This window comes from Triticum urartu, chromosome 7 (genome assembly GCF_003073215.2).
Source record: "Triticum urartu cultivar G1812 chromosome 7, Tu2.1, whole genome shotgun sequence".
Classification (NCBI taxonomy): Eukaryota; Viridiplantae; Streptophyta; class Magnoliopsida; order Poales; family Poaceae; genus Triticum; species Triticum urartu.
The window spans coordinates 334536125-334608213 of record NC_053028.1 but is presented as its reverse complement, the minus strand read 5'-3'; positions in this window follow the sequence as shown (position 1 = coordinate 334608213).

Here is a 72089-nt window from a genome sequence, read left to right as displayed (position 1 = left end):
GTTGTCAGTGATAACACAAATCATCGAGGGACAAGGATGGTACTTGTCATCACCAATTTGGTTGATATTCTGGAAGGAATCAAAATGTTGTTTGACGACCACGACAAATTTTGTCGAGAGGCTCCACGAAGATGTAATCGATCGGCGATGACATCAAGTCAAAGGAATGATGAAGCGAAAGGTTAATGGATCCAAGGGTATGACACAAACTCCAAACCAAGCTTGTTGTCCAAAGCGAAATGATATGATGACGAAGATCGACGTAAGCTTAGGTCATCGTCGAAAGTTGTGCTCCGGGATTAAGAACCAGGTAGCACCGATAAAATCAGCACAATAATGATATAGTCGATTAGGCTAGGAATGACTTGAAGGATTATTAAACTCGTAAGCAGCCAAGATTACTTAGAGTTATCGAACCAGAGTGCGGAATCGGTTCACATATCGGTGTTCTTGAGCGACTAACGTCTCAGTACCCATGAAAAATTGGAATCGGTGAGAAATGATAGCTGATGAAGAACTCATAAGATGCAACACAATTCTTAGATATTCTCGAGATACCAGAGGGTAATACTCGACAGTAGATCAAAGTAGAGGTTGGACTGGTGTATTGATTAGCAAAAGACAAGTGCTTTAACTTGTCCGAGAAATGGTATAAGGAGAAAATATGGTCGGAACCATGATTGCAAAGGACCAAACATAGATACATGACGAACTTATAAAAAGGGGGTTATTATCATTTACAAGAAGCTTCGATGATAAGTTCCACATCGGGTCCATGGGCATGAACGCAAGGGCTCAAGGTCGACTCCCACTTCTTCAATGCATAACCTTTCATTTTACTTCCCGCTTTTGATGAGGCCGCAATGTAGAAATTTTATCTGGCAAAACAATAGAAGAGTATGACTCGTGAAAACTTTCGGGTTCATACGGTTTGGAGAAGGTATAGGTTCAATCCATAGGGGCATAATAGAAACATATACCACAAGCTTCAAGAGTAAATATCACCAGCTCGAAAGCAGAGCATGGTTGGTAAAAGGAGAGGATACAATTTACCAAAGGCATTATGTATCGGAGAAAGAACTCACAAGGTGATTAATTATGAAGGACATTGTCGGATAATAATCCAATAGTGGATATGGCGATCCACAATGGAGCTGATGTGAGTGTCGATACCCAATCAGAGGAAGAAAGAATGCAAGGAGATCAGATCATAGAAACAACTGACTAACTCAAAGCTCAAATGCAAAGGAATTATGAATTCCAAATCAAGGGATCCGAAGTAAACACTCTGATTAAGGATGTATAAGTTGAATAGCCTTAGGGGTACAATCGACGACAATTTGATTGGTCGAGATCCAGCTCATGTTATGACGTCTGAGCCAAAAGGATGAATTCTAGGATTCGACTGAGGAATGGGAGCATCCTCAACATATTGAATAACGGACTTAAGATCATAAAGACAAGGAATGTCAATAAGATTACGAGACTTATGGGATTAACCATAATGCAAGCAAGCAAGAATTTCAAGATCAATAGGCTGCTCAGGATTTTCGGAAGATCGAATGGTATTTCGAAGACTTTTATGAAATACATGAATCAAATGGGGATGAGAGGATACTCGGTAAGTGCGAGGAATTATCCATAGGGGCATTCAGGCGGCAAAGAACTGCAGGGCAGTAGACACAAGGGATTCTCGGAATATCCGAAGTATTTCAGGGTATCTTGTAATAACAAGACCAAATTGGAGATGAAGTTATGACCGACAAGTGTATGTAGCTTCCCATAGGGATTTACCGGTGGTATGGGATTGCAACAGCGAAGGGCACAAGGGTCTCGAGGAAACATCGGAGAGTATCTTCAAAATTTTCAGGTGCAACAGGCGATCATCTGGAGTGAAGGGGCTCTCCGGGAGAAGTATTTTCGAGAACCTAAAGTTAGATTTTAGAAAAATCATTTAACCCGAGTAGAAGAGAGTTCAGAGTCCTAGAGTAAGGATCGAGGAGTAAAAGATCCTAATACCACCCAGATGGCGACGTGGACCCGTAAGGCACACATCCATGTCAGTAATAGTTTTTGTAATGTCTAGACTCAACTTCGGCCAAGGAGTGTGGAAGGGGGATTCCTACAGGCAGTCGGCTCTGATACCAACTTGTGATGCCCCTGATTTGACCGTACACTAATCATACACGCAAACGTGTATGATCAAGATCAGGGACTCACGGGAAGATATCACAACACAACTCTACAAATAAAATAAGTCATACAAGCATCATATTACAAGCCAGGGGCCTCGAAGGCTCGAATACAAGAGCTCGATCATAGACGAGTCAGCGGAAGCAACAATATCTGAGTACAGACATAAGTTAAACAAGTTTGCCTTAAGAAGGCTAACACAAACTGGGATACAGATCGAAAGAGGCGCATGCCTCCTACCTGGGATCCTCCTAAACTACTGCTGGTCGCCGTCAGCGGGCTGCATGTAGTAGTAGGCACCTCCCAAGTAGTAGTAGTCGTCATCAACGGTGGCGTCTGACTCCTGGACTCCAGCATCTGGTTGTGACAACCAGAAAGAAAGGAAAGGGGAAAAAGGGGGAGAAAGCAACCGTGAGTACTCATCCAAAGTACTCGCAAGCAAGGAGCTACACTACATATGCATGGGTATCAAATGGAATAAGGGTATCATATGTGGACTGAACTGCAGAATGCCAGAATAAGAGGGGGATAACTAATCCTGTCAAAGACTATGCTTCTGGCCACCTCCATCATGCAACATGTAGGAGAGAGTAGATGGTAAGTTCACCAAGTAGCATCAAGTAGCATTGTATAGCATAATCCTAACCGACGATCCTCCCCTTGTCGCCCTGTGAGAGAGCGATCACCGGTTGTATCTGGCACTTGCAAGGGTGTGTTTTATTAATTATCCGGTTCTAGTTGTCATAAGGTCAAGGTACAACTCCAAGTCGTCCTGTTACCGAAGATCACGGCTATTCGAATAGATTAACTTCCCTGCAGGGGTGCACCACATATCACAACACGCTCGATCCCATTTGGCCGGACACACTTTCCTGGGTCATGCCCGGCCTCGGAAGATCAACATGTCGCAGCCCTACCTAGGCACAACAGAGAGGTCAGCACGCCGGTCTAAATCCTATGGCGCAGGGGTCTGGGCCCATCTCCCATTGCACACCTGCACGTTGCGTACGCGGCCGGAAGCAGAACTAGCCCCCTTAATACAAGAGCAGGCTTACGGTCCAATCCGGCGCGCGCCACTCAGTCGCTGACGTCATGAAGGCTTCGGCTGATACCACGACGTCGAGTGCCCATAACTGTCCCCGCGTAGATGGTTAGTGCGTATAGGCCAGTAGCCAGACTCAGATCAAATACCACGATCTCGTTAAACATGTTAAGTATCCGCGAACACCGACCAGGGCCAGGCCCACCTCTCTCCTAGGTGGTCTCAAGCTGCCCTGTTGCTCCGCCACAAAGTAACAGTCGGGGGCCGTCGGGAACTCAGGCCCACCACTACCTGGATGGAGCCACCTGCCCCTTCAGCCCCCATCTTCGAACATTATCATAAGTAATGTAACAGTATAAGTATATATCATATGCCTGTGATCACCTCCCGAGGTGATCACGGCCCAGTAGTATAGCATGGCAGACGGACAAGAGTGTAGGGCCACTGATGGAACACTAACATCCTATACTAAGCATTTAGGATTGCAGGTAAAGGTAACAACAATAGTAGCAAGGACAAGCTATGCATCAGGATAGGATAACGAAAAGCAGTAACATGCTACACTACTCTAATGCAAGCAGTAGAGAGAAGAATAGGCGCTATCTGGTGATCAAAGGGGGGGCTTGCCTGGTCGCTCTGGCAAGAGAGAGGGGTCGTTAACACCGTAGTCATACTGGGTAGCAGCGGCATCGGTCTCGGTGTCTACCGGAGAGAAGAGGGGGAAGAAATAATAAATACGGAGCAAACAAAGCATCACAAAACATAACGAGGTAATACACGGTGCCAGGGGTGATCTAATGCAGGGATAGGTGATACCGGTGAAGGGGGGAAACATCCGAGAAAGGGGAAAAGTTGTGTGTTCGCTATGCTAGGGATGCGTGGTGGATGAACGGGCCGCATATTCAGATTCGTCTCGTTTTTCTGAGCAACTTTCATGTATAAAACTTTTTCATCCGAGTTATAGATTATTTTCTAAGATTTTTCAAAGATCTAAACAATTTTTTGAAATATATTAATTCGAATTAAGAAAAAAGTAAATAGTGGGGCCAGGGGGTTAGTCAGCAGTTGACCAGTCAAGGTTGATTAGTCAACAGGGTCATAGCGGGGCCCAAGTGTCATAGGCTCATTTGTATAGCAGATTAGTTAATTAGTCTAAATAGTGGAGGGGCCCCTAAGTCATATTCTACATAGCATCTAGACTTAGTACCAATACCTGTTTTGGGTTAGTTATTAAATAAGACTAATCCTAATCTATGGTCGGCCATTTAGTAGTGGCCCATCCGGCTAGAAACACAAAGCATGCACACACAACAAGCAATCGGCCATGGCCAGTGGTGGCTGTATACACACACACAATGCTAGTTGTAAGAGAAGATGGCATTTTGTGATTTTTGTAGGATTTAATCCATGCATCGAAAAGATTTGGTCCAGTGGGATAAAATGGAGTTTGTCAAGTATACTTTCTACTTATATTATTTTTACCCATTTTAACTGTTGTTTAGTCGTTGTTTAGAGGCTGTAAGGAGGGTCAGACAATGTCAAATTAGAAAAGCTAGCACTAGCTACAGTAACTGAATGTTACTGTAGCCGCGTAGCATAGCAGCAGGCACCTGCGGGAGCAGGAAAGCAGCAGCGAAGCGAGCGGCGTGCACGGGGCCGCGCATGTCGGGCGCAGGGCGGGACGGACGCGGGGCGTGGGTGTGCGCCGGAGACGAGCTGCGGCGCCTGCAAAGGACGGCCAAGGCGGGGCGCGGGGAGCGGGGCTGCACGGCAACGCCGGTCAGGGCCAGACGCAGCGGTGGGCAGCAGAGCATCGCCCAGCGGCAGCGGCAAGTAGTACAGCAGGCGGAGCTGCAGCGAGCAGCACGGGCGCCTGGTGCATGCGGCGGGCGGGCGCAGGAGCTCAGGCGAGCAGCAACCCGCGGCGTGAGCAGCAGCGGAGGCCAGGGGCGTTGGGCGCGGGCGGCACGGTCGCGGCGACTACGGGCACGATCAAGGGCAGGGCTGGTGCGTGCGGGCGTGGTGACGCGCGTGCGGCGGGTCGGCGAGCCCCGTACGGGGCGGCGTTGGAGCAGTAGTAGGCGAAGTAGCACTAGACCACGGCGAGGCTGGCGCGCGTGCATAGAAGTAGTCACAGCACGCACGCACGTACGCGTACGCGGAAGCTTGGACAAGCTCGGGGACGGTGGCCTACGGCGCAAGAACGGGAGGGGAGAGGATGTGCTCACCGAGCAGGCACAAGGAGGCCCGTCGAGTGGCTTAGGAGCAGCAGAGGTGGCCGGTGTTGGCGACGGCGGCGACGACCGAGACGGATGGAGGTTGAGGACGGGGAAGCAGCGGGCGTCCCGGTGGCTTCCGGCTCGATCTCGCCCATGTAGTCGAAGTAGGCGACGAAGACGGTGCCCCTGGCGCGGTCTCTGGCAGCGAGGAGGCCATCGGTGACGGCTACGCCGATGACGCGTCCATGGCGGAGATCAGGAAGGAGGGGGATCTGAGGAGGGAGGCAGGGCACAGTAGAGAGGGAGAAGGGAGCGAGCGAGTGGGGGGATAGGATTGAGGAGTCGGGGCGTGGCGCCCTTATCTCCTCGTCGGCGTGGCCGGCGAGGTGGTCGGGCGGGAGCACATCCCTGTTGCGGTTTGAGACCGAGGAACAGGAGAGGGGCAACCGGTGCGGGGGGAATTGGGATGGATGGGTAGGAGTGGGCCGAGGCTCGGGGGAGCCAGGGGTTGTCTTATATTTATCTTTGTTTTCTTTTTATTTAATTTTTTTGTTTCTGTTTTCTTTTTATTTACACATTAATTTTAGTTTAGTAAAATATGACAATAGCCCCTAAAGTAATGTTCCAGAATAACCGACTGCCATGAAAAGTTTTTACCCCGAATTAAAATAGTTTAGCAATTTATAAAATACCAAAGGCATTTATATAATTGATTTTGCTACTGTTTAAATCACTTTAGAGTATTTGAACATTTAAAAAAAAGTGTAGTTCCTCCGCCATAATTACCTATGCATTATTTGGCTCACTTCGAACATTTTAGTTTTAATATTTGAAAACTTTTATTGTTTGCCTTTAATTAAAATTTGAATTTGAATCGTTTCGAACTAACGTGAGTTTACTAACAGAAATCGAGGTGACGTGGCACCATTAGCAAGGGTTTACTGTAGCTTGGTTATCCAAGCGTTACAGAGAGAGAAAGAGAGAGAGATCAAACACATAGCTACTGGTATATACCCTCAGCCCTGAGGGTGAACTACTCCCTCCTCGTCATAGAGAGCGTCGGGATGATGAAGATGCCCGCCGGAGAGGGATTCCCCCCTCCGATAGGGTGTCGGAACGGGTTTAGATTGGTTTTCGGTGGCTACGGAGGCTTGCGGTGGCGGAACTCCCGATCTAGGTTATTTTTCTGGAGGTTTCAGTATTTATAGGAATTTTTGGCATCAGGAACAAGTTAGGGGGGGTCTCCGAGTCGTCCACGAGATAGGGCAGCGCGCCCCCCACCCTCATGGACAGCTCGGGACTCTTCTAGCCCAACTCTTTTACTCCGGGGGCTTCTTTTGGTCCATAAAAAATCATCAAAAATTGGCACGTCAATTGGACTCTGTTTGGTATTCCTTTTCTATAAAACTCAAAAACAAGGAAAAAACATAAACTGGCACTGGGCTCTAGGTTAATAGGTTAGTCCCAGAAATCATATAAAATATCATATAAATGCATATAAAACATCCTAGATGGATAATATAATAGCATGGAACAATCAAAAATTATAGATACGTTGGAGACATATCATGTATAATCGTGGTTTGTAAAGATTGTTGTAAAAAACTTAACCCTATTACCATATCATCATTTATTACTAACAAATCTCTTATTGTAATTTCATCTATTATATACTTTGTCCCATTTATGTAAGCTTCAATATTATATGCCAATTGGTTATGAATTTTCTTTATTCCATACATATCAATGCATACTTCGACTTTATTATCATCTATGGTTTCCACTATTTGTGGACATTTTACGAAATATTTATCATGGATGATATTCTTTGTGCAACCCGTATCTAATAGTGCCAATATTTTATAGGAAATATTTGGCCTTAGAACTATTCTAACTGATATCCTTATCCCTAGCATTCTTTGAATGGCAATCGAATGATATATTTATTTATGAAGCTAGTTATTGCATCTTTTAATTGTATTATTTTGTCTCCTTTTTTATCTCTTACCGTAACCATTTGCTCTTTCATCTCCGTGCTTTTAGCAATATTATTATCTCGCTCTTTACTATTCTCTAACTCATCTTTTAGTCTTTCTAACTCATCTTCTAATTTATTTATTCTATTTTCTAAGTTTCTAACCCTACTGGATAGTATTCTTTCTTCTGGTTCAAATTCTATTTCCTGTCTCCACTTCTGTTTACTAGCTCTTAGACAGGAGGAACATGATTGTTTTAAGCATAAGCTACATGTGAACCTATTATCTATGCTTGGATAAAATAAGCAAAAAGCACATTTTATATTATAATCACCTTGTCCTTTAATCCAATCATGTTCCCAATCTACTTGGTTCATCATTTCAACTTTTAAACCCGCTAATTCATCCATTAGGTCTATTTCATCTTCACTTGATTCAGATTCTGCAGTCTCATTTTCTACTTCATCTGTTTCTATGATTGAATATATTGACTCGTCATATTTTGTTTCATCATCACATACTAATATATTCTCATTAACACTATCTATAATTAATACTCTCTCTTGCTCTTCATATTTACTAGAGTATCGTTTCTTCTCTTTATTTGGGCAAGTTGTACCTAGGTGGTCAGGAGAGTTACATACAAAACACCTACATGTTTTATCATAAGATTTCTTAGGATTATATCTTCTTACATTTCTTTTATGTAAGAATGGAGCTCTATTATGAGACCTTCTGAAGAAATATCTTTTATTTGTTCTAAAATTTCTATTACCGCTATTCCGTGGTCTATAATATTCATTTTCCCTATGCCTTTCTTCTCCATATGTTAGAGGTATTTGGACAATGTTATTGCAAAAGTATAATCTGATTTCTTCATAGATCTTTGAGCTTGAATACTTGTGCATACCTTTATCGGTTGTTTAAAAACACATGTTATGACTTGGGATATATTTACCACATTTCCTCCGAATTCTTTTTTATAATCCTCAAATATTATGGATCATCGTGGATCGGAAAACTTGTTGAAATATCTTTCTACTACACCTACATTAAAACCTTGCTTAGTTGTAGTCGCATTATATAAATAATACTGGGAAAATTCTTTATGCCTTTCCAGCTAGTTAATGTTAATTTTTATATTTCTCTTAATCTTTCATTTTGTAATGAGGTATGTTCTAATTCCGGATCTTCTGCTATTAACATATTTAAAGTGATATTTGCAAAGTTATTGGGATTACTTCCTGCCCTTTTTAATTCTTCATATTTATTAGGGTATGACTCTACCCATTGTTCCCATAGAACTTTTACAGACTCTCCTAAAAAGGTTTCAAGATATGTCAGCATATCTTCAACCTTAGTACCTATACACACCGTGCAAGCCAATACGCACAACAACCCAAATGGCGGGGTTATGACCAAGAATATGCATTTTCATCTTATGCTTCCAACTAGCAAAATTACTACCATCAAAGTAAGGACCTCTATGGTTGTAATTTCCCTCGCTAGACGCCATACTCTCCTAGGTTGTGAAACCAAGGCTATGATCACCAAATCTATGGAAATCAAGGCAAATGGAGACCAAAGCTCGAATACCACTTGTAGGATCGAAAGTAGGTCTAGAGGGGGGTGATTAGACTACTTGACCAAATAAAAATCTAACCTCTTCCTAATTTTAGTTGTGGGCAGATTTTAGCAATTAGCACAAGTCAAGCAATCAACCTAAACATGCAAATCTAAGAGTGTAGCAGCGAAAAGTACAACATTGCATATGAAGGTAAAGGGAAGGGTTCGGAGAGTGCAAACACAATGATGACATGGAAATTTTTGGCATGGTTCTGATAGGTGGTGCTATCGTACATCCATGCTAATGGAGACTTCAACCCATGATGGTTTCACGAAGAAGAAACCTTGTCTATCCCACCATGGCCATCGCCCACGAAGGACTTGCCTCACAAGAGTATATCTTCATGAAGTAGGTGATCTCCTTGCCCTTACAAACTTCTTGGTTCAACTCCACAATCTGGTCGGAGGCTCCCAAGCGACACCTAACCAATCTAGGAGACACCACTCTCCAAAAGGTAATAGATGTTGTGTTGATGATGAACTCCATGCTCTTGTGCTTCAAATGATAGTCTCCCCAACACTCAACTCTCTCACACAGATTTGGATATGGTGGAAAGATGATTTGAGTGGAAAGCTACTTGGGGAAGGCTAGAAATCAAGATTCTTGGGGTTGGATTGGAATATCTTGATCTCAACACATGAGTAGGTGGTTCTCTCTCAGAAAATGTAGGCTGGATGTGTAGGCACGTTCTGATGGCTCTCTCACATATGGAGAAGGGGGTGGAGGGGTATATATATATCCTCCACACAAAATCCAACCGTTACACACATTTGACCCAACTCGGTCTGACCGAATAGAAGAAATCAGTGAGACCGATTTAGTTCAAAATGTGAACGTTAGCAAACTTTATGGGATCGACTCGAACAACTCAATGGGACCGATGTGCTAGGTCTAGGGCGAAACCTCATCTCGGTGGCACCGATTACATGAACTTGGTGAGACCGATTTCAACAAAGAGCAAACAGAGAGTTGGTCAAGCAAACTTGGTGTGACCGATCGCTCATTTCGGTGACACCGAAATGTTATAAAAAGGGAAACAGAGAGTTTGCAGGGCCATCTTGGTGAGACCGAGATCCCTATCAGTATGAACGAGGTGTTAGGGTTTCTGGCTGTGGCTATGTCAAATGAACTCGGTGGCGCCGGATAGGAGATTTCGGTGGGGCCGAGTTTGACTTTGGGTTTTGGACGTATTTGAAATGAGAAAGTGGTTGAGGGCTTTGGAGCAATACCGCTAAGCATTTTGAGAAAGTAGACCATTAAGCAACACCTCATCCCCTTTTAATACTATTGGCTTTCCTATGGACTCAATGTGATCTTGGATCACTAAAATATAAATGAGGTGTCTTGAGCTTTGCCAATACGTGTCCTTAGCATTTTGATGGGGTTCCACATCCTCTTGTCCATGCCACGCCATTGTTGAACTTGTCTGACATACACTAGATAAAAGCATTAGTCCAACAAAAGATATGTTGACATTAATTACCAAAATCACCCAGGGAGCACTTGTGCTTTCAATCTCCCCCTTTTGGTAATTGATGACAACATACATCAAGCTTTAGATTTAAGATATGCAAGGTAAAGCTTTGGAAAGACATGTAACACGCATAAGCTCCCCCTACATGTATGCAATCATGTGAAGTTAGAATATAAGAACATGTGAATGCATAAGCATGACAGATCAAACAATGAGTTACCTGTATCTTGGCTATATGCATCAGAGCAATGATGTGGTTAAGAGGAGTGTACCTCCATGTTCATGAATCCTTCTTGCAAACAATATGTACATCAGCAAGAGATCATCATGCACATGAGTGTGATGCATATAGTTACCTTGTGGTCTTAAGCTGGCTTTGGAAGGAGTGGACCTGAGAAAACAGGGTTAGATAACACAAGAACACTCTAAGTAAAGCACTTTCAGGAAACCACAAGAGTACCAAGACTGGATGACATGTAGTGGGTGAGTACTAAGTACTCCATTTAGATATTGACATGTCCCCAAAGATCTAAAGATATGCAATGAATTCCAATGATTTTCCTCCCCTGGACATGGACTCTTTCTCCCCCTGAATCTGATATTGGATAATGGGAGAAGGTAGGGTGAGAGAAAATCAGAGCAAGAAATGGTACAATCAACCAAAATCAGAGCAACAAGAATATCAGCAAGAGCTAATATCAAACATGTTGACATGTCTTTCCCCTCTTAAAAACATGTGACTTCTCTCTCTCCTCTTTTGTCAACAAGCATCTGTATAAGAGCTTAGATGAGCTCATATGATAAGCTTTAATGGTATCTCTCTCCCCTTTGGACATCAATTTCCAAGAAGGGCATTTCTGGAGCATGAGTCAAATAGGTGTGGTCCTTGAGATTCACTAAAAAATGGTGGGTAGTCTGAGATGCTGATAGAGGATAGAATCATTAAGTGGAGCTGAAGAAAATAGGCAATAAGAAATGGCAAAACATTTTCTCGGAGTTGAAATCAGTGACTCCGATTGTTTTCCTTCGGTGATGCCGAAATGACAGAGTCAGAGAAAGTCCAGATCGGTGAGACCGAATCAGTCCATGTCGGTTGGACTGATGAACTGTCCACAAGGAGACATTGTGGTTCGGCCGAGATGATGGGTTTGGATCAGAGGGACCGAGTTCATCTTAGAGTAAAGATTTTGTCAACTCAAATCTCTTGGCAAATGAATTCTCACAAAGATTTGCAAGGAATTAACAACAGGGTCACAGAAGAGAATCAGAAAAGAGATCTAGATGAAGTTTTTTTAGAAGGGGAAATAAAATAGCAAGAAATGTATGCAAGAACACAAAGTAAATGAGCAAAGAAACACCGGAGAACTTCATCTAGAGGGGGGCGGTGTCGGTGTCAAAACCGGCCGATCTCGGGTAGGGGGTCCCGAATTGTGCGTCTGAGGATCAAAGGTAACAGGAGACAAGGGGAACACAATGTTTACCCAGGTTCGGGCCCTCTTAATGGAGGTAAAACCCTATGTCCCGCTTGATTGTATTTGATGAGTACAGGGGTTACAAGAGTTGATGTACCTCGAGATCGTAATGGCTAAACCCTAGATGTCTAGCCTATATGAATTCTGATGGCTCCTACGGACTAAACCCTCTGGTTTATATAAACACCAGAGGGGCCTAGGTTTGTACAGAGTCGGTTTACTGTAACGCCCCAAGACCAGAGCTTCAGATGCCTTCCATGATTTCTGAGATTCGTTGCGTGATTTGTTTGGTTCGTTGCTTTCATTTTTGCATCATGTGCATTGCATCATGTCATCTTGCACCTCTTCTTAAAATTCAACCAATTAAATCGTATGGATCTTCGATCCATTTAAATCGAGGGAAGGGTGACTTCTCTTTATAACTTATCCTCCCAATATTAGGGACCTATTATAAAGTATTCCATGGATGTAGAATTACCATTGACACACTTGCAAATAAATCCCAATGTCTTTGTTATCTCAACTCTTGGTCTCCGACTTGTCCTCATATTCTTTTATCGTTTTACACTACTAGGAAAAGGGCTATAGATAGGATTGATACTAATGGCGCACCAGGGAAGTAGTGCGCCACTACTATATACTAATGGCGCACCTGTTGGTGATGCGCCATTAGTGTGGAAGACACTAATGGCACACCAGAAACAGGGTGTGCTACTAGTATTAATTTTTTTTCCATTTTTCCATACATACTAATGGCGCATCAGGTCGACAATGCGCCATTACTAGTTCTAACTAGTAATGGCGCACCAGGCAGAGAGTGCGCCATTACTGTAATTTTTTCTTATTCTTTTTTTTGCAAAACTACTAATGGCGCACCGTTTCACAGTGCGCCATTACTAGTTTAAACTAGTAATGGCGCACTATTACACGGTGCGCCATTAGTATATATATTTATATTTTTTTACTTTTTTGCAAAACTTCTAATGGTGCACCACCTGCAGGTGCGCCATTAGTAACCAGGGTTACTAATGGCGCATTTCCTTGTGGTGCGCCATTAGTAAGCTGGGACCCCAACAAGATATTTTGGAAAGCCCCACACCTACCCACTCACTTTCCCCACTTCATTCCCTCCACCTCCTTCTCCAAGCTTTCGGCTGCCTCCTCCTCCTCACCTCATTTCCACCATAGATTCATCAAAATTAAGTGGTGAAATTACCTTTTTTGATAGGTAAGTAAGGGGAAAGCTATCTTCATGATGTAGATCTACTTTTTTTCTCCCTAGCTCGCTCCTACAACGTGCACATGCACTTTTTGTGGCCTAGCTAGATCTATGTATGTTTGTGGTGTTGCATGTGTTTGTGGTGTTGCATATATGTTTGTGTTTGAAGGTACGGTATTTGAAATGCGATAGTTGCCAATATTTTGCCGGAATGTTTTGATTCATTTCCGTTTCGGCGAGAATTTTGGCACTATGCATTCTTTTTGGTCCTATTTTTAGGGAAGGTCATGCCAAATTTTTTCTTGGTTCTAAAATATCGTTTTGCTCTACCCCGCAGGCGACCATGGTCCGCACGATGACTGAAGGCATCGTGAATAGGTTTTTGAGCTCCGCGAAGGCCGAGATGCTTCAAAAGAACGAGACGGAGATAAGACGTCCGTGTCAAAGATGCAAGCTGAAGAGCCTTATTGCGGACCCGGATTCCGGGCAGGTGCGGGACCACCTGCTCTTGCATGGTTTCATGGATGGCTATCAGTGGCAAGGTGATGAAGATGACTATGAAGTCGTCCATGGCCGGGGCCGGGCAAGAAATGAGGAAGGGCAACAAGACAAGTACCACCGTGGCGAGGGCTGGCGAGAAGACGAAGAATCTCCAGGACATGATCACGACGGTGATGCTGTACACAGTCATCATGTAGAAGATGTCGTACATGATGATGAGGAAGATCAAGACGAAGGGCATGATCATGAAGATGAAGATGCCGGAGCAGATGACGATGGAGGCTGGGTGCAGGACCCTCATATTCAAGAGCTGCTTCTCAAGCAGACGGATAACGCAAGAGCTGCCGCCCGAGAGAAAGCCAAGCTGGATCAACTGGAGATAGACGCGGTTACTCCATTGTATGAAGGATGCAGGCCCGAGGATACTCGCCTGAAAGTAACGCTCATGGCTCTGGAGATGAAGGTAAAACACAAAATGACCGACGCATGCTTCGACGAGAACATTTCATTCTGGCACGAACGTCTTCCCAAGGGGAACAAGTGCCCGACCAGTTTCGAGGAGGCGAAGAAAATCGTGTGTCCTCTGGATTTACCACACGTGAAATACCATGTGTGCATGAACAATTGTATCATTTATCGGGACGAGCACGCGGAGTCTACCATATGTCCGGTGTGCGGTGTCACTCGATACAAGAAGAGGAAGAAAGCTCCTCGAAAATCGGTGTGGTACTTTCCGATCACTCCTCGTCTGCAGTGGTATTTCACGGACCCTAAGGTAGCAAAGCTCCTGCGTTGGCACGCGGATAGGGAGGAGAAGAAGCAGGAAGATGACGAAAATGATCCGGAGATAAATAAAAAAGACAAGATGCTGAGTCACCCTAAGGATGCGAGCCAGTGGCAAGCGTTGAACTTCGAATACCCAGAATTTGGGAAGGATCCAAGGAACATCGTGCTGGGAGCGAGCACCGATGGAGTCAATCCGTTTGGCAGCCAGAGAAGCACACATAGCACCTGGCCTGTGTTTGTGTGGATGTACAACCTTCCCCCCTGGTTGTGCATGAAGAGGAAGTACATTCACATGAGTATGCTAATTGAAGGGCCGAAACAACCAGGGAACGACATCAATCTGTATCTGGGGCTGCTGAAGGAGGAGCTAGACACGTTGTGGAAAACGCCAACCAATACGTGGGATGCCGCAGAGAAAGAATATTTCCCTATGAGAGCCGCACTGCTCACGACGGTGCATGACTATCTCGGTTACGGATATCTCACGGGGCAGGTAGTCCACGGATTTTCTGGATGCGTAAGGTGCATGGATGACACAACGTATCGCCAGCTAGATAGAGATCCCGGGTCTTCGAAAACCGTGTTCATGGGAAACCGAAGGTGGCTTTGCGACGATGACCCGTGGAGGAAACGCAAGGATCTGTTCGATGGTGAAACAGAACCCCGAAAATGCCCGTGTACGAGGAGCGGCGAGGAAATAGACGAGCTGTTGAAAAATTGGAAAGACTGCCCATTGCCAGGAAAGAAGCAAAAGGCGCCAGAGCCGGGAAAGAAGCGAAAGGCGCCAGAGCCGCTGCTGAAGGTATGGAAAACAAGGTCTGTTTTCTGGGACTTGCCGTACTGGAAGATCCACCGTGTGCCTCACAGCCTTGATGTCATGCATATCACGAAGAACGTGTGCAAGAGTCTGCTTGGTACCCTGCTCAACATGCCAGAGAGGACCAAAGATGGGCCGAAAGCAAGGGCAGACTTGAAATCAATGGGCATCAGGCAGGAGCTTCACGCTAATGATGATGATGATGATGATGATGATGATGATGATGAGGTGAAGCAGGACACAGAAAGTCGTCGCAAAGGCAAAAAGGCCAAGAAGACCGAAAATGACTACCCTCCCGCGTGCTTCACTCTAAGTCAGGAGGAGATCGAGCAGTTTTTCACCTGCCTCCTAGGAGTAAAACTTCCTTACGGTTACGCGGGGAAGATAAGCAGATACCTAGACCCAGCGAAGCAGAAGTTCAGCGGGATGAAGTCTCACGACTGTCACGTGCTGATGACGCAGATACTTCCAGTTGCAATCCGTGGGATTATGGACGCGCACGTCCGTGAAATGCTATTTGGCCTATGCAACTTTTTCGATGTCATCTCTCGGAAGTCGATTGGCGTGAGGCAACTCAGAAGGCTACAGGAAGAAATCGTGGTGATACTATGCGAGCTTGAGATGTACTTCCCGCCCGCATTCTTCGATGTTATGGTGCATCTGCTGGTCCATATCATGGAGGATATCATCCAACTCGGGCCGACGTTCCTGCACAGCATGATGCCGTTCGAAAGGATGAATGGTGTCATCAAAGGATACGTTCGCAACATGTCACGTCTAGAGGGAAGTATAGCCAGGGGCTTTCTGACCGAAGAGTGCATCTCCTACTGCACGAATTATCTAGGCATCGAGAACCCCGTTGGTCTGCCCGTCAACAGGCACCTTGGCAGGCTCGCTGGATGGGGTCACCGTGAGGGTCGCCGCGAAATGCATGTCGACTTCGAGGGTCGACTCGCCGACTTTGAAAGAGCAAACCTAGTCGTGCTACAACACATAGACGTGGTCGATCCTTGGGTGGTAGAGCACAAAACCTTTATTGAGAAGGCGTACAATGACCGAGGCCAACAGAGGACAGACGGAGATATACTCAAAGAGCACAACTCATGTTTCACGCGTTGGTTCAAGCAGAAGCTTCTGTCGTACCCTTTACATGAGGATTCTTCCGCGGAAGAACAACTCATATTCGCCTTGTCACAGGGCGCCGAGCACAACCTGATGACCTATGAGGCGTACGATATCAACGGCTACACATTCTACACCGAGGACAAGGACATGAAGAGCGATGGTTATTAGAACTCCAGGGTAACGATGGAATCCTACACCGGCAACGACAAGGACAGATACTACGGAAGGATCGAGGAGATCTGGGAGCTGAGCTACGCTGGAGAGAAGGTCCCGATGTTCCGTGTCAGATGGGCCAAGAGCGTCCTAAAAGAAGACTGGTATTTCACCACCATGGTTATACCCGAAGCCAAATCCAAGACCGCGGGCGCAAACGTCACCGCGAAAAATGAGCCATGGGTACTGGCTTCCCAAGTGGACCAATGCTTCTTCATTACCGACCCGTCAAAGCCCAGTCGTGTTGTCGTGAGGAGAGGCAAAAGGAAGATCATCGGAATGGATGGAGTAGCCAATGAGCAAGACTTCGACAAGTACGGCGACCCGAAGATCGAACATGACGACGACGATGAAGTAGCAGCACACACTACAAGAAGAAGCAGGACCACCCTACCTAAAGGACGTCCGTTCCACAAAAGAACTCCATTTGCGAAAAAGAAGGGCAAGAAGATTGAGAACAGATAGCTAGCTAAGATCGATTGTATTTAAATCGTAGTCTTCATTTCTCGATTGTATTTCATGGGCACTTTTTGATATCATGAATATTTTTAAATTTCATGGGCACTTTTTGAATTCATGAGGACACTTGATCTCGATCCCCCTCCATCTCGATCTCGATCCCACCCGCACCCTCCCCGCTAGCTAGCTCCACCGCCGACGACCCACCGCAACCCTCCCCCGCTCCACCGCCGCCGACGAGCACCCGGCCCCCGCACCCCTGGGGGGTTATTACTGTTTTTATAAAAAAAATATTACTGTTATGATTTAAACAAGTTTGAACATATTTAAACACAAATAAATATCAAACGGGATTTAAAATGCATAAAAATATACTGGGGAGCCTGGGAATCAAACCCAGGACCTCCTGGTGTGTGTGCTGCGTATTGACCAGTCGGGCTAGTGGGCAGGGTCTGTTGTACATAGGGTTAGGTTGTATATAACCTGACAAGTCGGTCTAGATTAAATTACTTATGGCGCACCCCTCGGTGGTGCGCCATTGCTATGGATGTACTTATGGCGCACCCCTGGGTGGTGTGCCATTGCTAAGCCTCCCCCCACACTAAAATCCCCAATCTCCATTTCTCTCTAGTCCCTCCCCTGCCTCGTCTCACCCGCGCCTGACCACCACCGCCCACCACTTCCCCCAGCGGCGCGCCCAGCCGGCCGAACCCTCCGCTGCCCCGCCTCTGGTACAGGACCCCAGCAGCGCCTCCCCCCATCAAGTAGCCGCTCCCACCAGCGGCGCCCCCCTTCCTGGAGTAGGCGCTCCTGCCCAGCAACGCTGCCGCCCGGAGCTACGCCGGCGACCAGTCCGTAGGCAGGTAGCCCACCACTCCTTCATCCTTCCTCCCTCTTCCCTCATCCCCCCTCCCTCCTTCCTCCTGCATCCTCTGTTCAATTTTTTGCTTGCTGCGTGATTTTTCCAGAGCATGCTCAAGTTTACATGTGAAAGGATTGTGCTTTATAGGTGTTTGTGATAATGCCTCTATGGGACGGGGAGTATTTTTTTCCTAGCCGTGTTGTCACCGAAAAATGCAATAAATTCTCATGGTTCGAAACCTTTGATACTTGGCTTCTCCAAATGAGAAATTTATGCATGTAATAATTGGTTTACCTTAGTTTGCAGAAATATGAAATTAAGCCTTACTTAGTAACAATGTTTCAAGAAGATCAATTTGGAAGCTCTGCTTCACAGGATGCCTTCAGACACTTGCACATATCTTTCTAACTCATGCATTATTTCATCTATTAGACACTTCAAAGTGATGGCTATTTCCTTTACCTTAGAGGAAAAACAAAATAATATCTTCTACTTTGCCTAGAGGAAATATAATTTCATGGACTACTTGTTATATCAAATTTTTTGCTAAGTTTTGTCTCCCTGCGAAAATTGGGCAAATTCCTTCTCAAAATCACATGTTTTAACTAGGAAGAACCTGAGACACTATGGCATCAACACTTGTAAGAAAAGAAATAGCAGGAGAATGAAGATTATATTAAAAAATGGTATTAGTAGTGGTAAACAAGCATATAATCCCTCCCAGGTAGTAACAATAACTTTATGTAGGAGAGTGAAAGAAGAAGCATAGGCGATCAGGTTCGATCACGGTTGGAGAAAAATTGAGGCGTTTGTTGGCTCCAAGACAGTGATACAGGTATATACATGTGCTCTGCTTACTTGATCATACAGAAGATTTTCATATAAGAGTTACGTTTCAAGTTGCTGAACCTTTTCATAGAAGTTTGCTTCCAAGGAGTTGTTCTCTATCTGGTCCAATTCTGAAGAAATAAAAAGTGAATAGTTTGTTTGTTCCCTGTGTGGTCACTCTATTTTTTGAGTACTGACATTAGTTATGTTTGTTAGCAGCAAGATATTTAAATGAAGCTTGTTCTTTTTCAACTGTTCAACTGATGCCATGAAACTGAATATAGTAGTTGAAAACCCTGTTTTTCTTCCTAATCGTGAAAATTTCATGGGTGCTGTAAAATGTGCAGGTGGTGAGTTGAGGCTCAGCATACAGCTTGTTTGGACTAACCAAGAGGACGAGGTATGTTGCTTGCCCAAGCTAAGTGACACGTACGCGCCAAGTTTTCTGTTATATAATTACCTGTTAGTGCTTACTTAAACTGCATGATACGGCCATAGCAGATGGATGGTACTAGGTGTTGTCTTGTTTCTTGCCAATGTATTCAGAGAGCAGATGTGCCACTACAGATTTCTTTTCTTGAAGGCAGCTCACATAAGTTGAGCTACAAGTGAACAACTTGCTGCTATTAGATCTGGAATGGAAGCTCACATAAGTTGAGCTGATTTTTGTCCATATGAAAGCAGAGGACCATATGGTCTGTGGCCTTTTCATCCATATGAAAGTAGAGGCACATTGTGGTGCTAGTTTGCTGGGTTTTGTCTCCGACCATCGTGTCATGATGAATTTGCAGGTACCCTGAGAGGCCCTTGAGTTTGCCGGAATGTCGATTCACTTCTGTTCCGGCAAATTCGGGTACTCCATATGTCCTATTTTCAGCAAAGGTCATGCTGAAATTTTCCGTGAATTTTAGCATGACTTTGCTAAAAATAGGACATATGGGGTACTTGCGATAATGCATGGGCCGGGGTATCTTAGTACTTAATTAAGTACGATCAACTGCCCCTTTATTCTTCCTGCATTAAACCATAGGTGGCAATAGAGCCAAGTGAATAGGCCCAACTTAGAATTCTCCTTAGCATCGATAAACCCTAGATGATAAACCCAACATAGGTGGCAATAGAGCCAAGTGATTAGTGCCTAGTGATTAGGCACAACCTAGGGTGCCTCGGCATCGATAAACCCTAAATGATGAAAACTTAACTTGGCTGCCCCGGATGCCTCGGTGTCGATGAGAACCTAAATGATGTACGCTTAGGCTTTTAGGGTGCCTCGGCATCGACAAACTCTAAATGATGAAAGCTTAGGCTTTTAGGGTGCCTCGGTGTCGACAAACCCTAAATGATGAGACCATGATCTTGTTCCTTGACAATAACCAACTTTTTGACCAAACTTTTTTCCTATTTAGAGCGAAACATGGCCCACAACGATGAGGCCGGTGGTTCGGGCGGCAAGCAATTCTGGGAGCTGTCCCAGGAGATGGAGGAACAACCTCACCGCTATGAGGACGCCGCGGAAGACACCGATCCTGATTACACAACCCCTAGTGGCATCGGGGATGACACCACTGATGGTGCCGCCGAGGATGCCACCACTGATGATGGCGGCGCACACACAGATGGCAGTCAACCGAAGAAGCAAAGGAAGGACCGGCGCCCGAATGCGCTCCGCACCCTCAATGAGGAATTCACTCAAGTGGACTCCGACGGGAATCCAACGGAGCCCAAACATATAGTCAAGGGGTACTCGCTTCAGCTCGGGTGCATTCTCCGGAGCACCGTCTCGATCAACACCGAGAACCTTAGGCATAAGGACCGAGGGAATTTGCGCAACCTCCTCTTCACGAAGCTGCACGAACGATACAAGTTTCCCGCCGAATTTGAAAACACACGCCTCTCCGGGAATAAAGTAAACGGTGCCACCCTCACGAAGATGAGCACGGCCCTGTCTACTTGGAAAAGTGCGGTGAAGAGAATGATTGATAAAGGTGATAGTTATGAGAAGATCGAGGCGAAATATCCTTTGATGAGCGAAGATGAGTAGAAGGAGTTCAAGATCAAGTGCGAGAGCAGTGCAACCTCCAAATCAAGTCAGTGGGGGAAAGAAATGCGGGAGTTGAACTTAGGGGAACACAAACTCGGCCCCGGCGGTTACAGAGTGGCGGAGCCTATATGGGACAAGGAGGACGCGGAGCGTGCCGAGCAAGGCCTACCGCCCCGCTTCGAGAAATGCAGCGGTGACAAGCAGACCAGGAACTATGTCAGGGCCCGGTACAAGGAGGACCCGATAACAAAGGAGCTTACCATGGATCCGAGGACCAGGGCGCTTGAGCTTCTTCTGGTAAGGAATACACCCCCGCGTAATTAGCTCCATATGATTGCACTCTAATTAATCCCCAATATTTCTAAATGGTTCACGTTCCTTTCACAGGACACTGAAAGCAGTAGCGCGGGGTCGTCTAAGAGCTCCCCTTTCGACACCCCTTTAAATAGGGCGTTGAACGTAATGAAAAACAAGGATAAGCTCACTAAGCCGACATCAGCTGGTCGTGTGGCCGGCAAAGGCTTGTCCACAAAATGGGGGTCATACTATACCGCTGGTGTGCGGAAGGAGAAAAAGACCAGCTCGGAAAGCCAGACGCGCGAGGTTGAAGAACTCAAGGCACAAGTGGCGCGGATTCGGGAGCTTGTCCAAGAGCAAGTGCAACAACAACTTGGAACGATGCTCAACGCCATGGTGGCTACGTTGATTCATGGGCTGACGATGTGGATTGCGGGCGGCCAACAGGGGCCTCCCCCGGTTCCCAGCTTCACGGCCAGCAACTCACACAGCGCGCAGGCGGCGCCATTGGTGTCTCCGGCGCCGGCACGGGCTTTGGAGCTTAATGCACCCGGGTATACGCCGGCCCGCACCACGCCAGCAAGCGCCCCCTCCGTCAGTTGCACGCCCGCCGTTGGCGGTGCCTCGACATTAGCCGAGCTCGACGGCATCACGGTAACCAAGCCTCTTGGCCGATGACTTCATCTCCTTGCCTTTGACTGGGCATCCCTGACGCCCTGTACATGTTTTCGCAGGGCACCGCCGACGTTCCTTGCACTCTTCTGCATTTTGTAGGCGCTGAGTTGGTCGATGTCGCCAAGGGCAGAATCGTTCAACCGGGCAACCCCATGTTCCACGGTAATCCGATGCCACCCACAATGTATAGGGTTGAAGTGGTTCGGGTGCTGCCAGGCTACGACGAGCTGTTACCTCCGATTCGACCCGCTGGGGCCGACGAAGAAGATGAGATGACCCTCAGCACCTGCGTAAACTGGCCCCTGCTTTGGCCGAAGAGCCAGATTCGTTTGGGGGCGGGGGACACCACCCCACAGACAAGACCGCCAGTCGTGCCGGTGCCAAGCCATGGCAAGAACGCCGCAACGCTACCGGACCTGTCGGACATCCCTATGGCACAGGATCCGGACAGCCCTATGGCACAGGATCCGGACGGCGACGACAACGACGACGGTACATTTACCAAAGTTGATAAGTACTTTGCCGAACATGGGTACGCTGACGAGTTCTGCGGGCCTCTTTCTCAAGAACCCAACCAAGACGACTGCGATCTAGCTGGTACGGCGGAGAAATCCAATTGCAACAGGCGTCGTCTGGCGTTCAGTTCTCAGGACACGCCGCCAGCTCCCGCCTTCACCGAGCCTCAGATAGCTGAGGTGCGAAATATTATCAGCCCCAACACGCTCAAGAAGGCGGTCTGTGAGCAGAACTCGGTCCCATTACAGGAGATCAAGAAGAAGGGACGGAAACGAAAGACTAACAAGGGCGCCGGTGCGAGCCAGCCGGCACCGAGTTCGATCCGTGCTCAGGGCGGGCCACCTTCACCTAAGGATATCTCGAGGAGGGTGCATGTGGTGGGTAGGGCGATGCTACCGCCAAATATGCTGAATGCTGCAACCGGTGCTATGCGGAGTCTGCACGACAATGTTCTTTCTTTGGAGAAGCGGCGTCTCAGAGAGAAGGATGTGGCATACCTGGTTTTTGTGGCCAAGGTGCCAAAGGGCAAGGGCTTTGTGGATGGCGACATCGGGGGTACGATTGTCCTGCGGTTTGATGACATCTTTGCTATGTTTAACCTTCATCCGCTGCACTACACCTTCGTTCGGCTGTTTTCGCTGAGTATGGAGATGCGGATCATTAGAGACAAGACCCCAGACATCGTGATAGTCGACCCCTTCTACATGTGTGCCAAGCACTTGAGCAGCGCTGGGGACCGCCAACTTGTGAGTTCACACCTCGAAGGCGTCATTCTGGCAAACCCAGATAAGGATAACTTCCTTTTGGCTTACTTTCCCGAGTAAGTCATCCCTTAACCGCCCCGTAACATATGATTTCTTAGATTTCGATCGTTCTTTTTTTTTAACATTCCATGTTCTGTGCAGTGACACACATTGCACACTCATCCTCTTAAGCCCGAAATATTCCATGGCCACGTATTTAGACCCAAACCGTAACTCCAAGATAGACTACACAAATGTTAAGAAAGTTCTTGATGATGTTCTCCCCGCCTACGCCAAATCTGGAGGCACCTTCACCAGGGCAGTTCGTAAGTATGGCAAGCACATGTTCTCACACAATACGAAGTTCTGCTGCGTCAAGCTGCCGCCTGGCGTTCAGAAGGATGCCTACTATGCCCTCCATCACATGCGGGAGATTGTAAGGGACCATCATCAACTTATGCTACCAGATAATCTCAAAGATTGGGCCGCGAGCTTGTCGGTAGTCCAGGACGCGTACCTTAGATAAGAATTCTTTCGCATCCAGTCGAAGTTTGCGACATCATCCATCAAGATGTCCTTCATACCTCGGGGCAGTTCTTCCTCAGATATCAACCGTCCAACAGTGAGATAGATGAAATGCTACAAATGCAGGGTGACAACGACCACGATTCCATGACCATCACGACAGACGGAGGCTTCATCCACGTTCCTGTCCGATGAGTCGAGTCGAAAGTAGTGATGTGTAGTTCTGAAACATTGATTGGCTCATGTTGTAATTATACTTTAATGAATTCGTATGTCTCTTTGGTTTGGACAGTCGTTCAACTTAGATGTAATCGATGCTATTTATTAGTAGGACCATGAATCGTGCTATTAATGTCTTGCTTTTCTCTTCCGATCCTTTTGTTGCATACTTACATATTGCTTATGTATTGTCTGTTGTTTGGCTTGTGCATAGAGATGCCGTCGTATGTCGTGTACAAGGGTAAGGTTCCCGGAGTCTACGACGACTGGGAGGAGTGTAGGAGACAGGTTCACCGTTTCAGCGGTAATAGTTACAAAGGGTACACCACTAGGGCGGAGGTCGAATCTAGATACGCCCGCTATCTAGCGGGAGAGAGGAGGGAGCATTGGAGGAACCGGATGAAGACCGGTTTGATCGCGATGATGCTCATCGTGATGACCACAGCTCTCTTCTATGTGATGGTAGTTTAGATGATCGATATCGACTTGTAATGTGAAGACAAACTCGATACTCGCGGTCTTGAGACTTGTAATGTTTTATCTTTGTTCGGTCTTTTGAATTCGGAGACTAATATGATGAATTGTATTCGGAGACTAATCTTCTATTGTATGCGATGAATCTGATGTTGCTGTGTGCTGCTGTCTATACTCTGTCTAATAATATATTTTATATTCTGTCTAATAATATATTTTGTAACCTGCGCAAAAATCAGAAAAGGAAAAAAACCAAATATTCATACTAATGGCGCATCACCACCAGGTGCGCCATTAGTATGCCAAAGGATACTAATGGCGCATCAACAGAGAATGCGCCATTAGTATGACAAAGCCGTGCTTACGTATGGCCCCCGGGAGGCACACTAATGGCGCATGCTGTTACATACTAATGGCGCACTAGTTGGTGCGCCATTAGTATACCAGATACTAATGGCGCACCTGTGGTGCGCCATTAGTAAGATATACTAGTGGCGTGCTACAATGGTGCACTGGTAATGCGCCATTAGTAGGCAAAACCAGTGCGCCATTAGTAGGCCTTTTCCTAGTAGTGTTATCGAGGCTCTTCCAAAATGTTCAACATTTTCGGAAACTTCAGATTCCTACTCCTTGTTCAAACCATTTGAATTAAATTCAAATGTAAACCTTGCAATCTTGCCCACTCCATTTTTCTTGGAACGAGCACATTTTTATGAGTCCGGGAAAGTAGCCCCTTGCACAAATCCTTTCCCTAACCCTCCTTTTCTTTTCTTCTCTAATTTTTTTCTCTTAAAAGAAATATGAGGGGGAGAGAGAGCACAACCTTGCAGCCCAGCCGGCCTCTTGGGCCTCACCAACCAGCGCCGGCCCACCTAACCCTTCTAACCCTAGGCCTCACCCTCGATCCCATATCGCTCCCGTGCTCGTTCCCACCAGCGCCGCCAGGGAGGAACCCGATCACCATCCCCGTGCACTCGACCCCCTCCCTCCTCTCGATCACCCATGCCCTAACCCCCCATGTACATCAGTCCGCCGCCTCCTGCTTGACCCTCCTCTCTCGCTCGTCTCCCTCTCATCTTCTAGCCCTGCCGCGTGCCCGGGTCATTCGCCCGCAAACCTCCTCCCCGTGTGCCCCCGCTCCCTTCTCCTCCTCGTTGCTGGCTCCGCCCGTGCTGCAGCATGCGAGCAGCAGCAGCCTGAGCTGCTCCATGCCTGCACCGCGCCATGGCCCTCCCGAGGCCATCTGTAACGTCCCGAGATCGATGTGCCAGGTGTCCTCCAGTTATTTGTTGTTGTTGCCTTGTCATTGCTTGCGTGTCATGCATCTCATATCATGTCATCATGTGCATTTCATTTGCATACATGTTCGTCTCATGCATCTGAGCATTTTCCCCGTTGTCCGTTTTGCAATCCGGCGCTCCTATGTCACCCGGTGTCCCTTTCCACCTCTTTTCGTGTGCGGGTGTTAAACGTTTTCAGATTGGATCAAGAGTTGTCATGCGGCCTTGGTTTACTACCGGTAGACCGACTGTCAAGTTTCGTGCCATTTGGACCTCGTTTGATACTCCAACGGTTAACCGAGGGACCGAAAAGGCCTCGTGTGTGCTGCAGCCCAACACCCTCTCTAGCTGGCCCAAAACCCACCTAAACCCCCTCCACCATCTCGTTCGTTCGATCACAATCGCGTGGTCGAAAACCGCACCTCATTTGGACACTCCTAGATCCCTCTACCTATATATAGGTGCCTCCCCCTTCATTTTCGCGGACTAAAACCCTAGATCCATCTTCCCCGCGCCGCCGGACATGTCCGCCCGACGCCAGACGTGTCCAGCCGCACGCCCTCTAATCCCGTCGCGCCAAGTGTCGTCATGCCTCCCGCCGCCGCGGGCCGCGGAACCCGCTCGCCGCCGCCGCGCGAGCCCCGCAGCCGTCCGCCTACGGCGCCGGAGCCGCGAGCTACGCAGCGCCGCCGCGCCATGGGCGCGTTAAGGCGTGTCGTCCCTTCCTGCGCGCGGGAGTCGCGCGATCGGCGCGGAGTGCTGCGCCGTACAAGGAGCGTCGCGCCGGCGCCTCCGCTCTTCTCTCGCTACGACGCTGACCCATCGCGCCTGCGCCGCCCTGTCCACACCCGCAGGCCTTGCGTCCTGCCACGGCAACCGGCGCTCCACTCTGGTGATGCCGCGACGCCAGTTCTCGGCCGGCCGGGAGCCGAGCTCCGCAACGGCTCGGTCCGCTTCCTCCTCACCGACCACAGGCTGGCCGCCCTTGCCCTCGGCCGGAATCGCCCCCTGGCGCCGGCAACCCGCATCATCGGGCGCGTTAGGGGGGCCCGGCGCCCTTCCAGAACCTACGGCCGGCACATCCGCTCCCCACCGCCGTCTCGCCGGAGTTCAACCACCTCGCCGGCGTTCGTCTCCGGGAGCCCGTCCCGGCCAGATCTGCCCCAGTGGATGAGATCCACCGGGAGATGAACCAAACGTCGCCATCCCGAATCGGATCCACCCCGTCCCGGATCTCCCCGTCCCAGGTTGACTTTTCCCGCGGGTTAAAATTTCACCAAGTCCCCCAGATTCCAGTATTTTTGGGCATTTTCATCGCATCATAACCTATCATCCGTGGCTCCGTTTTGAGCGTGTAGCATATCAAAATGTTCGTCTCGACGAGTACATCATTTCATCTAATTGCATAATTTTCATTTGAGCTAATCTTGATGCCCGAAATGTTGTTGGAAGAGGGCTATGTGAGTATTTTGTTAGATCTGTTTCAGCAAATGACATTTTGTCATTTTTGCCATGATTAATGTGTGCATGCTATGACCCTGAGCTCTACATGTGTTTTGTTATATGCCATGCCATATTTATAGGGGTGTATGCCATGCATTTTTGTGATATTTGTGGTGACTAGCACAAGCTTGCAAAGTAGCGTAATCGGTAATGCTGATTTCAAGGACTTGAATTTCACCAAGTCCTTGTCCTGATTTTGTTGTTATGCCATATGTTCATGTTGTTTCCTAGTGATCCATGCCTCTTTTGAGGATGACCAGTAAGGATGTTTTGTTAACATTGTGGTGATCTATCCATCCATGTCTTTGTTTGCAATTATGGAGCACCCTAGCTTGAGTCAATCGAGCTCTACTTTTGCTATAAAATGTTCCTGGCAGATCGTTGACATGTTTAGCAATTTTGCCGAGGTTGTTGCTATTGATCTGTGCATGCTATGATGTTGTTCTTGCCATATCTAGCTTCTATGCCATATCTTCTCAGTGGGTGTATGCTTAGATTGTCATTCCGTGCTTTGTAGTGAGTGCATCGAGCTCGTAAACATGCCTACTTGCTAATCTCTTTTGCATGCTCCAGTTTTTTCACTAAGTCTGAATCTGTTTATGTTTTTGCCATGTTCACATGCTTGCATTTGTATTTTCTGATCCCTTTTGGCTCAAGGTCACTAAGGGACTTTTGTTAAGTGCTTTGAGTAGCTTCATGCCATGCCTTGCTTTTCCATGTTAAGTTCTTGTAGCATGTAGTTTTCATGCTCTAAAGATTGCTTCCTTATGATAAATTCCAGACTTGTGTTAATTTCACTAAGTCTAAAACCTGTTATCGTTTGCCCTTTTGCCATGCTTGTTTGAACCTGTTAATGAGTGATTTAGCCGTAGCTCAGTGTTCATCTTTTGTCAAGCTTCTTGAGTGGATCCCTGCCATATATTTTGTTGTTATGTTTGAGTGCTGAAGAATATTTATCTTGATGCATTTAGTTGGTCACTTGCTGATTATCGCAGTCCAGTGCCATATTTGTTTTGCTTGCCATTTCCAAACCGTGCATCCGATTCCGGTGATCTTTATATCGATTTCAACTGAAATCACCTCACCTTTCCAGTGTCACTCTTAGATTTCCAAGTTCAGGCCAGGTCCAATCATTCCTTTCCCAAATCATGCATATGCATTGCATACCGCATCTCGCATATCATACCATGTTCATGTGTTGGTTGTTTACTATGTTGTGTGATTCTTTCCGGTGTTGCTTCTTCGGTTTGGTTCCGGTAACGTTGCGTTTGTGAGGACCCATTCGACTATGTCCATTTGTCTTCTTCATGGACTCGTTCTTCTTCCTTGCGGGATTTCAGGCAAGATGACCATACCCTCGAAATCACTTCTATCTTTGCTTGCTAGTTGCTCGCTCTTTTGCTATGCCTATGCTGCGATACCTACCACTTGCTTATCATAACTCCCATATTGTTGAACCAAGCCTCTAACCCACCTTGTCTAAATCACCGTTGTTTGGCTATGTTACCACTTGTTCAGCCCCTCTTATAGCGTTGTTAGTTGCAGGTGAAGATTGAAGTTTGTTCCTTGTTGGAACATGGAGATGTTGTTCCTTGTTGGAACATGTTTACTTGTTGGGATATCACAATATCTCTTATTTAATCAATGCATCTATATACTTGGTAAAGGGTGGAACGCTCGGCCTTATGCCTGGTGTTTTGTTCCACTCGTGCCGCCCTAGTTTCTGTCATATCGGTGTTATGTTCCCGAATTTTGCGTTCCTTACGCAGTTGGGTTATAATGGGAACCGCTTGACATTTCGCTTTGAATAAAACTCCTCCAGCAAGGCCCAACCTTGGTTTTACCATTCGCCACCTAGCCTCTTTTTCCCTTGGGTTAGGCCAGCCCAAGGGTCATCTTTATTTTAAACCCCCGGGCCACTGCTTGTCTAAGTGTTGGTCCAACCCAGAGCACCGTGCGGGGCCGTCCCTTGGCAACTTGGGTTACGTTGTCTCCCGTACGCTTAGCTTATCCGGTGTGCCCTGAAAACGAGATATATGCAGCTCCTATCGGGATTGTCGGCACAGCGGGTGGTCTTACTGGACTTGTTTTACCATTGTCGAGGATGTCTTGTAACCGGGATTCCGAGCCTGATCGGGTCTTCCCACTAGAAGGAATATCCTTCGTTGACCGTGAGAGCTTGTGATGGGCTAAGTTGGGACACCCCTGCAAGGATTTGAACTTTCAAAAGCCGTGCCCGCGGTTATGGGCAGATGGGAATTTGTTAATGTCCGGTTGTAGAAAACCTGAAGTTGATCTTAATTAAAATACATCAACCGCGTGTGTAACCGTGATGGTCTCTTCTCGGCGGAGTCCGGGAAGGGAACACGGTGTTGGAGTAATGCTTGACGTAGGTTGTTCTAGGATCACTTCTTGATCATAGTTGTTCGCCTGTGCTTTTGCCTTCTCTTCTCGCTCTCTTTTGCGAATAAGTTAGCCACCATATATGCTAGTCGCTTGCCGCAGCTCCACATCATACCTTTTACCTTACCCATAAGCTTAAATAGTCTTGATCGCGAGGGTGTGAGATTGCTGAGTCCCCGTGACTCACAGATACTTCCAAAACCAGCTTGCAGGTGCCGTTGAACCACACAGGTGACACAACTGAGCTCAGGAGGAGCTCGATGAAGATCTTGTCCTTTATGTTGTTTCATTCTAGTTGATCAGTAGTGGAGCCCAGTCGGGACTATCGGGGATCTGTGTAGCATTTGGGGTAGTCTTCTTTTATTTTGGTTCTGTAGTTGGACCCTGATTGTATCTGGATGTTGTAATGCTTTATTCATGTATTGTGTGAAGTGGCGATTGTAAGCCAACTATGTATCTCTTTCCCTTATGTATTACATGGGTTGTGTGAATATTACCTCACTTGTGACATTGCTTTCAATGCGGTTATGACTCTAAGTCGTGCTTCGACACGTGGGAGATATACCCGCATCGAGGGCGTTACACCATCGTCGCATAACACCTTGTCGACCTCCTATGTCACGCTGCTGCCTTGGTCTGTCACTGAACAGAGACCAAGCGCTCCTACTCCTCCTGGTCCGTCCTCCTTCGTGCGGAGCAACTCCACCATGGGTCCTTGGCCCGAGCTGCTACTCACCACCGACCAACGCCGACCCAGGACAGGACCTTGCCAGGTCCACCCCGCTCCGGCCACGACACCGGCAAGACCACTGTTGCAACGTTGAGACCACTGCCCCTGAGTACCTCAAGTTCTTCTACACGAAACTGCCAAGAACCTCTACACACGGATACGCCAAGACCGTCCCGGATATCGCCAACTACCACGACAATATGAGTACAACTACCGTCGACATGCATTTCGCCAAGTACCTCTCGGATCTGACAAGTACCCCGATGATGTGTGTACCACTACCGTCGACCATCGAGGACCCCGTGGACGTCAAGTTCCTCGTCGTGACCCCGAACATCTACGGAAACTTGTGCAACTAAGAACGTGAATGACTACCATCGCCAAGATCGCTAGTACCACTACCATCGCCGAGGATCGATAGTACCATTACTTCCACTACGACCGTCCTGAGAACGTCTACTTCCTCTACATTGCACCGAACCCGAACCGTCACATGTGCACACTTCAAAGGTATAATGCCGAGACGACCGCCCATGGTCCGAATGCATGTGTTGTATGAGATGCACCGTATGTTTGCACCAAGTCTAAATTGTCACTCGTTTCCATGCCACTAACCCGTGGGAACCCGGTAACCGGGAGCACCCCACCATCTCTTGTGTGTTCCACACATCCGCACACTTCTCTTTTGCATCGGTATCTCAATCGAGTCACCGATACCGATATGTTGCCGTGGCACCCTTTCGTTCCGCCATGGTGACCAAATGCTTCATATCATGTTCATGTCAACCTTTTCATAAAATTGCATAAAACGTGCACTTGTCATCCGCATCATGATAATAACATTTAAACTATTTAAAATTGTTGTTGCATTAAATTGCTAATGCTCATGAGGATTTACCGGAATTGTTGTTTTATGTTTCTGGCCTCATTTAAAATGCCTAACTGTGCATTTTACTCATGTTTCACCTCTTGCAATGTTTGAAAACATTTAATATTGTTGGGTAGATAACCGAGAGTGAACTAAATGTTTGAATGTGGTGTTTCGTCAATATGCAACTCGTTGCATATTGAGCTCCACTTAATTTGTAGTATTGTTTGTGCACTTTTACATGCCATGCCTCATTAAACTGGACATGCATCATACTTGGTTGCGCATCATGCCATGTTTATGTGATGGTTGTTTACTATGTCCTTTGCTCCTTTCCGGTGTTGCTTCTTCTTGTTAGTTCTGGTAACGTCGCGTGTGTGAGGATCCGTTCGGTTACATCCATTTGTCTTCTTCATGGACTCGTTCTTATTCCTTGAGGGATCTCAGGCAAGATGATCATACCCTCGAAATCACTTCTATCTTTGCTTGCTAGTTGTTCATTCTATCGCTATGTCACGCTACCTACCACTTGTTTATCATGCCTCCCATATTGCCATGTCAAGCATGTAACCCACCTTTCATAGCAAACCGTTGTTTGGCTAAGTTACCGCTTTGCTCAGCCCATTTTATAGCATTGTTAGTTGCAGGTGAAGCTGAAGTTTGTTCCATGTTTGTTGGGAATATAACTTTCAGGTTTGACCCACCCAGGAGGGGCCGGGTCAACCCTAATGACGGGTCATTAAGAAAAGCCCAATAATATTCAAGGTGATAGTTTATTAAAAATTATAGAAGGTCTAAGACCAGAGGCGACTTATGGCCCAATATTGTAAACCGCCATATGTAAAGACAGACTTGTAAAGAAAGGCATATAAAAGAAGTCACCGAGCCGGAAGTGTTTTATGAGCCGGCCGGAACTCTGTAGGCCGCCAGGCGTCAACCCGTGTATATAAGGGGACGACCTGGCGGCGGTTTAGGACAAGAATCAACAGATCGATAGCCAAGCTAGCGGATTCGCTCCTTGGTCATCGAAACCTGGCAATACAACATCAACTGGACTAGGCCTTACCTTCACCATAAGGGGCCGAACCAGTATAAAGCCTCTCGTGTCCTTTATCCCGATTAACCCCTTTAAACTTCATAGTTGAGATGGCCCTATGACTAAATCCTTTCGCTAGGACATCTACCGTGACAATTCCACGACAGTTGGCGCCCACCATGGGGCCAGCGCATGGTGGATTTGAGTTCTTGAAGGGTAACTTCGAAGGGATCAAGGGATACGCTGTGGGCCGGATGACCAAGACTCATCGCGGCAAGCTCTACATCGACGATGAAGGCTGGGGCCCCGACGCCGGCTCAATTGAGTACAGTACTGGGTCCCCTTCGGCCGGATCGGTGAGCCGGGCCATGAGCCGGAGATCTGCACCGACCTCATGGAGACAGCTCAACGAGCGAGACCCGCCCGGGCTCAACCTGCTGTGAGGCGCGCCTTCGTGGGTTGCATCCATGGAGGGGAATTTTCTGAAGGATCATGGATGGTGGTGAGACGGCTATTTGCTCTGATGATGAGTCATCCACGGCGAGACAGAATCTTTGTATCAACTACAAGATGGCGTGCTTGGGGGCTGTTCCGATGGTAACAGTATTCCGAACCCCTTTGAGCCGCCAAATCGAGCCGGAATCTTCATGGCTGGCACTCAACCTGGTCAGAGTTCAATGCCTTCGGCGGTAATAACCACTGGGTCGGCAGCGACCGGATCAGGAGACCCCACGCGCCCACCGGCTCAGGTGTTAATGGACCTCATGGATAGGATGACGGGACTGTTGACTGTTGTGGTTGAGCCGGCAGATAGGGATCAGCATGACGCAGAGGTAGCATGGCTACGCGGAGAGGTAGCACATGCCAAGGAAAATTTAGCAGCAGAAGATGTCAGGATGGCTGCGGAGCGAGCAGCTTTGGATGCCCGTGCTCAGCAGCTTCAAGCAGAGACTTTCCGGCTCTCGGTGGATCTAAACACGTAAAACGAGGTCATGAGGAGAAGACACCAGAAAACTCAGTCACGTCTGCCTCTGACTTACGATCCTAGGAACCTTTTCCACACACCTGGGGCCGGTCCCAACAACCCGCCAGAGGCAAACCGGATCACAACACCCGGGACGGGGGCGCCTGTTCAGCCGAGGGCCATGGTACCACCCCGTGTGAATACTGCTCCACCTTGTTACACGCTAGTACCACCGGGTCACTTCTCTAACCCTTTGGAGAATTTAATTGCTGCATTGCCTCGTCTGGCGGCTCTCCCAATGGAAGGTGACTCTCCGACGGCGATCGAAACATGAAGGGTCAGAAAACTTCTTCAGGCAGCCCTGGCACAGCAGGATGGGTACTCTTATAGTCGAGACAGAATCCATTCAACCCCTCACCCAAGCCGAAGCCCGACGTATAGCAGTCATATGGACTCAGCGGCTATGTCAAACAATGCCCAACGCCGTAACCAACCGCGCAGGCACGACCCGGCGCTAGATGGAGCCCTTAACTTGGTGGATCAGGAGAGGATCCGTCAGGAGGCTGAGCGGGCAGTTCAACTAGCAGCTGAGCAGGCGGCTCATCGGGCTTTTCCGGTTTATCCAGCAACCTCTATTGAGGCAGGAGTGGCCACAAGGACAGAAGGTGTCCCTTGCCTGGTGCCGGCTCTACGTAATAAGCGCTTGCCAAAAGATTTTAAGGGGCCTCGTAAAGTGCCTAATTACACGGCCGACTTGCAGCCCGGGGCATGGATTGAAAGTTATGAGATGGCGATGGAGCTATTGGAGGTTAGCGATTCAGCAATGGCTAAATATTTCACTATGATGTTGGATGGAACAGCTCACACTTGGTTGAAATGGTTGCCACCCAACTCCATCGGCCCATGGGCAGAGTTAAAAGCCCGGTTCATTCAGAACGTCAAGGACACATGTAAGCAACCTTTGTCAATCGTGGACTTGACTAACTATAAGCAGGAGGAAGGTGAGTCCATGACCCATTGGGTGCGCCGGGTCAAGGAGCTAATACATTCATCTGATAAGATGGATGCCAGCTCTGCGGTCTTAATGTTGGAGAAAATTGCCGTTTTGAACCTCTGAAGCAGAAGCTGGGGCAGCTCAAGCGTGATTGTCATGACATGGGCCAGTTGATGGCGGCTCTGGTCAAATATGTTGATTCGGATAGTACTAAGGATCCCGCGTCTGATGAAGAGAAGGCAAGGAAGGGAATAAAGAACAACAATGGCAAGGGTCACCAGCATAACCCGGTTTGTCAAGGAGGTAATAAACGTAAGGCCGACGAGTTCGTGGATAACACCAGTACACAGGGCAACAACCAACGGCGCAAGGGGAGGCCACCTCCACGGTCAGGCGGGTCAGGTCCCACCCTTGAGCAACTACTGAATGAACCCTGTCCGAGACACGTCACCCGGGAAAAGCTAGCTACCCATTTGTGGAAGGACTGTATGATCATGAAGGCGTTTAAGAATTCCAACATGTTCGGTGGTAACCACGGAACTGGCGGCGGTTCAGGCGGTGGCGGCTTTCATGGCCCGGGCGCTGGCTCAGGCGGAGGCGGTTTCCACGGCCAAGGCCATCTGGGTAACCAAGGTGGTTATAATCAGCAATCCGGCCAAAGTAATCAGCAACAAAAGCAGCAGTAGTCCGGGTATTAGAGTAACCCAAAATAGCTGAGCAGTGGGCAGTACCACGTATTTACCACTAGTTTGTGCAAGAGGGACCAGAAACTTCATAAGAGGGCTATAAACGCTGTTGAGCCGGCGGTTCCATGTTATTTGAGATGGTCAGAACAGCCTATTGTGTGGAGTAGGGAGGATCACCCTCCCCGGGTGTATAATCCGGGTGTGACGCCCCCAATTCAATCATACACTAATCATACACGCAAACGTGTATGATCAAGATCAAGGACTCATGGGAAGATATCACAACACAACTCTACAAATAAAATAAGTCATACAAGCATCATATTACAAGCCAGGGGGCTCGAAGGCTCGAATACAAGAGCTCGATCATAGACGAGTCAGCGGAAGCAACAAAATCTGAGTACAGACATAAGTTAAACAAGTTTTCCTTAAGAAGGCTAGCACAAACTGAGATACAGATCGAAAGAGGCGCATGCCTCATGCCTGGGATCCTCCTAAACTACTCGTGGTCGTCGTCAGCGGGCTGCACGTAGTAGTAGGCACCTCCCGAGTAGTAGTAGTCGTCGTCGACGGTGGCATCTGGCTCCTAGGCTCCAATGTCTGGTCGCAATAATCGAGTATAGAAAGGGGGAAAAGGGGGAGCAAAGCAACCGTGAGTACTCATCCAAAGTACTCGCAAGCAAGGAGCTACACTACATATGTATGCATTGGTATCAAATGGAATAAGGGTATCATATGTGGACTGAACTGCAGAATGCCGGAATAAGAGGGGGATAGCTAGTCTTTTCGAAGACTACGCTTCTGGTAACCTCCATCTTGCAGCAGGAGAAGAGAGTAGATGGTAAGTTCACCAAGTAGCATCGCATAGCATAATCCCAACCGATGATCCTCCCCTCGTCGCCCTGTGAGAGAGCGATCACTGGTTGTATCTAGCACTTGGAAGGGTGTGTTTTATTAAGTATCATGTTCTAGTTGTCATAAGGTCAGGGTACAACTCCAAGTCGTCCTATTACCGAAGATCACGGCTATTCGAATAGATTAACTTCCCTGCAGGGGTGCACCACATTTCCCAACACGCTCGATCCCCTTTGTCCGTACACACTTTTCTGGGTCATGCCCGGCCTCGGAAGATCAACATGTCGCAGCCCTACCTAGGCACAACAGAGAGGTCAGCACGCCGGTCTAAATCCTATGGCGCAGGGGTCTGGGCCCATCGCCCATTGCACACCTGCACGTTGCGTACGCGGCCCATGAGCAGACCTAGCCTCTCTTATACAAGAGTAGGCGTTCCAGTCCAACCCGGCGCGCGCCGCTCAGTCGCTAACGTCACGAAGGCTTCGGCTGATACCATGACGTCGAGTGCCCATAACTGTCCCCGCGTAGATGGTTAGTGCATATAGGCCAGTAGCCAGACTCGGATCAAATACCAAGATCTCGTTAAACGTGTTATTTTGAAATAACCGCGAACGCCGACCAGGGCCAGGCCCACCTCTCTCCTAGGTGGTCTCAACCTGCCCTGTCGCTTCGCCACAAAGATCCACTCGCGGGTACTCCTACGAGCCGACCCATCTTTTAGTCACCACAAGTATCATGTATAAAGTATAGAGTATATACCCGTGATCACCTCCCGAGTGATCACCGCCCGATATTATAGCATGGCAGACGGAGAAGAATGTAGGGCCACTGATGATAAACTAGCACCCTATACTAAGCATTTAGGATTACAGGTAAGGTATCAACAGTTGTAGCAACAATGACAGGCTATGCATCAGAATAGGATTAACGGAAAGCAGTAGCAGGCTACACTACTCTAATGCAAGCAGTATAGAGAATAGTAGGCGATATCTGGTGATCAGGGGGGGCTTGCCTGGTTGCTCTGGCAAGAAAGAGGGATCGTCAACACCGTAGTCGTACTAGGTAGCAGCGATGTCGGTCTCGATGTCTAGCGAGAGAAGAGGGGGAAGAAACAATAAATATAATGCAAACAAATGCATGACGATGCATGACATGACAAAGCGTGATGCTAGGTGTGCCCTAACGCGGTACGAGGTGGTACCGGTGAAGGGGGAAAACATCCGAGAAAGTATTACCGGTGTTTTGCGTTTTTGGACAGATGAACCGGAGGGGGAAAGTTGCGTGTTTGCTATGCTAGGGATGCATGGCGGATGAACGGGTTGCGTATCCGGATTCGCCTCATCGTTTTGAGCAACTTTCATGTTGAAAATAATTTAATCCGAGTTACGGATTAAAAGATATGATTTTCTAAATATTTTATTAATTTCTGGAATTTAATTAATTATTTAATTTAATTCGAAATTGGATTTATGACATCAGCATGATTTCATGCTAACGTCAGCAGTCAACAGGGGTTGACTGGGTCAAACTGACGCGTGGGTCCAGTGGGACCCACCTGTCATACTCTATTAGGTTAATTAGGGTTTAGTTAATTGATTAAGTTAATCTAATCAGGATTAATTAGTTTAATTCACTGTTTAGTTTAATTAATCAAGATTAATTAAGTTAATTAATTAATTATTCATTTTTTAAACCCTTTTTTTAAAACGTTCTGGGCATGGGGGCCCACTGTCATAGGCCCCAGGGGGGCTTGTGGGCAACGGGTTTGCGGGCGCAGGGGCGCCGCGGGTTACGGGCGCAGGCACCCATCGGGGCGGACCCGAGGTGATGGGGCGGGTACGTGTGTGCGCCGGAGCGCCGGCGCCGGCGTGTGGTCGCAGCGCAGCTCGCCAGCCGGGCGCGGCAGGTGGAGTCGACTCAGGGCAGCGGCGCGCGTGCGCTAGGGCAGCGATGGTGTGGCCGGACGAAGGCGAGGCGGGTGAGGGGAGCAGGGGCGCGGCTAGGGGTGGCACAGAGCAGCGGGTGCACGGCGGAGGAGGAGCCGCAGCTCCTGCTGCGTGGTGAGGCGGGACGGGGCGGTGGGCATGGGCGCGTGGAGGTGGGGGGAAGCCGCGCGGCCCAAGTCGGCGGCGAAGAGAGCGCGCGCGGGGCGCGGCCCGGCACTGCGAGGCGAGGGGCACTGGGGAGCGGCGCGAGCAAAGCAGAGGCGAGGTCGCGTGCGAGCTCGGGCGTGCGCGGGGAGGCAGTTGGGGCGTGGCCTGGACGCGCGAGGGGCGGCAGGGTGCGCGAGCCGTGTGCCCGCACGGGGCGCGGCGACGAGCGGGGGCTAGGGACGGTGAACGCGAGCAGATGCGGCGGCGGGCGCGAGCGATAGGAGGCGAGAACACAGCGGGGTGCGGATGATGCGGTCGACGGAGAGCGGGGACAGGGAGAGAGAGGAGGCGGCGCTCACTGGGGCCGTAGGGTTCGGGCAGCGTGCGCGGGGTGATTCGGCGAGGAGGAGACGAGGAGGAGGACAGTGAGGCGGCGGGTGATCCGAGCGGCGACGATGGTTGACGACGGCGGGGCCTCCAGGCGGCGGTGGTGGCACACGATGACGACGAGCGAGTGCGGCTGGGTGATGAGTGGAAGACGGAGAGGATAGGAGGACGGGGGGTCTGGTGGGTGGCGCCAGTGAACGGCGAGATGGCGGGGACGAGCCGGGGCATCGGCGTCGGGTGCCCCATTCCCGATCCAGATTCGGGGGAAGCAGAGGGGGAGTGGGATCGTGGGGGTGGGAGAAGTGGGGGGAGTGGGTTAGGTCACGCAGCGGGGTGAGGGGGGGTATAGCCCAACGGGTGGGCCGACCAGCTGGTTGCCCAGTTGGGCCAAACGGCCCAGGGGGAGGGAGTTTGCCTTTTGTTTTTATTTTTTTATTTTTTTGTTTACAGTTTTACCTTTTCTTTTTATTTAATTCACTTTTCTATTTTATTAAATTTTAGCTTTTATAGAATACAAAAGTTGTGCCTAAAAGAACATTAATAATTATGCCACTACCACATTTAGCTTGGTACCTAAAAGAAAAATAGTTTGTGATGGCTTAATATTTTAAAAGCTTTTAAATAATTGGTTTTGTTACTGTTTTGTTCACATTAGAGTTTTAAACACTTTACAAAAGTGGGTTTTCACCACCATGATTAACTATGCTTTATTTGGCACAAACCGAACATTTTAGTTTTAATGTTTGAAAACTTTGATGTTTGCCTTTAATTCAAATTTTGAAAATTGGTTTTGAACTAACGCGAGATCAACAACAGTAACTGTGGTGACGTGGCATCGTTAACAGGGAATTGTTGTAGCTTAATTATCCGGGCGTCACAATTCTCCTCCACTACAAGAAATCTCGTCCCGAGATTTAAGAGGTTGTGTAGGGGGGAAAGTTCTGGTTACGAAATTCTAACGAGTCTTCTTGGCCTTGGTTTCTCTTCTCGAAGAAGTTAATCCCTTTCATTGATGTCTTCATTTCTCTACTTCAGGTCATCTTGACGAAGTCGCATCCTTTCTTCGGGGTCTGTCTCGTACTTACGAATAGGTAAGGGGCAGCTCGACAATGATAGAATGCTATAAGGGTTAACCATTGGGGGTTACCCATGAATGAACATAGGGGTATCTCTCGAGTTGGTCAAATGAAACACATCGAGAGCCAATCAAGAGGGTATAGTAAAAAGTATCAAGCGGATAGGTAATCGTTTGATGCCCAAATTAGAAGATGAACCGGTTTCAGGGTACGAGAATAAGTATTGCATCTGATACCAAAATAGATCACAAGGAAGGTGACCCATCAATTACATACGTGGCCAGGCTCAGGGAATAACTTTGGCAATAGGTTGTACAGGAGAGTCAGGTTTCGATCATGTGGAGCTGTGGGTTATGGGCCCACCATGTGGGTTAAAAGTAGGAAGGGCGCTTTCATCATGCACGATCATGATAGCAAGGCATGTCAGAGAATAACCTATCAGTTATGTCGGTAGCAACATTGGTACCAAGGGCGAGGGACGAAGAGAACCATCTTCCTGCTCGTTAAACGAGGCAGACCAATAGGCAAAGTTCTCGTCCATCGGTGGTTACCGGAATGTCATCAACAATAATAACAGGTTCTTACTGACAAATTGGTACCCCAAGGTGCTTACAAAAGTAGTGACTTATTACTGCTTAGATCATATAAATCCTAGAAGGGGTTTAAACAAACCAATAGAAAGGGAAAAGTGTCTATCAGATTAAACAGAACAATGGAAAGGTAAATGTGTTTAAACACATGTTTCAGGGGTATGTCCTTCCCAAGGGCAAGCAAAGCATGATATCCATGATGGGATATAACGTAGAAAACTCTTTAGGTAAGGGAAGAGAAATTTCATGACATTACCCATACAGCGGTGTTTGGATAATTGACCAGGAAACATTTATCATTGGGCTACAAATGTCCTTGACGAAAATCAGAGTACCATAGACATGCTTCGAGATAGCATTGACATGGCCATCAAGTAAGGGTCAGAATTTGGATGCACAAAGGATCCATCAGGAACAACTTATAGAATAAGTCTTACGATTTCCTCATGGAAGAATGGATAACCTTGCTGAAAAGGAAACTATAACAATAGTCCTCCAATCAGGTGTGCTAGGCATGACCTCACCTTATCGGGTCATATAAGACCAACGCTATAACTCTTGGATATATGTTCCAACCATCATATCTGACCAAGATTCAGATCTAATTGGTGTTAGAATAACTCGGATTCAGGATGTCTGAGAAGAAAGGTGCAACACAAATTGTCGAGATGACATTGTAAGGTTCTCAGGGAAATGAACTATGGAAACGAGTTCCAAAGCAAGAGTTCATCATTAAAACAGGGAGAGGGTGAGGAGATGGCTGATGGACTCAGTGACAATCCATCGAGATTCCCAAAAGATGGATCACCCCAATTATGTGAACAAGGAGATAACATTTGTCAATTCAAAATGGTATAATGATGTATGCTCGAGGAAAACATACACAATTTAAACATTGGTTCAAAGGTGCACCCGAAATATGGGCTTAGGTAGCAGAATCAATGTTAGAATGGTGATTCAATAATCAATGGCCTAAGGATGTAATGTTGACCATCAACTCCAAAGCAACAGGGTTGATAGAAGGACAGAATCCAAACAACACCGTTCACCTGTTGGTATCCCGGTTATAAACAACACAAGAAAGAATGGTGATGGTGAGAAGTATCACAATACCAAGAATTCTCAAGAGGTGGAGCAATTCTCACAACATCCTTGGTATAAAAGGTGGTAATATTCCTAGGTAAGGAAGAACAACTGCTGGTTACCAAGGATCCCAAGGTATAACACAAAACATGAACAAGTTTGTGTTGAACAGAAGGCAATAAAGTGGTCGATGATAACACAAATCATCAAGGGCAAGGATGGTATTTCTCACCATGAATTTGATTGGTATCCTGGAAGGAGTTAAAATGTTGATGATGATCACAACAAATTTTGTCGAGAGGCTCCATGAGGATGCAATCGCTCGGCGATGACATCAAGCCAAGGGAATGGTGAAGCAAAAGGTTATTATAACCATAGATAAGATGCCATCTCAGAATTCAGAGTTGTCTCTCAAGACAAACAATGTGATGGTGAAAGTTCGATGTAAGCTTAGAGTACTGTCGGGATTCTGTCCCGAGGATGAAGGACATAGGTAGAATGGTCAAGCAGTCAGCCTGCCGATGATGATGTGGTTAATCAGCTGGGAATGACATGATCGAGTACAAACTCGTATGCATTGAAGATTACTAAAAGTTGTTGAATCGCAGTGCGGACTCGATTTAGTTATCGATGTCTTTGAGTGTTAAATTACTTAGAGCCCATGAAAAATTGGAATCAATGAGAATGTAGCACTTGGTGAAGAACTCATAAGAAGTTATGCAGTTCCGTGATAATCTTGAGATACCAGGGGGTAATACTTGACGACAAATCAAAGTAGAGGTTGGTCTGGGTATTACTCCGCAGAAGACAAGTGCTTAAACTTGCACGAGAAATGGTACTTAAAGGAGAACATGGTCGGAATTAGATGAACTTATACCAAAGGAATAATTAATTAAGTGAAGCTTTAATGATAAGATCTACATCGTGTCCATGGGCATGAACGCAAGGTTCAAGGTCGGCTCCCACTTCTTCAATGCATAACCTTTCATTCACTGCTCTAGTTAAAAATGATTTCAGTGTCAAAACCTACCTGGTGAATTACCAGAGGAGTATGAGCCGTGAAAACTTTCGGGTTCACACAGATTAAGAAAGGCATAGGTTCAACCTGTTAGGGTATCGTGGAATCATATACCATAAGCTTCAATCGTAAATACCACCAGCTCGAAAACAGAGCATGGTTGAGAAAAACAGAGGATACAATTCACCAAAAGCATTATGTATCCGAGGAAAGGCTCACAAGGTTATTGAATAAGGAGGACACTATCAAATAATAATCCAATAAAGGATCTGACGGTCCATAGCGGAGTTGATGTGAGCATCGGCACACAATTAGTTGAAGAAAGGATGCAAGGGCATCAGATTATAGAACACCTGAATGATTCGATTCTTAGTTATCAAAGAAATTATTATTCCCAAATAGAAGGATCAGAAGCAGATGCTCTGATCAAGGGTGGATAAGTTCAATAGACCTAAGGGTACAATTGACGGCAACAGATTGGTCGAGAACAAGCTCATGTTCGAAAATGACGTCTGAGCCAGAGAGATAATTTAGAAGGATCAATTGATAATTGCGTGCATTCGCATTCATGTTGAATCAATAGGATCAAAATTTACGGTGTCTAAGGATACTGATGAATATTGTCAGACTTGTTCTTGTTAGTTTGAGTGTTCCTCTTTATCTCCTTTTGTGTTTCCCCCGTTTTCCCCTTTGTGTTCTTCGTGTTCTTCGCGGGATTCCGCTCCTTTCATGAAAGATCGGGTGATTAGGGTTCTACCCTACATCATCTTGGTATCAGAGCCACGTTGATCACGATTTCGGAGCCTCCCCATTGTGTTTTCTAGCCTAATTTTGTTGATTTCATCCTCAATTCAAAAATCCCCACCAAAAATAGCCCCCAATTTGTTTTTATGATTTGTTGGTTTTGATGATGTTTTGTTTATTTTGATCCATGGATTTGTTGTGTATTGAGTAGATATATCTTTCCCCCAAGTTTCCCCACTTCTCATCCACGAAATCCATCAAAATTTTCCTTTGGAATCATCCATTTTCGCCCCCAATTCAAAATTTTCCGCCCCAAACGAGATCTGGATTCGTCGGGCCGGACATCCGGGCCATCGGTCCGGACATCCGGGCCCCAAGCCGGACATCCGACTCCTGGAGCGCCGAATCTGCACGGTTCTGGACACTGACCCCCGGATATCCGGCCCCCACCCCCGGATGTCTGGCCCCTGACATCTTAGCCATCCCTGTTTCACCGTTTTGTCCATAACTAATTCATTTGGAGTCCGATTTTCGCTTTCTTTAGCTCGTTGAAAAGCTATTGACATCCCCCTTCCAACAATAATACTACCATAACCATTTGACTCCATCAATTTTTTGGAACTTTGGCATCTTTGCCTAGGGCTTCCACCACAACCTTCGCATAACCACCACCGACTTCCACAACCTAACCAATTTTGTTCCTTATAGAATTTTGTGGTTGCTTGAGTAGTGATTCAAGTCTCCTAAGGTGTTTAGGCTACTTAGGGACGATTGCTTCTTCATCAACCACCACCACCATAACTTTCGCATAGTTTTGCCCACCATACACTTCCACCACCCCAACTTAACCCAATTTTGTTAGTGTTGTGAGTTGTGTCTCCTAAGGTGTTTCGGCTACTTAGGGACCGTGCTTCCAACTCCGACACTGTGTATAGCCAACCTTACCCTCCATTTCCGCATTGCGTACTCCACAACCCATCATTGCCATTCCGCAATTCCATTAAGCTTCCACAAAACCACCACCGCATTCCCACTACCACCATTTGACATTTGAGATTTTGACTTTGCTTTTTTTCCGTTTCCTAAGGTGTTTCGACTACTTAGGGACGAGTCTCTATCATCTTGGTATCTCCATCAAGATCACCACCACTCATCATCACCGCGGACGGTAACCTCCATATCATCCTGGTATCATGGTATCCCTCCATTGTATATTCCCTTGCCATTGCATTGATAACCCCTAGCCCATTTTGCGTCACTTGCCTATCGAGACTAGCCATTTGAGTATTGCCGGCAATGTTACTTGTGCACATTAGTGATCTACACCATACATTGCATACATACCATATCACATTGGTATCATATCATCCCTTGTGTCACAAGATTGTTCCTGTATATACCCAATTGCTATCTTGGTTTGTGCATTTCGCATTGTGGCCAAACATAAAAAAAGAATAAGCTTTTAAGCAAAAGAGTTAACAAAGAGCTTGTAAGCAAGTGCCATAGCATCATACCACATTGCATAAGATTGTCATATCCGATCATCTTGGATCATACCACTGGAAGATCATATACATAGCATACTTGGGATAAAAGTCATTGCATTTTTGTCTCCTATAGGTTGTGCACAAGTGTCATATCCGCCTATTGAGCAATCGTGCTAGCATCTCTCTAGAGTTTTGCAATGAGAGCATTTTCTGTGGATTCCACATTTGAGCTCATCCCTTGGTTGCACTACCCCATTTATCTATCCGTGTCTGTGTTTCCGTGTGCCACATATTGCTATTGGTCTACTTGTTACACTTGTGAATTTGTGAATCTCTTTCAACATTATTGACTCTTGCTAACATTTTGCATTAAATTTTTCATGCCACTATCCTCACCGAGCTCCACCATAAGCCTTATTTGTGTAGGTGTGAGAAACCAACAAGAATGGGTACCAATTGTGCTATTTCCTTGTCCACATTGGAGTGATCATTGATCCACTTTGAACTTCGGTCAAGGTACATTTGGTATTCGTTCTTCTCTTTCTACCACTCACATTTTTCTCTTGGAGTGAGGGATAGGCAAGGCATTTCATCTCTGGTCTTCCACAACAATGACAGTGTGAACAACTACATCACCAAAGCGTCAATCTTCGATCTACAACGACAAATGCAAGGCGCACAATCAAGATTGCGAGAGCGCATCGAGAACCTCTCCATTGACATTCGCCACTTCGAAGCGAGGAAAAGGGACTACATCGACAACAATCTTTCCGCACAAAAGGAGGACCAAGATGCAACGATGGAGGAGATTCGGACCTTGTTGATCAACCGTTCTTCCCCTTTATCATCCTCAAGGCGGAGACATTCCAATCACAAGTCTTCGGAGCGCAAAAATGATGCAAGTGCAAGTCGTCCACGTCCACATCTCCATGGCAACCACCATCACGTTCGTGATCCACATCGTCATGAAGGGCAAGTCACCTTCAAGCAACATGTGCACGATGACGACGAACGACATCTACTACGAGCTCAAGTGCGACAACGCAACATCATCATGACGATGCTCACCAAGCGCAAATGCACAAGTCCCAACAAGCCCTACTTGACGCCAAATCCAAACTTCATAAGCACAAGAGAAGACCACAAGACGAGCACCTCCAAGATGGCGCTACGGCTACTACCACCACCACTTTGGCATCTTCGCCAAGTGATATCAAGGCATCTTCGCCTTTGGACGTACGGCATCTTCGCCTACTTCCCGTGAGTTCCCCTACATCGACATCATCAAGTACAAGGCGACCACCTACAAGCGAGGGCGACACTTCCATCTTCGGAAGGCCCCCAAGGAAGATGGCCGAGCATGGGACATTCCCTTCGTTCATGGAGACAAGCTACGAGGTTCCACATCATATGGGCCTCCTACAACAAGACGGCGACAAGAAGGTCGAGCAAGGGCCATCCCTTCGACCACGGCAATGAGCATGAGCCTCTTCAACAACATGAAGACGGCGCCCCCAAAGGACTCATACTCAAGGTCACTACGAGACCGCACATGAGACCTTATCTTTGGTCTTAGAGGAGAGTGATGATGTGCCATCTTCGGCCTTCATCCACGGCTACGACCACGACATGATTGAGCATGGAGACATTTGCACCTACATCTCTCCGACACCCATATGCCATGAGATGCCCCAATTGCCATGTGAGGAAAGCCACCAACACATGAGTGACATGAGTGACTCCACCATACATGACATTAAGAGCATTTCCTATGAGAGGATGAGTGTGACCACCACTAGCCCCACACTTGAGAGCATGCCACACATCCTATGTGAGGTTGAGAGCCATTTGAGTGACTCCACCAACCATATGAGTGAGAGCATCCAAGAGGGCGTGAGTGACCCACCACACTTAGTGAGTGAGGAAGTTGACATGGCACGTGAGGCCACTATGATTTCTAACAACTTAACCTCTACTCCGAGTGTGTTTTCTTTGGTGTTAGGTCTCCTACATGATGACACGCCTATCCTCGACGACTCCATACCTCCAATGGAGGCAACGATGGCCATGGTGGACGATGATGCACCCCCCACATGGTTCCATCAAGATGAAGATGACCACGACTTGGTCTTCGACACCTCACCTACAACACATGAGCGATTCTCCAAAGGTAAAACAGGTGATGGTGCTTCTCTTGTCCCACTAGTGGACTATTTTACGAATGATTGCTTGCATGATGTTGACACACCTATACCCATGCTTCATGCTAGTGTGACTTCTTCATGTCATGACTTACCTATTTATGACGAGCATGTCGAGTTGCCTAGTTGTGATGCTATGCTCCATAGGATATCATGTGAAAATTCTATTGGTCACATCATGTTTGACATTCCTTTGAACTTGTCATATGCTATGAGTGAGATCTCCCATATTGCATCATTTTCATCTCAACATAGTGACTATGCATGCCCCATTCACATAAATCCCATTTGCACTTATGGCATAGATGACGAGATGATGGTCATTGGCTTTTGTTTTTCATGTGATGATATTGCCATGCTTCCTTTACATGATTCGCGCAATTCATCTAGTCTGCCATGCCATGATCACAATGTTCCAAATATGCATTGTTTTGGATGTTGTGAATTTTCTCCGTGTGATGTTTCCATTAATGCTCATGAGGAGATCCCCATAGTTTCCTCATACATATTAGGAGATTTTGATGCATTCCATACTTTGCATGATTCTCATAATTGCTTGCACCATATGCATCCCACGCATAACAATGCTCTCGACATTTCCCATGATGCATTACATCCTTTGAGTCTCCATTATGCTATACATAACAACAAACCTATCATGATGGATGACATGTTTCTATATCACGCATCTCATTTGTTCGAGCATTGGATATTTTGTGCTAACCAACACAAGCATGTGCGCATCATGATGGATGATGTGTACATCTACCACACACACAATTTTCCTTTTGTCCTTGTTTTGTGTATGTTCTCACGTATACTCGTCAACCTCTCAATCCCAAGAGTTGACGAAACGAGCTCTTGAGAGCAAAGATGACTTGGGATCCTGTGAACTATCCTTCCCATCACTCTCCCCGCGCAACGACTACGCGCATCTCTCTCACTTGGCTCTCACATGACTATGGGCAATATACCGCTTGTCGCTTCATGCTCATTTTACCGTGTTCACTTTGCATGCTATGCTTGCTTCTATGCCTTTGCCTTGCAATTGTGACCCTTGCTTGCATCTACCCATGATTCACAATTATGCTACTCCTATGTGTATTTGCATGCTTGGTGGAGATCCTTGTTGCTATTGCCATGTTTATCATGTGCCTCATGCTATTGTTGATTCTTCTGTTGGGAGAGTCATGATGTTCCATCGCTATTTACATAGGACTTCTTGCCAATACTATGATGATAAATTTCTCATATCTTGCTCTCATGCCTTTGATATGTCATGTGCATTATCCATGACCACTATTTGCACACATGACATACTTGACATGATTCCTTCTAGTACGTTGCATCTTCGCACTACTATCTTGCTTGCCTTGATTCATATGATTGCTTGCTTTGTCGCATCACCCATGTCCCATCCTTACTTGCTTTGTTGGGTTGATGACGTATATGTTCATGCCTCTCACATGATATATTTTGTTCATTGTCGCTTGCCTACAATTGTTGAATCTATGCTTATTGATCGTGGATACTTGGACACTTTTCTTGTGATGCATGCTTGTTTGATTGAGCCTATTGTATTTGGTTGTTCTCGCATCATATGCCTCCATACTATGAAATGCTCCCTTGTCCTTTCTTACGATGAGCATGATGCATACACTTGTTGGGTATCTTACCAAACGAATGATAGGTTTTGCACTTCCGCTAACCTCATTTGTTTTTCCGAGTGTTTGTCATGTTCTTTAGTTTTGAAGGATTCACAAGGTGGTACCATTATGAGCCATATTGGTCAAGTGAAGACGTACATGATGCACAACACCAACATTTTCAACATCCTCATAAAGGTGAATTCATTCCCTTTGAGCCATTCTCAAATACGCATATTGGATGGGTCATTCTTTCATTGTTGCCTCTTTCTTGTTGTCTACATGATACATCTATCGGATGGAGGACCTACATTTGACATGGACCCTATGCACCTTCAAGTTGAGGAGTGCCACGACATCAAGATATGGTACAACACCACCCATAACAAATTTGCATCTTATGCATGGATTGACTCACATTATGATTGCCTTGTTGCATCTTGTATTCCCATGTCATCCATGATACATGAGCTTCTGCACTTTCTTAGAAAATTTGTTGTGATCTTTCTTGATGGCATATTCATACATCATGATCTTATTGCCTACCATCAATTGCATGATCACATCACATTGACTATCCATTACCACATTCATGCTATTGATAAATCGTCTCACTATGACATCATTTTTCACCGTGGTTGCATTGATCATATTCACAACACATTTGGGTGCGCAATGAATGCTTTTGCTCCCATGAACGCTTTGCATATCATTCTCTATCATCTTGATAAGCTTCGTGCATTTTGTCACGAACAATCTTGCTGCACAGACTCATTCTTACATGATGGACACTTTGTGTGCGCTAACCATTGTATTTCCGAGTGTCATTTGTGTTTGCTCTTTTTGCATTTATACCACTCCGGCGACACCTTGGAGTACTTGGATAACGCCATGTCTTCCTCTTCGTCCAACTACAAGTCCGTCCATGACAACTGTTTCCATGGTGATGAGGTTTTCGATCCGAGGTCGGATCTTTCCCAAGGGAGGGGAGATGATGCGGAGCATCCTACGATCATCCCCATGTACACTCAAGCATACGCCTTTGGACCTAAGGTAAACTCACTCCTTTCCTAATCTTCCTTTTCCGCATGTAAGACATGGATGCTACTTAAGCGTGCACCTTGTGCATACTCAGGTACACCTGAGGAGACCATGGAGAGCCCAAGGACGAAGGCCAAGCGTGCACGGAAGTGAAGGAAGGAGAAGGAAGAAGGGCCAGCTACTATAGCGGCCGGACATCCGGCCCTAGCCCGGACATCCGGCCCGACCCCCGGAAATCTGACATCGGCCATCCAGAGAGCATCGCAAAGGCCCAGCACAGCCCAGACATCTGGCCATCACCCAGACATCCGGCTCCTCCCGAGGCCCCGGACATCCGACCCCCTTCGCCCGGAAATCCGGCCCCTCCATCACCGAATGCATCTGGAAGACCTAGGCCAACCTGGACATCCGGCCCCTTGTCCCGGACATCCGGCCCGTCCTGAAGCCCCAGACATCCAGCCCCTGCCTGTCTGCAGAGAACGGTCCAAGGGCCCATGTATCCTCTCCCACTTACCCCTTCGTGGCTAAGGCCTATATATACTCCTCCACCTCCTTCTAGTTAGGGTTAGCATTGGTTTAGCTCATTTTGAGAGATAGAGCTTCGCTCATCCATATCGGATCTACTCCTTGAGAGAGACCGCGGCCTCTCTTTGGAGAAGATCCACTTGGATTCAAGACCTCCTCACGGAGAATATCGGTTACCGTGTATCGTCCCTAGTTGACCGTGGACCGTGTATCGTTCTATGTATCCGAGGATCTAGCACTTTTGTGACTTGTTCTTGTTAGTTTGAGTGTTCCTCTTTATCTCCTTTTGTGTTTCCACCGTTTTCCCCTTTGTGTTCTTCATGTTCTTCGCGAGATTCCGCTCCTTTCGTGAAAGATCGGGCGATTAGGGTTCTACCCTACATCACCGGGATTCCGAAACTGATCGGGTCTTTCCAGGAGAAGGAATATCCTCCGTCGACTGTGAGAGCTTGTGATGGGCTAAGTTGGGACACCCCTGCAGGGTATAAATCTTCGAGAGCTGTGCCCGCGGTTATGTGGTAGATGGGAATTTGTTAATATCCGGTTGTAGATAACTTGACACTTGACTTAATTAAAATGAATCAACTGCATGTGTAGCCATGATGGTCTCTTTTCGGCGGAGTCCGCAAAGTGAACACGGCCTTGGGTTATGTTTGAACAAGTAGTTTCAGGATCACTGCTTGATCACTTATAGATTTTCGATCGTTGCGTAGCTTCTCATCTTACTCTTATTTGCGTATGTTAGCCACCATATTTGCTTAGTGCTTGATGCAGCTCCACCTCATTACCTTATATTACCCATAAGCTTAAATAGACTTGATCTCGCGGGTGTCAGATTGCTGAGTCCTCGTGACTCGCGGATACTTCCAAACAGTTGCAGGTGCCGATGATACCAGTGTAGGTGATGCTACCGAACTCAAGTGGCAGTTCGACGAGGACCTTGGTCGTTACTATGTTTCGTTTCCTAATGATTGATACGTCTCCGTCGTATCTACTTTTCCAAACACTTTTGCCCTTGTTTTGGACTCTAACCTGCATGATTTGAATGGAACTATCTCGGACCGACACTGTTTTCAGCAGAATTGCCATGGTGTTATTGTTGTGCAGAAATAAAAGTTCTCGGAATGACCTGAAAATCAATGGAGATTATTTTTGGAATATATAAAAAATACTGGAAGAAGAATCCCCGTCAGGGGGCCCACACCCTATCCACGAGGGTGGGGGTGCGCCTACCCCCCTGGGCGCGCCCCCTGCCTCATGGGCCCCCTGACGATCCACCGACCTCAACTCCAACTCCATATATTTGTGTTCGGGGGGAAAAATCAGAGAGAAGAATTCATCACATTTTACGATACAGAGCCGCCGCCAAGCCCTAAACTCTCTCAGCAGGGCTGATCTGGAGTCCGTTCCGGGCTCCGGCGAGGGGAATACGTCGCCATCGTCATCATCAACCTTCCTCCATCACCAATTTCATGATGCTCACCACCGTGTGTGAGTAATTCCATCGTAGGATTGCTGGACGGTGATGGGTTGGATGAGATTTATCATGTAATCGAGTTAGTTTTGTTAGGGTTTGATCCCTAGTATCCACTATGTTATGAGATTGATGTTGCTATGACTTTGCTATGCTTAATGCTTGTCACTAGGGCCCGAGTGCCATGATTTTAGATCTGAACCTATTGTGTTTTCATCAATATATGAGGGTTCTTGATCCTATCTTGCAAGTCTATAGTCACCTATTATGTGTTATGATTCGTTAACCCCGAAGTGACAATAATCGGGATCATTACCGGTGATGACCGTAGTTTGAGGAGTTCATGTATTCACTATGTGTTAATGCTTTGGTCCGGTACTCTATTAAAAGGAGGCCTTAATATCCCTTAATTTCCAATAGGACCCCACTGCCACGGGAGGGTAGGACAAAAGATGTCATTCAAGTTCTTTTCCATAAGCACGTATGAATATATTTAGAATACATGCCTACACTACATTGATGAACTGGAGCTAGTTCTGTGTCACCCTATGTTATGACTGTTACATGATCAATCGCATCCGACATAATTCTCCATCATCGATCCATTGCCTACGAGCTTTCCATATATTGATCTTCGCTTATTTACTTTTCCGTTGCTACCATTACCATCACTATAAAACCCAAAAATAATACTTTTGCTACCGCCACTTTTTTCCACTGTTACCACTACTATCATATTACTTTGCTACTAAACACTTTGTTGTAGATATTAAGTTATCCAGGTGTGGTTGAATTGACAACTCAGATGCAAATACTTGAGAATATTCTTTGGCTCCCCTTGTGTCGAATCAATAAATTTTGGTTGAATACTCTACCCTCGAAAACTGTTGCGATCCCCTATACTTGTGGGTTATCAAGACTATTTTCTGGCGCCGTTGCCGGGGAGCATAGCTCTATTCTTTGCATCACTTGGGATTTATATCTGCTTATCACTATGAAGAACTTGAAATATCAAAGAACCAAGGTCTATCCCTCAACTACGAGGGGAGGTAAGGAACTGCCATCTAGCTCTGCACTTGATTCACCATCTGTTATTAGTAAACTTGTGACACCCACACATGCTATTGATTCCGATAGGTCGAATGTTATTGATGATGCCACTTCTACTTTGCATGATACTTATGATGAAACTACTTCTATGCTTGATACTACTGTACCACTAGGTGAATTTCTCGATGAACGACTTGCTAGGGCTAGAGAGAATGAAATTATTGTAACTGATAATATTGATGAAAGTGATGATGAAGATTCTCCCCCTAGATATGAATTGTTTGTTGTTCCTGAGGGTTATGTTATGGATGAAGAAACTGCTAGAGATTTCTTAGCTTGCAATGATAGATCTGATCTTAAGAAATTATTAGCCAAGCTTAAAGAAAAGACTTTGAATGCTAGAATGAAATATGACCCTGCTTTTGCTACTTCACCTATCTTTATTACTGATAAGGATTATGATTTCTCTGTCGATCCTGAGATAATTACTTTGGTTGAATCTGATCCTTTTTATGGCTATGAATCTGAAACTGTTGTGGCACATCTTACTAAATTAAATGATATAGCCACCCCGTTTACTCATGATGAGAAAATTCGCTATTACTTTATCCTTAAGTTGTTTATGTTCTCATTAAAGGGTGATGCTAAGACATGGTTTAATTCTCTTCATCCTGGTTGTGTGCGTAGTCCCCAGGATATGATTTATTACTTCTCTGCTAAATATTTCCCCGCTCATAAGAAACAAGCTGCTTTAAGGGAAATATATAATTTTGTGCAAATTGAAGAAGAGAGTCTCCCATAAGCTTGGGGAAGGCTTCTCCGACTACTTAATGCTTTGCCTGACCATCCTCTCAATAAAAATGAAATACTTGATATCTTTTATAATGGACTAACCGATGCTTCCAGAGATTACTTGGATAGTTGTGCTGGTTGTGTTTTTAGGGAAAGAACTGTTGATCAAGTTGAATTGCTATTGAATAATATGTTGACTAATGAAAATAATTGGACACTTCCTGAACCAACTCCTAAGCCAATTCCGAAGAAAAGGGGTATTCTATTTCTCAGTCCTGAAGATATGCAAGAGGCAAAGAAATCTATGAAAGAAAAAGGTATTAAAGCTGAGGATGTTAAGAATTTACCGCCTGTTGAAGAAATACATGGTCTTAATTTACCACCTATTGAAGAAATACATGGTCTTGATAACCCGACACATGTAGTAAAGGTAAATTCTCTCTATAGATTTGATGAAGGTGATATTCCTTGTAATAAGTCTGCTAGCCAATGCTTAGATGAGTTTGATAATTTTATTGTTAAACAAGAAAACTTCAATGCTTATGTTGGTAGACAATTGAAACACAATGCTGATATGCTTGAACACTTGGGTGATTATATGTCTAGAGTTAAAGGTGAACTTAAACTTATTAGTAAACATGCTTCTATGGTTACCACTCAAGTAGAACAAGTACTTAAAGCTCAGAATGATCTGCTCAATGAATTAAACAATAAGAATGATAATGCTGTTAGAGTTATGACTAGAGGTGGTAAAATGACTTAGGAGCCTTTGTATCCTGAGGTCCACCCTAAGAGAATTGAGCAAGATTATCAGAGAACTACTATAGATGCACCTAGTCCTTCTAAAAGGAAGAGAAAGAAAAATCATAGGACTTTGCATGCTTCTAGTGAACCTGTTATTGACACACCTGAGAGTCCCAATGGTATTTCTATTTCTGATGCTGAAACACAATCTGGTAATGAACATGAACCTAGTGATAATGTTAACAATGATGTTAATGTTGATGCTCAACCTAGCAATGATAATGATGTAGAGATTGAACCTGCTGTTGATCTTGATAACCCACAATCAAAGAATCAACGTTATGATAAGAGAGACTTTATTGCTAGGAAGCACGGTAAAGAAAGGGAACCATGGGTTCAGAAACCCATGCCCTTTCCATCTAAACCATCCAAGAAAAAGGATGATGAGGATTTTGAGCGCTTTGCTGAAATGATTAGACCTATCTTTTTGCGTATGCATTTGACTGCCATGCTTAAAATGAATCCTTATGCTAAATACGTGAAAGATATTGTTACAAATAAAAGAAAGATACCGGAAGCTGAAATTTCCACCATGCTTGCGAATTATACCTTTAAGGGTGGAATACCTAAGAAACTTGGAGACCCCAGAGTACCAACTATACCATGCTCCATTAAAAGAAACTATGTTAAAACTGCTTTATGTGATCTTGGAGCCGGTGTTAGTGTTATGCCTCTCTCTTTATATCGTAGACTTGATTTGAATAAGTTGACACCTACTTAAATGTCTTTGCAAATGGCTGACAAATCAACTGCTATACCTATCGGTATTTGTGAGGATGTGCTTGCAAACCTTACTGTTTTAATGGACTTTGTTATTCTTGATATTCCCAAGGACGATAGTATGTCTATTATTCTCGGAAGACCCTTTTTGAATACTGCAGGGGCTATTATTGATTGCAACAAAGGCAATGTCACTTTTCATGTTAATGGTAATGAGCACATGGTACACTTCCTGAGGAAACAACCTCAAGTCCACAGTATCAATTCTATTGGAAAATTTTCATCGATAATTTTTGGAGGTTTTGAATTTCCTCTTCCTATTGTCAAGAAGAAATATGATATTCTTATTGTTGGGGACGTGCATATCCCCGTTGAGGTAACCTAGTGTTATTCGAAAATTCTCCGGTTTCATGCAATTCGGAATGAGTTTGTTAACAAGACTTGATCAACCTTGTTAGTGGATTCCTTTTGAAGAACATGAGATGGGTGAATTTAGAAAACACAACTCTCTATACCCTCCTTTTACTTTATGTTTTTATATTAAATAAAGCAAAAATAGTAATTTCTGTCAGTTTTCTGAATTATCCGTGCAATAAAAAATACTTCAAAAATAAAAGTTCTCCAAATGCCCGGAAAATTTAATATGATTTTTTCTGGAATATTTGAGAATATCTTGCACTGAGAGCACATCAAGGGGAGCCAGCACGTGGCCACGAGGGTCGAGGGCGCGCCCTACCCCCTGGGCGCACCCCTTGCCTCGTGGGCCCCTGGTGGCCCCCCTCCACTTATTCCAGCCACTACACACTCCTTCCTCCCAAAAAATCACCAACCAGTTCAAGCACGAGTTCTAGCTCATCATGCTGCCATTTTTGATCTCCTAGCTCAAAGCTCCATTCGCAAAACTGCTTTGGGGGATTGTTCTTTGGTATGTGCTCCTCTAATGATCCAATTAGTTTTTGTTCTAGTGCTTTATTTATTGCAAAGTTTTGCTGCTTAGGTGACCCTGTTCTTGAGCTTTCATGTCAAATTTATGTGGTCAGAAGTAGTTTTAATGCATGATATGGCCTCTAGGCACTTGTAGGAGTAGTTGCTATCAATTTTGTTGAGTTTGGTTCACTTTTCTATACTACTATATAGTGTACGAGTTTTGAATTGTAGCAACAACATCGATCCTGGCCGTTGGTCTCATAAATCTAACAGTTCAAACTCAAAGGATTCGCGGGGACAAGTAGCCCGCAGCTGCATCTGCTGGTTTCTAGAAAAATCATGTCACGACTCCTCTCTTCTCGCCATGTTGCATGTGCCAGTGCGTCAGGCATAGAGCTGAGACAGGGCCCAGTAGTATAGGCATGGGATAAGCAAACATTTTTAGCAGCCTGTATACTGTACATCGGCTAATGGCCACACCTAATTGCATCATTAATCCGTATAAAAATATATTTATAGAACCAACTACACCGAATATAGAGAAGACCAAAGGCCACTAGCCTGGTTAACTATTGTTTTGCCCTTGGACAATTGATCCATCCGATTGATTGATGATTGATCTACATGCGTGTTTGGCTGGACTACTTAGGGCGTTTTTCGCTGCAGCCCAGTGAAATGTAAATGAGACCACCACAATACTGATTTCATTAGCAGAAAATCATCATTTTATAATTCATGGTAATATTTATTTTTGCTCTGAATTCATTGCAAAGTACTATATTTTTCTTTTAATAGAATCATAGGAACAATACTGTTAAGACGTGCATTGCACGTGTATACATACTAGTATTTTAAGTTACTAAAAATTTCAAAAAAAATTCAGAAAAAGATGAAGAGATTTTTGAGGGGCTCATCGAGCCTAAGCTCGAATGATAAACAAAGTGAAAAGAACAACAAGCCCAAGTATAATCTCCCTCGTACTGCGGAGGTTCGGCCGTGTGAATGGCCTTGTGATGATTTCTTGAGAGAAGCCGGGATTCATGAAGATTTTTATTATGTGGCTGAGAATGCAGGCCTCACCGCCTTCCTCGACGACCAACGTGAACAGTATCTCTTACTCACCATTATCTTTGTGCAAAACTTTCATTTCCATGCTAGGAGCTCACCACCTTCGATGGAATTTTATTTATATGATGAGCATAAGGAGATGTCACTTCGTGATTTTTGTTGGGTTTGTTTGATACCTTTTGAGGGCAGCATAGAGGAACCACATTGTGATGATGTGGAGGGATTTATTGATATGATTGCTGTAGGGGAAACGAGGAAAGTTTCCGATGCAAGAATCACCAGCATACATTTTCCTGTTCTACGTTACTTTTCAATATTTGCTAGTAGATACTTAATTAGTCACGAGAACTATGGGAAGCTTAGTGCTCCTGATATTGTTATTTTGTGCCATGCCTTGTTTCAAGATACTACTTTCAGTTTAGGCGCTATTGTTGCTAAACGGTTAAACCTGAACCGTACTAAGGGCCCCGTCCTTGGAGGCATCTTTGCCTCGCACCTAGCTGCACACTTTAACATACCCATCAGGTATTATGAGAAAGAGGAAAAGTTGCTGCCTAATATTTTTCTAGATTATAAGAGCATGGTAGCACATGATTTTATTGTTAAGAATAAGAAGAAGTTGCTTAACTATAGACTGATTTTTGGTAAGAATAACTTTGAGACTATTACCTTGCCTGCTCCCTCTTTGTTTAACATATTTTTAGGCAAGTACCTTGTTTTACCGGAGGACGTTTATGCATACTGGAGTGTGACACCAGCTCCAGAGCCTGAGCCGGAACCACCCCAGGACCCTTATCGACAGTCAGTTTATAAGTGGAATCCGGAGGAGATTGTCAATCAGTGGCACCCAGAGGACACTCCCCCTTACACCGGAGAGGGCCACTTTGATCCTTGGGCATAGACCAACTTAGGCCAAAAGCCTAAGCTTGGGGTGTATGTATTTCTCACCGACATTACATTCATGTTCACACATTCATGCTAGTTGTTGGTACTCATACTTTTTCATTGTATAATCCATGCTAGTTTATTTTCTTTTTTAGCTTTCTTCTTGTGTGCCTTAATAAACCTTAAGAAAAAACAAAAAAAATAGTTGTAGCTTTTAGTTAGTTTACCTTCGATGCCTGTAGTAGTAGTAATTAAAAAGAAAACCCAAAAAGATTTCTTGTTCTTCTTTTGTTTGTTGGGAGCTTTCCCGTGTAAATAGTTTTATTTCTTTTTTTCCTTTGGGGTTGAGAGGAGAAGACCATGATGAAAATGTTGAGCGGCTCTCATATGCATTACTGTTGATCTAACAAAGAGCTCATATTACCTTGTCTTCTCTCTTGAATTGAATTCTTGCAGATTCCAGCTTAGTCCAATGCACGTGCACTATTATTATTATCCACACCGTTCGGTTGTGCAAGTGAAAGGCAATAATGATGATTATATGATGAACTGATTGAGATGAGAAAAGTTGGTATGAACTCGACCTCTCTCGTTTTTTGTAAATATGATTAGTCCATCGTTCCTGATTCAGCTTATTATGAAAGGAACATGTTTGCAGTGACAATTAGAGATTATAGTTGCTTATGCCATGCTTAATTAGCTAGGAGTTTATAATGGTTTACCTTGCGTGCCAACATGCTATTAAAATGGTTGTGATGTGGTATGTGCCGGGGTTTCTGATCCACGGACACCTATGGGACCGGCGGACCGGGTCCCTTTTGGTTCGGCGGGGGGCGGAGGTCGCGCAAAGAGCAGATCGAGGCAAAACACGCGGGCGGTTGGTTGTGCAAAGAGTAAACCGAGGTGAAGCACGCGAGCGATTTACCCAGGTTCGGGCCGCACGGATGCGTAAAACCCTACTCCTGCTTTGTGGTTTGGTATTGATTTCTAGCTCGGGAGCACGGAGTGCTACAGTACTCTCCGGCTGCTAGCGAGACCAAGCGTGTGTGTTGGAATGGCCGTCCCCTCCCTCCGTTGCACTCGGGCCTCCTTTTATATGCTCAAGGGGTTACCGACATAGAGCAACGGAGGTCAAGGGCCAAAATGGAAAGGTGCTGTAGTAGGGGCAGCTAGGTGCTGTAGTAGGCACAGCTACCTGCTACAGTGTTATCGAACCTAACCCTGACGGCAGGGGACAAGGGCATTAAATGCCCGTCTGTGTCGCCTAAACAGTACCGAGAGGGACCGCTAGGGACGCCACCGTTTGCCACGATGGTTGTCTTGTCAGCGCCTGCTCGCCACCACGCACCCCTAGCTGCACGGCCTCCCGCCACGTGTGCTCGGGAGAGCGACACGTGGGCGGGTGTGCTGGAGCGCGGGCTCGGAGAGGCGGTTCCCGCGGCAAACTCCTCGCCGCGGTCGTCGTCTTGTCGCACCCGGGAGCTTGTCGCTCACCGGGTCTTGCCGGGGCGCGTAGCGCGCCGCGGCAAGTTCCTTGAAATGCCTTGGATGGCCTTCCCGGCAAGCTCCTCTTGCCGGGGCCTCGAGATGCTTTTGATAGCCTTCCCGGCAAGCTCCTCTTGCCGGGGTCTTGTCTCCTTCCCGGCAAGCTCCTCTTGCCGGGGCCTTGGTTTGGGCACTTCGTTCTTAATTAGTCTTCAAAGTAGCCGCGGAGGGTCTTGGCTGTCACCGGGCAAGCCTTGCCGCGGGGATGCTGCGACTGCCCGTGCACAAGTTCGGGATACTAGGGTACCCCTACTCTAGTACACTGACAGTATGATGGGGTGGTATCCTCCTTTGAACGATTCAAGTGGCTTGACTTGGCACATGTTCACGCATGTAGTTGAAACAAAATCAACATACCCTCTATGATATTTATGTTCATGGTGCATTATATCCTACTCATGCTCGCATTCGGTGTTGATTAATTTTAATGCATGTTCATGACTGTGGTCGCTCTCTAGTTGGTCGCTTCCCAGTCTCTTTTTAGCCTTCACTTGTACTAAGCGGGAATACTGCTTGTGCATCCAACTCCATAAACCCCAAAGTTGTTCCATAGGAGTCTACCATACCTACCTATATACGGTATCTACCTGCCATTCCAAGTAAATTTGTATGTGCCAAACTCTAAACCTTCAAATAAACATTTTGTTTTGTATGCTCGAATAGCTCATGTATCAACTAGGGTTGTCTGTATCCTCCGTGCTAGGCGGGTTATTCTCAAGAGGAGTGGACTCCGATCCTCACTCACGAGAAAATGGCTGGTCATTGGGATGCCCAGTCCCATGCTTTAAGAAAATCAAATCAAAATAATTGCAAACAAAACTCCCCCAGGATTGTTGTTAGTTGGAGGCACCCGTTGTTTCAGGCAAGCCATGGATTGATGCTTGTTGGTAGTGGGGGAGTATAAACTTTACCATTCTACTTGAGAACCGCCTATAATGTGTGTAGCATATAAGATATCGAGATCTCTCGGTTGTTATGTTGACAATGAAAGTATACCGCTCAAAATATTATTCATATCTATTTCTAAACCGAGCTCTCGCACCTCTACAAATCCCTGCTTCCCTCTGGGAAGGGCCTATCCATTTACTTTTATGTTGAGTCATCATCCTCTTATTAATAAGCACCAGTTGGAGAGCACCGCTGCCATTTGCATCCATTATTGTTAGTTTACATTGAGTATGACTGTGACTGGATCTCTTTTAAGATGAATTACAATGTCTAGTCAGTCCTTGATCTTTAAAGGTGCTCTGCATTTATGTTTTGCGGTCACAGAAAGGGCTAGCGAGATACCATCTTGTTATATCATATCATGATTGTTTTGAGAAAGTGTTGTCATCCGAGATTTGTTATTATTGCTCACTAGCTCATTATGCCATTGATATGAGTAAACATGAGACCTAAATCTTAGTTCATAATCTTTGCTGAAAACTTGAATACTAGCTTTACATATTTACAACAACAAGAGCAAACAGAGTGTGTAAAATTTTTTCTTTATCACTTTCAGTTTATCAACTGAATTGCTTGAGGACAAGCAAAGGTTTAAGCTTGGGGGAGTTGATACGTCTCCGTCGTATCTACTTTTTCAAACACTTTTGCCCTTGTTTTGGACTCTAACTTGCATGATTTGAATGGAACTAACCCGGACTGACGCTGTTTTCAGCAGAATTGCCATGGTGTTATTTTTGTGCAGAAATAAAAGTTCTTGGAATGACCTGAAAATCAACGGAGATTATTTTTGGAATATATAGAAAATACTGGAAGAAGAATCCATGTCAGGGGGCCCACACGCTGTCCACGAGGGTGGGGCGCGCCTACCCCCCTGGGCGCGCCCCCTTCCTTGTGGGCCCCCTGATGCTCCACCGACCGCAACTCCAACTCCATATATTCATGTTCGGAGAGAAAAAATCAGAGAGAAGGATTCATCGCGTTTTACGATACGGATCCGCTGCCAAGCCCTAAACTCTCTCGAGAGGGCTGATCTGGAGTCCGTTCGGGGCTCGAAAGAGGGGAATCCGTCGCCATCGTCATCATCAACCTTCCTCCATCACCAATTTCATGATGCTCACCGCCGTGCGTGAGTAATTCCATCATAGGCTTGCTGGACGGTGATGGGTTGGATGAGATTTATCATGTAATCGAGTTAGTTTTGTTAGGGTTTGATCCCTAGTATCCACTATGTTCTGAGATTGACGTTGCTATGACTTTGCTATGCTTAATGCTTGTCACTAAGGCCCGAGTGCCATGATTTCAGAACTGAACCTATTATGTTTTCAACAATATATTAGAATTCTTGATCCTATCTTGCAAGTCTATAGTCACCTATTATGTGTTATGATTCGTTAACCCCGAAGTGACAATAATTGGGATCATTACCGGTGATAACCGTAGTTTGAGGAGTTCATGTATTCACTATGTGTTAATGCTTTGGTCCGGTACTCTATTAAAAGGAGGCCTTAATATCCCTTAGTTTCCAATAGGACCCCGCTACCACAGGAGGGTAGGACAAAAGGTGTCATGCAAGACATTGAGAGGTTCCCACAAAATCAAAGAAAAAGAAAATAAATTATACTAGAAAATGATGAAACGTTGTACTCACATGAACAAGATGAAGAAGACATTGGAAAAGACTAATAACTTATACTAGAAAAAACAAAAGAAAATAACATTAGAAGTGCGAGCAAAAAGAAATGATAATAACATCAAAAGTACATTAATACATCAGTCAAAAAATACTATGGGAAATTTTTACATGCAAGGAAAACAAATTACAGAGCATGTTACTCATATATAACTTTAGGTACAAACAAGGGGACTAACCACATTCCTTTTCCCAGCAGATGATAATTTCCTTTTCAAGCATTTTACTTTTTGAAACAACAAAAAGACACTCATCAACCTAAAAAATGAAAATAACCAAAAACGAAATCAACTACTACAAAGAACGAAAAACACACTTGATTCATATAGAACTTCAAAAAGGGTTTTGTCAAAACCTCCTTCATCACCAGAAAGTTCTTGCAACACAGTGCTAGATACATCCATTTGGGCGACAAGTGATTCTGGGCAGAAGTAGTAACTTTGCGGTATATTACAGTGTAATATAGCACAACTCAGAGTGTAAATTCCAAGGTAAATTATCTCACAATTACAGAGTAAAACAACCTCGAACAATTATAGAGACAAAGCATACAAACTACAATGTAAACCATAGTTAAAATCCACAGTAATATTCTTGGGTATATTACAGTTAGCAAATTACAGTGTAATTGGGGATTATCGGACACGTTACAGTGTAATTCAGTGTTAACATCCACTGCAATTCACGAATAATAAGAAGCATGAAAATTACACAACATTTGCAGACCAACTGTTGAAGAGAATACTGTCAACAACTACCTAATTGGATACACATGTAGAGAAGAACTACACATGCAGAGGGCGAGCCAGACCAATCCCCCGTATATCTGATACACAACAATAACATACTCGACCAAGCTAAAACACTTACAACTACAACAAAAATCACAAACCATGACCCTACCAGATGGTAGAACAACACATGTAGAGGGCAAGCCAGACAAATCAATACAGAGACAATACTACCAGTAGAAATCACAAACCTAACCCTATTAAGATGACCAACATCTAAACAAATTTAGATAAGCGAACAACCTATCAGCGCCTCCACCGATGGAATAAAAATGAGAACACCTTAAACCTAACAGGGGAAGCACAAGCCAGAACAAACACACAAATTCATACATCTGACGCGAGCAGAGAGGCATCCATGGGAAACTACACAAACCACAAGCAGAACCAACGGCAAAATCTACAGAAGAGCAAAAAAACGCATCAAAATACAAATACCAACAATCCACAGACGAAGATCTGGAAGCTACACCAATAGAGACAGGGAAAATCGCACGAGAGAAAGGGAGAGACAAGGAACAACCAATTGGAGGAGCCCTGAATCGCACGAAAAAGGGGAAGAGACAGGGAAAATCAAGCTCGAGTAGAGAGGGATCTCGGAAACGGCAAGACCCGACAGAATCGCCTCTTCTCCTGTGCCTCTCTCTGCCTATTGCTCGCCCAAAATGAAATGGAGAAAAAAATCAAAGGGCGGGGGGACAAGAACCATGCCCGAAAACCACAGATCTCAGCGTGAGATTGGACGGATAGAAAATTGAATGAGGGTGAATTGAAAAACATTCATGTGTAAAATAGCAAATCCGTTTAAATATGTTCATATACTATATCTAAGATATTTCAAAGCAAATTACATGAAAATTGCATATGAACCCATAGTTTTTGTTATATTTGTGAAATACGTACATATTTGTACATAAAAAAGAGCATACTCAAAACATGGTATACAATACGTAAAAATTAGTATATATACTACCTAATCATTGTTATATACTACATACTACATGTACATACTCTTGGTTTCGATAGATACTACATACAACAAGTGGTGGTAACTACCACTGCTTGTAGGAAACATTTGTTGATAGAGGCGACGGTCCCGATCTTTCGATGAGATGATAACTATTGATTTGGTGGAGTTGACTTTGTCGATCCGACTACAAACATGCACGACGTTGCGCCTTAGCAATCGCTAAACCAATCTCCCGAGGTTACTGACGATGCTGGAAGCATGATTAGCCTGACCACGAAGGTCTATTCCTGCACGCAATCGAAGAACAAGCAAGAATATGATAATGCAATCTGAATATTGCGAATATAGATGAAGTTTTGATAAAGGTGGGGATCTGAAAGCGGTCTTGGTCTGGTCGTTGGACACAAACGAAGTACACGAAGTTGCAATGGCTAACTTTTAACTAAACAAATCCCCAGGAAAAAGCTACTAGATGATCTACTTATATAGGAGCAAGGGGTGGCGGCCAAGGAGGTGGAAGGACGTCCCAAGGCAGCCTAAAACTAACCCTAGATCATACAAGGCTCATGGGCCCAAGTGGAGGTGGTGCAACACCTTTGTACTTGTTGTTTGACTCGGATTCTGTGCAGCATCAGATTGTTTCGTCGATATCTCAATGCTCCGGTCGAATTTGATGGTGATTCCAATTGGGTTGGAAAGAGCACGAAATCTACTTTCCAAGAAAAAAAGAATCACCCAATTCGGAGTCCGTATGAAAAAGTTGTTGATGTTTTGAGTCAGGTAAGTCTGTGCAGTCCGAATCTGAATCCAGAATGTGAGAGACTTGAACTCTTATCTTCTCTTGGCCCAAAAGTGACGTGAGAGGACCTTTTGAAAAGAACCTAAACTTCTCCTTTTCCCATATCTTCATATGTGGATTGTACAAATGTCTCATACACCTGCAATTAGACAAAACACAAAAGTGTGTGGAGTATTTTTGTTCTGGATAACATAAATAGATTATTGAATAGTTTGCACTAGAAATTACCTGACAAATATGCATATATGCAATATTTTTGGTCGTATCCAAGGTAGTCATGTCCTCATCATCCCCCCCTTCTTGAAAACAAAGCCGTCCTCGGCGTTGCTTAATCTGAAATGTGGCTAACAAAAGAGACATGGTGTACATGTTGTATATGTCATCCATTTTTACTTCCCTTGATTTTTGCTTGTATGACACATGTATACATGAGTAACTTTCATAGTTCATAAAATCTAAAGCCAAAAAATTATCAAAAGAAGTAGAAGGCATGAAAATATTGCAACTCAGTTTGCACATATAAGTGAAGCTCTTATTCATTTCAAAAGATTGACAATGTTCATCATTAAAAGAATCCCAACATTGGTGAATAAACCTTACTTGCATCAAATTTACATGCTACAACATGCTTAAATAAGCAAACATGCAATAAGTCATTGGACATAGAATCATCACCAAGATTAGATGTCATATCAAAATGATTAAACATTGGTTCTTTTGCATCAACAGTTAATTCAATGGGTGCATTCAAAATTGTTGGTATTTCAGTTATTTGATCACATGGCGCATTCATGACAGTAACAAGATTCTCTAAAAATAGGTGGTGTGCTCAAATCAACAAGTAACTCAACACATGAAGCATTCAAGTTAACTAGGCATGCATCATTCTCATGTGAAGTTATATCATCAATACCTGTATTGTTACCTTGTCGCAAAGACGTAGCTGATGTAGGTACGGGCGTTGACAATGTACCATACTCTTGAGATGATGTTGCGCTCACAATCCAAGGTGGGGCTGCTCTATTAGGCGCAATGGTGGAGGAACCAACCGGCGGTGGTGAGCATGAACTGGAATAGTAGTTGTTGTAGTCACCCAATGCATCCTCCTATATCTGTCTCTCAAAGGTACAAGTGCGAACATACATACCAGTAATGCAACGAGGAATATATTGAAACCTTGCACGGATATCATGGTTCAAACCACCAAAAAATCTATTCATTGTATCATCCTCAGATTCTTCCATGTCACAATTGTAACATCCTAAAATTCTAAATTTTGGAATGTTATAATAAATAGATAGATTTGATTGATTGTTTGATTGATTGACTGAAAGTGAGTGAATTCGAAACTTTCTGAAAGTTAAATGAGAGGGAATAAAAGGACTTTCCCAAACTTTCATTTTTTCTTTTATGATCTTCGTGAATTTAAATTATATTCAAATACAAAACCCTAAAGAGAAGATGACATGACTTCTTCCATTGAACTAAATGAAAAGGGCATTTGAAAATATTTTAATTTCATTTGGAACTATTTCCAATTCAGAAACTTTATGCAACTCAATGATTTTCATGAGTGAAGATAAAATGACTTCTTCAAATAATATGAAATATGAGTTGGAAGTTTCAAAGAAACCAAATTTAAAGTCCTTTTGAAATTATTTTCAATTTGGACTTATTTGGGCTTTATTCAAATTATTTTTCTCCAAAAATAAAATACACAGAAATTAGGGTAAAATGATTCCCTACATCAAAAAATTGGAGAGAGATAATTTTGTAACCATTTTGGTATTTTTAAAATCATTTTTATGAGGTTTTATTGCAACAGTAGCACTCTTTGCTTTATTTGAATTTTTTTGTGGATTTTATTTGACGCTAGAAAATTGTTGATGTTGTAGAAAATATTTTTCTAAAATTTTTGATATATAATATGCCTATATATAATTTTATTTTATTTTTGTTATTCGGTTTTTCTTCTGTTTCTATTTTTAAAAAATAACTCTACATGCGGCCCATAATTATTTACCGCCCACACGCGTAGCATAGTGGCAGCGGGCGCCTCATCTTTTATTCTCTTAAATGGGCCAGGCCCAGCCAGCCTTTTTAGTTTTTTTTACTTAGGCCTGATTTTGTTAAAAAAGCATCAGCTACGCGGCCAACCGAACCGCCTTACGCGTTTAGGCCCATGCGACGCGCTTTCTCTGTTTCGTTTTCTTTCCATCTACGTACGTATATGTTTAGTCCCACATTGCCTAGCATTTGACCCCTAAATCTCTTTTCTACCTATAAATATAGACCCATAGAGCCTCCAAAAATCATTCGATTCGGGCTAAATCAATATTTTGGTTTGACTAGATTCATTTAAAAAAAATATTTTTTCTCCTCTTCAGCGCGACTTCTGGAAGTTGTCTCTTCTCTCCGAAGTCGTCTTTTCTCTACCTTATAAAGGTATCTTTCTCCATTTTTTTATACTTCCATAGTTTATTATTTCTAGACTAGTACGGTAGAATAATTATATTATCAATTAGTCTATGTATTTATACATTGGACCTAGAATTTTTTTAGCCGTAGCTATTTTTCTTCCGTAAAATAGCTTAGCCCTGATTTTTCAAATAGCCATAACTTTTTACTCATTCATCCAAATTAGATGAAATCAACGCCTATAGTTTTATCTTGTTTTCACCTATCCAGTGAACCTGTCACATCAACTTTTTGAAATTTTCAAATTTGTTCAGATTCATATTCAAACTTCTTTTGATCATAACTTGAGTTTTATAACTCCAATTTAATTGATTCTTTTTGCAAATCGAAGCTCTTGACCTAAACTTTCTGATAAGGCCAAATTCACATAATTTTGGTACTGTTAGAAATTGTTTTATGTTGCAAGAGTTATTTTCTTGGTTTTGATGTTTTCCGAACTGTCTTATTCGTTCTTCCCGATCTTTTGAGTGATTGCTAATGTGTGGTTACTATTGCTTGCTCATGATAGATTGAACGTAGTGTGACGAGTAGAACTATCAGGAGTTATGAGTGTGAATCGTCTTCATCAACCGTACAAGGCAAGTTCACACTTTGATCATATCCCTTTCGTACCCAATTTTTATGCATTAGTTTCAACCTTCAAACGTTGCATGAGTAGGATTGATAACATGTGGGTATTGGGAATTGTTGATGAGGTAGGAACCTATTGTCCTGCATTCAAACCTTGAGAGTTACTACTACGTTATGATTATACTGTTCTGCTGTGCTCATAGACGTGGATTGGGTTTGAGTGTATTCATGACAGATGTGAGTATTCTTAATTAATGGTTAACTTAAGGTGGCAACTTAAATACACATCTGGGTGTATTGAGGCACCTGGGGAATCCAGTGATTGCCTGTATTTTTGGAAATCCTGGGGTACCGTGTGATTCTCCTATGGACTGCCACCCAGGCTCAACGGGATCATGAGATTATTCATGCTAGAAACTTCCGTGTGCAGCCACAAGCTATTATGGGCTCTAGCATATGATTAAGTAGTGTGAACTCTTAAAGTGATAGACTAGCAGATGTAGGGGATGTAGGTGGTACTGTCTACCCATCATAAGGTGCTAACGCTTCTGAAAGACTGTGTCTCGGTCATTTGTTTCTCAAACACCATGTAGTGCGAGAAATCCAACGGAGGAGATCGAGTCTTGTGGGGAAAAGTGCGCAAACCTCTGCAGAGTGTACACACTAATCATGGTTAGCCGTGTCCCTGGTTATGGACATCTTGAGTATCTGGTTCTTGGATTATCATGTTGATCTCATCACTCTAAATTAATTTTGTTGGGTTATTAATTACCTTTTAATTGGGATTGAGATGGGCTTTACCGTTCTCAATGTTTTCAACCAACTTTGTAGTTAAATAAAATGAATTCCTTTGCAGTGGGGAAATATTGGCTTTTCGCAAAAACATGTTAACCATAGAGCCTCCACCAGCCAAATGTGCATGTAGTGATAGCTATTATTCATCATTATTCTATGGTGTGAATTTGTCAGTACATTCAATGTACTGACCCTTTGTGGCTGCAACGTCTCATGTTGCAGGATTCTTACGACGAGTAAGTGATACGTTAGGGTTACGATTTCTACACTCAACTTTTCCGTTGGTGTTGATGGGAATCCACAACCTTGTCGTTACTTCCGCTATTTTTGGATTGAGGTAATAGTATTGACGTTATTTTATACATGTGATTTACCTCTGTTATAAATCCTCGAGTACTGTGTGTGTCAGCATACTGATCCAGGGATGACACTTAAGCATAGAGACTGACCGTTTGAGGTCGGGTCGCTACAAGATGTTATCAGAGCACATGTTAACTGTAGGACGTGACCCCTAGAAACTGGCAAGCCCATAGGAAAAAAATTATCTACAACTTTATTTTCGAAAAAGATCTTTTACCTCTCTTCTCTTCCGAGCTTATTCAAATATACCTTTTTAGTGAGACCATACCCCCTTTTCCCCTTTTGACCACACGGAGATTCTGCTGATGAGACCAGTCCAAGAAGTACAAGATATCGAACAATTAGACCACTTCAGAATGAAAAGGATTTTACCGTGCATTAGAAGAATGGAAACTACAACGGTTGAAGACTCCGAAGACTAGGAGAATTTGAAGGTTCTAAAGAATTCCCAGAGTGAAGTGACTTGGAAGGCTCTGAATAGGATCCGCTTAAGTTACCCTCGTGCCCTTCTGAATTTCTTTACCAAAGAACCCCTGGCTTACATATTTTAGATGAAGAGCTTCACCCTGAACCAAAGACAACCCTACGAACACTTTTCCTATGATCCAGCCTTATGGAATTTGTCAGACTATTGAAGTTGCCGAATACCTGAGATGAAGGCGTATTGGAAAATGATTAGAACATGGAGAGTAAAAAATCGAAGTTTTTGTCAAGAAAACCCTAAGGCAAAGATATCAATTATGGAAGATAGCTCATGGCAATAACATGGGCATAGACACGGCTAACCAGGGTATTATCGTCCACGGTAGAAGGCTGATGGAGCATCAGTCAGCAAAGGATGCAGCTTTAACCTTAGCTGGTGCATCGCCAGGATCTGGAGTATTACATGAAGAATTTTAGGTGGGCCCTTAGGAAATCATATTTGACAAGGAGGCAATTCGTGAAGAAATCTGGAACCAAAAATTGAAAATAGCCAAGCTGGAGGAGCAAAACCTCGTGATACAGGAGATTCATCAGGAACTGAAGGACAGTAGCACCATGGCTCATGCCAAGGATGTTGAAACCCCGAAGTTTGGAACACAACTCCAGAAATATTAAAGGATGTCACGAGAGACTTCCCGTCAACAAAGATGATCTGGCTAAAGAACTTGAGAAGGTCAAGCACGATCGGAAGAAGCCATCGGAGACATGAACAAGACTTGAAGAGTTTGGCGACATTGAAGATTTGTTGACCTTTATAAGCCCAAACCCCTATTATATACATGTGTTAGATGCGGCAATTGTGAGCTGTCACTTGTTTGATGTTTTTCTGACAGCCACAATTAAAAGCTGTCTTTTCAAAACTTTTGTTTGTATTGTGTGCATCCCTCTCTATCTCTCCTCATCTCACCCCAAAACCCACGGACCCAATAGAGGATGAATGGAGATGAGCTTGTATTTTCTGAACCGATGAGTAAATTGGAGACAGACCGATGGATTTAGAACAAGGAAGATCACATGAAGAATAACCCTATAGTCGGAAAGGATATGACCCAGCATGCTCTTCCGTGCTTTGAAAGAGGTACTGCTACTTGGTGGAGGATGTACCAAACCATCAATGGATGGCAAGGAGTAACCACTTGGAAAGAATTTAAGTTGACTTTGCCTAAGTCTCGGTTTGTGTCCCGGAAATTGAAGCCTGATGTAAGTGATATGAAGAAACCTTGTGCATGCAAGCTCTGTGGAGAAATAGGACACAAGCATAGAGAACACAAGGGATGAATGCCCTAATTGTGAAGGAAGTCACCCAGCTGAAGAATGCCCAACTAGGCAGAATACTTGTTTCTTGTGTGAAGGGACTACCCACTACCCTGCTAAGTGTCACATTTACCTCGTGGTTCAAAGAACCATCCAACAGAAGAAAGAAGCAATGAAAGGAGCCCTCATGGAAATTTTAGAAGAACCTATGGTGAAGAAAGAGGTGGAGGACACACCCGAAGAAGATCAAATTCAACCTTGCACCAAGTCATGCTATTCATGTGGAGAAGAAGGACACATCTCCCAGAATTGTATGAATGGGGATCTAGTAGAATTCCCAACAGAGGAAGTAGAGTATGACCCACAGGAAATAGAAGCCCTGATTGGAACGGAAAATTCTAGGAAGAGAAGTAGATTGGATACCAGGAAGGACCTGAGTCATATCACCTGTTTCAGGTGCAAGGAGTCAGGGCACTATTTCAGCAGTTGCCCAAAAAGGAAGCCGAGGACCCAAGGAGGCTATGTAAACAAAAAGGAAACCTTGAGACTTGTCAGAAGTAATATGTTTCCATTGTAATGAAGCAGGGCACTTTGCCAGAGATTGTCCCAAGGAGAAGGAGACTTGTGATAATTAGTTGTGTTTGTGATAAGTATAGTAGTAGTAGTGAGAACATTTTCTTGTATATTGAGGTGTTGAGTTGAGGCATGTAATGGAAATGCAGGAGATTGTAAGAATTTGAGAATCAATAAAGTTAGCATCGTTGGTACTGATTTGGATTTTATGAGTAGTTACTCCATGAAGAAAGATGTTGACCATTTTCGAGGATATGAGAAATATGGTCTATGGAAGAAGTTGTGCATTTTAAGAGTGGTAGTACCCTGTGAGGACACTTGACCCTTGAAAGGATAATGATATGCCATGGAGTGGACTTTGGACAAAATAAGTAAGAGTTTTAACTCAATATGTGGGATACCCCAAGAATATGAGGGGATGAAGTATAATTGGATATAGAGGAGGTATAATGTTGTTAATATGGAGCAATTGTAACTCCATGATGAGTCTGAGTAATCACGTCTGAGTTTGGTACAAATAGAAGGAAGAGAGAAAGTACAATTGGATGGATTTAAGAATGCTAGGAAGCTGGATGTTGGATTAATGATTAGTTGCCCTGATGATGAGTTCAATGGTTTACAAGTAATGAGATGGGCCATAACCCACAGGCCCCAGGACCGGCCAAGAAGCAAGCACCCTCTTGCTGAAGGAAAAACCCTGGAAGAGAGTATGACCTTACCCACCGACGATTTTATAGGAGTAACGCGAAACCTGAGAGTTGTGAAGGAACGATAGATGTTTGTTTGGCTTGCAGAATCCATGGATTTATCCGAACTTAGTTCATCGACAAGATAAATTCTGCAATGCTGGTGAGGATGACCGAGTGCTAGAATGCGAGATTCGCTAAACCATATACAAGGTAATGATTTGGGTCCAGGATGGATTGATCACCATACCGACTTACTCTTATTATTCGCCTTGCTATGTGGGATGGAAAATCTGAGTGACTTGCCTATAGTTGAGAGACGACGATCAAAACCTTGTTTAAACCTTAGAATGGTATAGGTATTTTCCCTTCTACAACGCAGTTGTTGCCAACCTTAGGTCATACGGTGAGGTTCAACCCAGACCCATTTCCTGCAGGAGAAACCATAAATTGTTGACCACCATGAGATATCGATAGTTGTTTAGTATTGACGCTAGACCCGTCAGCTCAGAAGACCCAGTCTCGGAATAACATTACCAAGATGAAAGGACAAAAGGATTGAGGAAAAGGTTATGCTGCTACCGGAAGGTCCCAGGGAAGGAATTATCCTGAAGATCTAAGAAGACCGACACTGCCAAGAATAAGGATGGAGTATATGAATTTTGATGGAACCGTAACCATGTTTCTAAGGGTGGTAGCACCCCAGACCCCCATGATGGTCGATGGATTTTGAGAAGACCCCCGAACCTAACCTATTTCTTTCTAGCCTCTCCGAATCTCGAGGACGAGATTCATTTTAAGGGCGGTAGGTTTGTAACATCCTAAAATTCTAAATTTTGGAATGTTATAATAAATAGATAGATTTAAATTGATTGTTTGTTTGTTGTGTGATTGATTGATTGAAAGTGAGTGAA